Here is a 72089-nt window from a genome sequence, read left to right on the forward strand (position 1 = left end):
ATGTGAAGATGCTGGAATTTCAAAGGGAACTCACGGCATTGAAGGTTTTGGTGCATGTGTTGGCTGTTTTGTGTTGTGAATTATGATGAATGCATGTGAGTTAAAGAGGGAGAATGTGGTGAAATGATGAAGTAGGAAGGTGGAAATGCATGTGAGATGTTTGGAAAGGAAATGGGAACCCACGGCAATGAAGTTGTTTTGTTGATGTGTGAATGCATGTGACTTGTTTGTGGAATAAAGAATGAATGGTGGAAATGTGAGTGAATGATGTGCATGTGTGAGAATGCATGTGGAATTAAGAGGAGTATGGAAGTGAAATAAATGAATGATATGTTAAGTGATAAGTGAATGATATGTGGTGAGTGATAAGTGAATGGTTTGATAAGTGATAAATGAACTAGTTTAAAGGGCTAGGGTTTAAGTACATAGAATGGGCCTAAAATAGGTTGGTTTGTATGGCATAATGTGTTTGATTGGGCTAGAGCCATTGTTTTGTGTCTTCAAGTGCATACAAGGCCTTCAAATTCGTCCATCCTCTTGGCTCCATGGATAAGCTATCCAATCCATGCCCAAAAATGCTCCAAATGGCCTCAAAATGCACTTTCTTGCTCCCTAGGCCCTTAGAACCTGAAAACACACAAAAGAAGCATAAAGGACTAAAATAACGAGAGAAACATAACGTAAATGCACGAGAACAAGCCATTTAAGTCGCATGAATATGCTCCTATCAAATACCCCCACACTTAGCTTTTGCTAGTCCTCGAGCAAAACAGAATAAAAACAAATAAACAAAACGACACTAAACACGTAAAACACAACCTAAACCTTCCAACAACCGTCTTAGGGATTTCCAATGCACATGACATGTTAAAAATCATCATTCTCACAGATTTTAGTCATCTTCACACTTAAGTACATTCTTAATCATAGTCACCATATACTATTTCACAATTAAGCATTTAAAACCATGTTTTGAATGTAGTAACATGCCTTAGAGAATTTGCTCAATTCCTTTCAAGATATGCACTCAATTTTTACTCAGATTTTCTAACTACACACCCTAATCTAGTCATATGTGAGAAGATTGATGTAAACATGAAAACGACACTCACATATATGTATCACAAAGAACGCAAATTCTGGAGTTAATAATCAAGTTTAGATATGATCTCATGAATGGAATGCTACTACTTAGACGCGAGAACCAGTGACACCATAAGCTCATACCAAGTTCAAACTCCACAAATTGAAATACACAACACTCAAGATAGAAGTCAAGGGTTGTAACAGGGCTTGGGGTATGTGGATAACAAAGAAGGGATATGGAAAACAAAGGTTCTTAAAGAAATAGTGAGCAAAGCATTTGAATCAACTTAGAATTCACTTTTGAATGAAAACTCAACTTTTGAACAAAAAGGGAGAATTTAGACAATTTACGCCCAGAATTGGTGTTTTTTTTTTTTTTTTTTTTTTTTTTTTTTCTTTTCTTTTCTTTTTCTTTTCTTTTGAATCTCAAAACAAAAACACTTAAACATTCTCTCCCCCACACTTATTTTCTTTCATAATGTAACTCAAAAGGAATTCAATTAAGTCATGCTCACTATCTTTTAAGAACAAGGGTAAGGACGGTCATATTCTAGGTTAGGTGAAGATAAAGTGGGTTAACAAAGAACATGGGTTAACATGGCTCAACGGGGGTAAAACTTACAACATATACGAAATATGGGAAGCGAGGCTATTTGGCTATGGTGGCAACTACACAACTTCATCTTGATATATGTTATGCAAATCAATAACATGCTTTGAATGAAATGGGCATGAGTTCTAGCATTTGGAACTATATGATGAAACGCCTTCTAAGTAGTAACCAAGCAAAGAATAATGAGATCATGCAACGATTTTAGAAAACAAGAAATCACAGATTATACTCTCCAAAGAACGTTATAGGCTCAAGTCTCTCAGGGTTGTAGCATTTGTTTGAGTTCCTTCCTTCAGGCATGTTACAAAAACTAAATTTTCTTTTATGATTGCATGTGAAGTCATACATTATAACCATAACCAAGCATATACCAAGAGTAAATCAAACTTTTCTCTATGTTTATAACTCTTTTTAACAGTCATGCAATTACAAACCAAATCCTTATCATTGTGTTGGAAGGTATCCTAAGACACAAACACACACACAAAAACAACTTTAAAACAACTCTTTTTGGGTTTTTCAAAACAATTTTTCAAATTTTTATGGGATTTTCGAATTTTTAAGACAAAACACACTAAAACAGTTTTAAAACAGTGAGAAACAACATGTGAAGTGATAGGTGATAAAATCCAACGAATTTGCATCAAATATACTTAGTTACCCCCCCACACTTAAATCAAACATTGTCCTCAATGTTTTAAGCATAGATTCACACAAAGCATAAGTAAATACACAAAAAGCACTTAAACATACTAAACATGGCATAATGTAATTAACAAAGAGAAGAGTTTAGAGACGCAAATCTGGTTATAGAGTGTAAATTCCATCTTCTCCTTGGTAATTGCATTGAGGCTTTGATCTTTGTGATTCCACAGGCTTACTCTTGAACTGGTTTCTGCCCATCGTTGATTTTCCTTTGTGCTACTTCTTGAACTGGGCAGCAGGAATCTTTTGGTCTCCTCCACTTGTTGATTTTCCTTTGTGCTACTGGGCTGGAGGATTCTTTTGGTCTTCCCCGAAGGTCTGAGCTTACCCCTTTGGTCTGTTTCTTTGTTCAATCTTTCCAATTCGTATTGAAAAGGGTTGGAGGATAACTCAGCCTATGTTTGTCTCCACATGCTTCAATGTATCATTTTCACTTGCCTTACTCGCTCCCCTTTGCAGAAGTGGTCCCTTCTCCGGAAGTGTATCAACCATTGAAGATGACTACTCGAGAGCAACGCTAGGTAAGCAATCAGGAATAGATTCCAGGCAGTTGGCTCCAGAACGGAAGACTGACTCCAAGTGCCAGCTGATTGCTTGTTTTAATTTGCCATGCGAGTAAGAACAAGGACAAAGAAAAAGACAGGGAAAGAGCATGATATGAGATACATTTGCTTTTGACCTTGATGATATGAGATACCTTTGCTTTTGAAGAAGCGGTGAATGAATCAGCACATGTATTTGTTGTGCTGTTTCCTCCTGGGTCATATGTACTCCAGGTATCTGGTATCATCTTTGGGGAAGAAGAAAGAATTGAGTATTTCGAAAGGCTTGGCTGGGAGTGCACCCTCAGAGGTGAGGGAGAGTTGGGCATTTTCTTCAGGTTTGCCCTGCCATAAAAGACGAAGGTCGACATATATAGAGATAATAGCAAGTGGTGGTACTTTTTACCTTTGTCGACAAACGTTTTGATCCCACAACTCTGGCTTTTTGAAATAGTGGCGCCTCTTCGATTTCTGAATACGCCTCTTCGATTTCTGAGCAGGCGCCCCTTTGGTCTCTGAGCGACACGTGGTAGTGCAGATGCGGCTCCTTTTGACAAAGCTGCACGCGTATTCTGAAAAGCCGAGAAAGCGTCGCCGAACTTTGCGCTTGTCGGCTAAAGATGTGTAGTTGTGATGATGGTCTCCACGTGTTGTCTGAAAAGAAGAAATCTTTAGACAAAGTTGAACGCGCCTTCTGAAAAGCCGAGAAAGCGTCGCCTAAATTACGCCGGAAATTCCGGCTTTTTGAATTGGTGGACGCGTCGCCTTGGCTTTTTTATTGAGCTATCGATCACCACAACAAACACACTCTGAAGACTTCCCATTCTTGAAAATCGACTCCGGCCCTTTGAAATTTAACTCCATCCCTTCTCTTTGAACACTTTTGAAAAATGGCAAACTCATCGAACCTTAGCTTGGAATTGAGCCTTAGCAGTGATACGGGCGCGCCGCGTCAAGGTAACGTATGGCGCCCTTCTTTCTTTTCTTCTAACGGTCCTCTCACAGGTGAAGACTCCGTGATGCAGGACGCCACAACAGCTACAATAGTAGCTAGGAACCTCCTCACTCCGAAAGATAGTAGGCTGCTGTCAGGACGGTCCGATGAGTTGGCCGTTCAAGAGTCCCTCGCACTTAGTGTTCAGTGTGCGAGTTCTGTGTCCAACATGGGCCAACGCCTGCTTGCCCGCTCCCGTCAGGTGGAATCATTGATGGCAGAGGTGGAAAGTCTCAAGCAGGAGATCCAGCAGCTGAAGTATGAGAATAGAAGTTTGCACGTGCTTGCAAACAACTATTCGACGGGCATGAAGAGGAAGCTTGATGAGCTGCAAGAGTCTGAAGGTCGGATTCACAGTGACCGTCAAAGGTTCTCGTCTTTCCTCCAGAGGCACCTTTTTCCTGGCTCATCCAGCGCTTGGCCAAGTATTGAGGCCTGGAATGCTCTATCTTCGATGCCTCCCGCTCCGATGCCTTCTGCTCCTATGCCTTCTGTTCCTACGCCTTCCGCTCCGATGCCTTCTGTTCCTACGCCTTCCGCTTCAAGAGTAAAGCCACGTAGTGGGGCCTCAAGCAAACACCCTTTGTGAAGCACCATCTTTCTTTATTTAGCAGTGCCTATCAATAAATCAAACATTTTCTCAATGTTACAATCATAGACTCACACAATTAATAAACAAACAAACAATAACAACTAAACAACCTAACAAGGCAGAAACGAAATAGCAACACAGAGAAGAGTTTTTTAGGAATCTGGATTTGGAGTGCTTTCTAAGTCTTCCTTTGTTGAATTCATGGGTTGCCTCCCAAGTAGCGCTAAGACACAAACAAACACCAAAATGACTCAAATGACTCTAAAAACACATATTTTTGGGTTTTTCAAAAGAATTTTTTTTTTTTTTTTCAAATTTTCGGAGTTTTATACCAAGACACTATAAAACACACTAAAACACTCTAAAAATGTTTAAAACAGCAAGAAACAACATTCTAAGTGATAGGTGAATAAATCCCACGAAATTCATGCAAATACAAATTGTTTACCCCCCCACACTTAGATCAAACTTTGTCCTCAATGTTTTAAGCAGAAAGTCACAACAGAGCAAGCAAATAAACAAATACGAGAAAGAAAGCAAAGTAAAGGCAGTAAAGAAAAAGAAAGGAATAAAAATAAGTCTCTTAAAGGGGTTTCCAAGTTCTTCTCTATTCGGATGCATGGGTTGCCTCCCACGAAGCGCTTTCTTTTACGTCTTTCAGCCGGACGAGTACCCTCTTTTAATCTTCATTTGAGCCCACGGAATGGAAAGGAATGTCTTCCACCACTTGCCCCACACCATGCTCGTAATATGGCTTCAACCGATGCCCGTTCACCTTGAATTCTACGCCATTCCTTAAGCTTTTTATGTGGACTGCACCATAAGGTAAAACGTTAGTAACAACAAACGGGCCAATCCATTTAGAACGCAACTTACCAGGAAACAAACGTAGGCGAGAGTTGAAAAGTAACACTTTCTGCCCAACTGTGAAGGTCTTGGTTCGAATCATTTTATCATGGAATGCTTTGGTCTTGGCTTTGTACATCCGGGCATTCTCATAGGCTTCATTCTGAATCTCCTCAAGTTCATTCAATTGGAGCTTCCTATGAACTCCCGCTGCATCTATGTCCATGTTGAAAGTCTTCACGGCCCAATGTGCCTTGTGCTCTAACTCTACGGGCAAATGACATGGCTTACCATAGACGAGCCGAAAAGGTGACATCCCAATGGGTGTTTTGTATGCCGTACGATATGCCCACAGTGCATCATCTAAACGTAAGCTCCAATCCCTCCTTGTTGGTCCAACGGTCTTCTCCAAAATTTGTTTGATTTCTCGGTTAGACACCTCGGCTTGGCCATTTGTTTGAGGATGGTAAGGTGTGGAGACCTTATGGTTGACATGGTACTTTCTTAGCAACGCCTCAATGGTCCGATTGCAAAAGTGAGACCCTCCATCACTTATGATTACTCTCGGCATTCCAAACCTAGCAAAAATGTTAGTTTTCACGAAATCTGCAACCACTTTAGAATCGTTAGTACGGGTGGCTTTTGCTTCCACCCATTTAGAAACATAATCAACGGCTAGCAAGATATAAGTGAAACCATAAGATGGAGGGAAAGGGCCCATGAAATCAATGCCCCAAACATCAAAAATTTCAACATTAAAGACAGGGGTTTGCGGCATTTGGTCCTTGGTACCTATGTTACCCATTCGTTGGCAACGATCACAAGACATACAAAAGGTTCTAGCATCCCTAAATATAGTCGGCCAATAAAAACCACACTCTAGAACCTTGAGGGCAGTGCGTTGTGTGCCAAAATGACCACCACATGCATATGTGTGACAAAAGCTTAGAATTGAGTGAAATTCAGAATCATGCACACATCTACGTACAATTTGATCTGAGCAATACTTCCACAAATAAGGGTCATCCCAAACATAGAAACGTGCATCATTTTTAAGCTTATCACGTTGGTGCTTGTTTAGTTCATTTGGAATTTGTTTAGCCACCAAGTAATTCACTAAATCTGCATACCATGGTTCACTTACCTCAATGGATAGCAGCTGCTCATCGGGAAAAGTTTCAGGGATAGGTACGGCATGTTCATGCTCCTCGTGGATCATTCGGCTTAAATGGTCAGCCACTACATTCTCGCTTCCTTTCTTATCCCGGATTTCAATATCAAATTCTTGAAGAAGAAGAATCCAACGGATAAGCCTCGGCTTTGCTTCCTTTTTCGTGATCAAGTACCTCAAAGCTGCATGATCAGAATAAACGATTACTTTAGTACCAATTAAATATGAACGGAATTTATCTAAAGTAAAAACCACAGCAAGAAGTTCTTTTTCCGTCGTGGAGTAGTTCAATTGGGCATCATTGAGAGTCCGAGAGGCATAGTATATGACATGCGGCCGCTTGTCTCTTCTTTGTCCTAGAACAACTCCTAATGCATAGTCGGATGCATCGCACATGAGCTCGAACGGAAGGCTCCAATCTGGAGGTACAATAATGGGGGCCGAGACTAGCTTCTCCTTGAGTTGGTTAAATGCCGAATTACACTCTTCATCAAACTTGAATGGCACATCTTTTTGAAGCAATCGGCAAAGAGGGTTGGACATCTTGGAGAAGTCCTTGATAAAACGCCTATAGAACCCTGCATGGCCAAGAAACGAACGTACCTCTCTAACCGAAGTAGGAGAGGGTAAGTGACGTACAAGGTCTATTTTCGATTTATCTACTTCAATTCCTTTTTCTGAAACAATATGTCCTAAAACTATACCTTGTTTCACCATAAAGTGACATTTCTCCCAATTCAAGACAAGGTTAGTTTCAACACATCGTTTCAAAATTAAGGTCAGATTATCCAAGCAATTATCAAATGAACTCCCAAATACACTGAAATCATCCATGAAAACCTCAATGATCTTTTCAACAAAATCGGAAAATATACTTACCATACACCTTTGGAAAGTGGCCGGTACGTTGCATAAGCCAAATGGCATGCGACGATAAGCAAATGTTCCAAAGGGACATGTGAATGTGGTCTTCTCTTGATCATCAGGGGCTATCACAATTTGGTTATATCCAGAGTATCCATCAAGAAAACAGTAAAAAGCATGACCGGCTAACCTTTCGAGCATCTGGTCGATGAATGGCAAAGGAAAGTGATCTTTCCTAGTCATGGCATTTAGCTTTCGGTAATCGATACATACTCGCCATCCAGTCTGAATGCGTGTAGGCACGAGCTCATTCTCATCATTCTTGATAACAGTTACTCCGGACTTCTTGGGAACGACTTGAACTGGAGAGACCCAACGGCTATCGGAGATAGGGTAGATCACTCCGCAATCCAAAAGCTTGATTATTTCCTTCTTCACCACTTCCATCATCGGAGGATTGAGACGGCGTTGAGCCTCTCGAGTTGGTTTAGCCCCCTCCTCAAGAAGTATACGGTGCATGCACGTGGTAGGGCTTATTCCTTTAATGTCGGCCAAAGTCCACCCTATGGCCGTTTTGTGCTCTCGCAGCACCCTCACAAGCTTCTCCTCCTCCATTGCCGTGAGACTTGATGAAATGATGACGGGCAATGTTTCGCCTTTTCCCAAAAACACATACTTCAAATGGTCCGGCAACGGCTTAAGTTCAAGCGATGGTGCCTGAACAACAGAAGGTAGCATCTTAGTGGAAACTGAATTTGAAAGTGAGAGTGGAACCTTACCATATTGTTGTGGCAATGACTCAAGGGCTGCCACAACCTCAATTATTTCTTCACTAGAACCCATTGCAAAGAATTCCTCCTCCTTGTCGTGGCCTTGCATTGGCCCAAATCCTTCATTTTTGCGCTCTATGGCCTTAGTGATGGTTGTTTCCAGGGCGTCCTCGTTCAATTCTTCAAGGTATACCTGCGCCAAAGAATCGATAACATCAATGGAAAAACAAGAATGGTCATCAACGGGATATCTCATAGTTTCAGAAATATTAAAATCAATCACTTCCCCATCGAATTCCATTGTCAAGGTGCCTTTGTATACATCAATCTTCGTTCGGGCCGTCTTCATGAATGGCCTACCAAGGAGAATCGGCAAAGATGTAGAATGGGCTGAATCCTCCATGTCTAGGACGTAGAAATCAGCCGGAAAAATTAAATGGTTCACCTGCACAAGCACATCTTCCAAAACTCCTTTTGGATACGCGTTAGAACGATCGGCCAATTGTATAATTACACCATCTTGTTTTAATTCACCCAAATTCATAGATGCATAAATAGAATAAGGCATGACATTTATGGATGCACCTAAATCAAGCATGGCATGTTCAAAACGATTATGTCCAATCACACAAGGAATCGTGAAACTACCGGGGTCTTTGCACTTGGTAGGCAGTTTACGTTGCAAAACAGCGGACACATTCTCGCTTACCTTCACTACCTCTTTGTTTGCCCTTCTTCTCTTTGTATTGCATAGGTCCTTGAGGAATTTAGCATACTTTGGAACCTGTTTGATTGCATCGAGAAGCGGTATGTTCACTTGCACCTTCCGGAACGTTTCAAGAATGTCCTTCTCGCTTTCTTCCTTTTTTCTTGCATGAACCTGCGAGGAAAAGGTACATTGGGCAGATTAGGACGTGAAGTACATGAATTTGAACTTAAATTACCTGATTTGGCCGAGTTAGGGTGATCTGCCTCAGGTTGTGTTGTCTCTTCATCTACTTTCTGGGCAGATTTGGGATTGTTTGGCTCGGTCCCAACTTCTTTTCCACCCCTTAGGGTGATGGCCTTGGCGGATTCGAATCCTCCCTTTGGATTGACTGTGGTTGAGCTAGGAAGCTTTCCTTGCTCTCTAATCTGTCCTAGGAACTCAGAAATCTACCCTATTTGTTTCTTCATATCCATCATCTCCTTCTCGTTATTTTCTATCCGGTTGTTTTGATTTTGCAACCCCTGCGAAATAGAGGTTAGTAATTGCATAGCTTGATTACTTTCCAAAGACGTACCTGAATGAGATGATGCCGAAGGTTGTTGGGATTGTTGGGGTGCATACGGCTTGGAATAAAAACCAGGGGGGTTTGGCCTAAATCCTCCTTGTTGGGCAGCTTGTTGTGGCTCCCTCTATTTGAAGTTTGGATGGTCCCTCCATCCGGCATTGTAAGTGTTCGAGTATGGGTTGTTTTGATTTTGTCCTTGGAAACCAATTGCATTGGCAGATTCCCACCCACCATTCTCGATTAGTTGAGGGCACTTGTCGGATGGATGCCCTTGAATTGAGCACACGCCACAGACTTGGTGTTCTTGTGCTTTTGGACCAATCACAACCTGAGAAACAAGAGAAGTAAGATTAGCAAGTTGTGATTGAATTTCAGAAATAGCACTCACCTCATTTACACTTTGTTGCCGTGGGGCTTCCCTTTGGCCCACTCCTTCATATTGTTGAGCGTTGAGCGCTCGGTTGGCTATGAGAACCTTGGCATCCCTTGGTGTTTTGTCCACCAATGCTCCTCCCGCTGATGCATCAAGCATTTGACGTTCGATAGGAAGGAGGCCCTCATAGAAATATTGAAGGAGAAGTTCCTCCTTCATTTGATGTTGAGGACATGAAGCTACAAGGCCCTTGAAGCGCTCATAATAAGCCGGGAATGTCTCACCATGATTCTGTTGAATACCACTAATTTTCTTCCGTAGGAGAATCACTCTCGAAGTAGGGAAGAATTTCTCCAAGAAAGCACGCTTCATACTCTCCCACGAAGTCACAGTTCCCGGGGCTAGTTCGTAGAGCCAATCTTTGGCCTTGTCCATAAGTGAAAATGGAAAGGCCTTCATCTTCAATATACTCTCATCCACAGTGACAGGGGTCATGCTCGAACAAACCACCTCGAACTCCTTCAAGTGTTTGTTGGGGTCTTCCATAGACAAGCCATGGAACTTCGGAATATGGTGTAACAAACTGGATTTGAGTTCAAACTCCTCAGTCTTCCCCTCTGCAGCCGTGGGGTATTGGATACAAAGAGGCAATGCATTATCCAAACCCGAGGCCGAAAGCTCCTTGATGGTTCTATTATCTGCTGCCATGGCTTGTTCTTCTTCAAAAATCTGATCCGTGGGCTTTTCTTCTACACCTACTTCGTCTTCTTCAAGCCCAGGTTGTGGTGGAGGTTGTGGTGGCTCTCGGAGATGTTCTCTATAATAGGCCGAGAGCTACGAGTCATACACAGTACCTAAAAAAAACAAGGAAACAAACAAACTAAGAATCTGAAATAAGAATGCACGAAAAACAAAAAAATATAAAAATAAAGACAAGGGACTAGCAAAGTTGCTAATCCCCGGCAACGGCGCCAAAATTTGATGCGAGAATTACTTGACACTCAAATTAAACCCTCGTTTGACAATTGTAGTAGAATGGATAAGTGAGGGATCGTTCTAGACCGGGGATTAGGAGGGCTTGCTAAAACCTTCTAAATTGACTTTAAAACATAAAAACACAATATAAAACACTATTTAATGCTCGAAGAAAGCAAAACTAAAAATAAGAAAGATTAAGACTAAGACTTCAACGAAATAGGGGGGAATTGGATTTGGACGAATTTAAACTAAAATGAATACTTGGAAACAAAACAAATTGTAAATATGGATTTGACGGAAATGAATGGATGGGAAGCTAGCTAAGGGTTCTTTCTCTACACATGATATTTATGCATATGAATCAATTTCCAGTTATTCCTTCATTGAATTATGAACGACAATGCCCCAAATTAACCGTGACATCACTAGTTAACCCTCAGATTTTCCTTATATTATTGGATTGGATGGCATCATTCGACAACCCAAAACATTCGCAAAAGTTCCCTACATGTCATCATAATAGAGATACAATCGAAGATCATTAAGAATAATGAAAACCATAAGCATTGACAAAGCATTTGCAACTATGACATCATGTTACTCATGTTACTCATGCTCCTATCAAACAGCCATCGAATTAGTCTAGGCTTGGCCTCCTTTTTCGTGAGCAAATACTTGAGAGCTGCATGATCAGTAAAAATAATAACTTTAGTACCAAGTAAGTATGACCGAAACTTATCTAATGCAAATACCACAGCAAGTAATTCTTTTTCAGTGGTTGAGTAATTTAATTGAGCATCATTTAGTGTCCTAGATGCATAATAAATAACATGAGGTTGTTTGTTCTTTCGCTGCCCCAAAACAGCACCAATCGCATAGTTCGAAGCATCGCACATCAACTCGAATGGAAGGCTCCAATCTGGTGGTGTGATAATGGGAGCCGAAGTGAGAGCCTCCTTTAAGTGCTTGAATGCCGTGGAGCATGCATCATCAAACTCGAAAACCACCTCTTTTTGAAGCAATCGGCATAGTGGTTGTGCAATCTTGGAGAAATCCTTTATGAAACGCCTATAAAAACCTGCGTGACCAAGAAACGAACGAACCTCTCTAACCGAAGTTGGAGAGGGTAAGTGACGAACAAGGTCTACCTTAGATTTATCCACTTCAATGCCTTTTTCAGAAATAATATGTCCTGGAACAATACCTTGCTTAACCATGAAGTGACATTTTTCCCAATTAAGCACAAGATTCGTTTCAACACAACGTTTCAAAATTAAGGTCAAATTATTCAAGCAATGATCGAATGAATTACCAAACACGCTAAAATCATCCATGAATATCTCAATAATCTTCTCCACATAATCAGAAAATATACTCACCATGCATTGTTGAAATGTCGTAGGGGCATTGCACAAACCAAATGGCATACGCCTATATGCAAAGGTGCCAAAGGGGCACGTGAAAGTTGTCTTTTCTTGGTCCTCCGGAGCTATCACAATTTGGTTATATCCGGAATATCCATCAAGAAAGCAATAAAATTTATAACCGGCTAACCTTTCTAATATTTGGTCCAGGAATGGCAATGGAAAGTGATCCTTCCTTGTCATGGCATTTAACTTCCTGTAATCAATACAAACACACCAACCTGTCACAACACGAGTGGGTACAAGCTCTTGTTCTTCATTCTTCACCACCGTGACTCCGAACTTCTTTGGAACAACCTGCACGGGTGACACCCAACGACTAACAGAAATAGGATATATAACACCACAATCAAGCAATTTTATAACCTCTTTTTTTACTACTTCCAACATGGGTGGATTAAGGCGATGTTGAGCTTCACGAGATGGCTTCGCTCCCTCCTCCAAAAGGATGCGATGCATGCACGTGGTGGGACTAATGCCTTTGATATCCACCAAGGTCCATCCAATGGCAGATTTGTGCTCCTTTAACACCCTTATCAACTTGTCTTCTTCTTGGGCCGTGAGTGAGCTAGATATGATGACAGGTAGTGTCTGATCTTCTCCCAAGAAAACATACTTCAAGTGACTAGGTAATGGCTTTAACTCAAGTGTAGGTGGCTGCACAATTGATGGAAGTAACTTGTTAGTCAAAACCAAATCTAAAATTGAGAGTGGAGACTTACCAGAGTGTGACGGCAATGACTCAAGGGCCGCGACCATTTCAAACACTTCACTACAAGGGGGCACGGCAATATGGTCAGATTTCATGCCGTGGCTTGCAAGGATTCCCCCACCCTCATTTCTTGCTCCTATGCCGTGCACTAAGGCTACTTCATGTGCATCTTCGTTCCTTCGATTCAAATGTACCTGTGCCAAAGAATCAACAATGTCAATAGCAAAACAAGAATGGTCCTCAATTGGATATTTAATGGTTTCAGAAAGATTAAAACGAATAATGTCCCTATCAAATTCCATGGTTAATGTTCCCGTATACACATCTATCTTTGTTCTCACTGTTTTCATGAATGGACGGCCTAGCAAGATTGGCAATGATGGAGCATGGCTCGAATCCTCCATTTCTAAGACATAAAAATCTGCAGGAAAGATAAGATGATTGACCTGCACTAAAACATCCTCAAGGACTCCCTTGGGATAAGCGTTAGAACGATCAGCCAATTGAATTATAACACCATCTTGTTTTAACTCACCAAGGTTCATAGATGCATAAATGGAATATGGCATAACATTAATAGAAGCACCTAAATCTAACATGCATTGCTCAAATCTAGTGTTTCCAATTATGCATGGGATAGTAAAGCTCCTTGGATCCTTACACTTTGGAGGTAACTTTCGTTGCAAAACCGCGGATACATTTTCACTTACTTTCACAACTTCCTTGTTTGAAATTCTTTTCCTAGTTGTGCATAACTCTTTTAAAAACTTTGCATACCTGGGCACTTGCTTAATAGCATCAAGTAAAGGAATGTTTACTTGGACTTTTCGAAAGGTATCCAAAATATCCTTTTCGCTTTCTTCCTTCTTCGATTGTGCAAATCTGCGAGGGAAAGGAACATTGGGCAGATTAGTGTTCGAAATCACAACATTTGGGACAACCTTACCTGAGGTGGATGGATGGGAGGTCTTAGATGGCTACGGCATGGGTGGTGCCACCCTTGCCGTAGGGTAATTTTGCTCCTCTTCTTCGATTTGTATCTTCTCATCTTCCTTGTTTCCCACTTCTTTTCCACTTCTTAGTGTGATAGCTTTTGCAGATTCGAAACCACCCTTGGGATTGACCACCGTAGTGCTTGGTAACTTACCATTTTCACGGAATTGTCCCAAAAATTCGGCCATTTGGCCCATTTGCTTCTTTAGCTCATTAACCTCCTTTGCTTGGTTCTGCATTCCCTGCGCCATTGTGGTTAGTAACTGATATGTTTTATCGTCATTCATAGACGTACCTGAGTTGGTTTGGGATGATTGTGCTTGAGGAGGTGGTTGTGGTGCCATTGGCCTTGGAAAGAAACCCGGGGGTTGTCGGAATCCACTTTGTTGGCATATTGTGGTGCTTCTCTCCATCTGAAATTGGGGTGGTCACGCCATCCCTGATTGTATGTACTGGAGAAAGGATCACCCCTTGGTTGGTTTTGATTCCCATAGCCCACGGCATTGGCAGATTCTCACCCTCCATTCTCAATTAATTGAGGGCATTGATCAGATTGGTGTCCTTGAATGAAGCATACACCACAGATTGTAGTTCCTTGCGTTTTAGGGCCTTCAACAAACTACGATAACATAGACGTAAGGTTAGCCATTTGGGATTGTAACTCAGAAATAGAACTTACCTCATTTACATGTTGTGGCCGTGGGGTGTTTCTCTGCCCAACACCTTCATATTGTTGTGCATTGAGTGCTCGATTAGCAATGAGAGTTTTGGCATCCCTAGGTGTCTTGTCCACTAGAGCTCCTCCCGCGGATGCATCCAACATTTGCCGTTCAAGTGGTAAAAGACCTTCGTAAAAATATTGAAGAAGTAGCTCCTCCTTCATTTGGTGTTGTGGACATGAAGCAACAAGAGTTTTAAAACGTTCATAATAAGTTGGAAAAGATTCACCTTGGCTTTGCTGAATTCCACTAATCTTCTTGCGAAGAAGAATAACTCGTGATGTCGGAAAGAACTTCTCTAAGAAGGCTCGCTTCATACTCTCCCATAATGTGACAGTTCCGGGAGCCAACTCATACAACCAATCCTTGGCCTTCTCCAACAAAGAAAAAGGAAAAGCCTTCATCTTCAATATGTTGCTGTCCACGTTCACCGGTGTCATACTTGAGCATACGACTTCGAACTCTTTTAAATGCTTATTGGGGTCCTCCATTGATAACCCATGGAACTTGGGTATATGATGTAGCAAACTGGACTTCAACTCAAATTCATCGATCTTCTCAGGGGCTGCCCTAGGGTATTGGATGCAAAGAGGGGCTGCATTGGCCAAACCCGAGGCAGAAAGCTCCTTGATGGTTCGATTGTCCACTGCCATGGTTGGTACTTCCTCTTCAAACCTTGCCATGGCCTCCTCTTCAACCTCAACTTCTTGCTCTTCTAATTCAGGTTCGGGACTAGGAAGATTAGACGCTTGCGATTTCTTTTTCCTTCTCAAAGTCCTCTCGAAATCACCGTCAAAGTCGGAGATATGCTCACGAACAGGTTGTGAGCCACGGGTCATAAACTAGTACCTGCACACAAGAGCAAACAAGGTTAGCAATCAATCTAATAGACTCGGCATAAGTAAGGAAATAAGGTGCCACACACGGCACAAAAACAAAACACACACACACGGTGCAAAAATTAAAACAAAACAGAAACTAAACAATTTAAACAAGACTCAAGACAAGAGATTAGCAACTTTGCTAATCCCCGGCAACGGCGCCAAAATTTGATGTGAAAATTAACTTGACACACAAATTAAACCCTATTTGTGACAGTTGTAGTAATGAAGTAAGTAGGGATCGTTCTAACCGGGGATTAACTAGGGGTGCTAATCTAATTTGAAATGACTTAAAAACATGAAAACTAAACTTAAAGACTCTTAACAAGACTACTATGACTCAAAACAGATTTGAATGACTAAGACTCAACAAAATATGGGGGGATTGTGGTTGGACGAATTTAAACTAAATGGGCAGATTGTAAAGAAAACAGATTGTAAGACAAAATTGTGATGAATCAATGGATGATGGAATAGCTAAGGGATTCTTCTCCAGACATGAAATATATGCAACGTAAATCAATTTCCAATTATCAATCCAATAAGTTATGAACCTCGACACTTCAAGTTAATTAGGTCTGCTTAAATTAACCTTCAAATTTCCCTAAAATCATTGAATTGGATGAATATGCATCGCAAACAAATTATTCCTAACAAATTCTCTATATGAACAGCATGATAAAGACATAAGTTAGAATCATTACGTTCTTTGGAAATCATAAGCATCGACAAGGCATTTGTAACTATGAAAAGCATGATACGCTTGCCAGGAATCTACTTAACATGATCGTGACTAGCAACCTTCACTACTTGTGAATATAAATTCATAACGATTAGGTGAAACAAACTTATATCCTAGCACCAAATTCAAGCATGCAAATTAAGCGTGCACTCTCAATCAACATACAAGAATAAGTTCTAAATCAAACGGTTAAGCAAATTGTATTCAAGACTTATGCAACGATAACTGGAATTAATCAACTTATTTCACATATATAATCATGGTTTCGAATCACCCCCTAGCTAACTAGGGGGTTTAGCCTCTCATGTTCACAGAAAGAGAAACAAAATTGAAATTAAACATAAAGAACAAAAGATTGATTACACCTAAAACGCCCAACAAATCCACTTGAATTTCTGCGCGTCTAAGCTTCTCTTTCTTCTTCTCCTTGCTGCGGCAGAGATGGTGTGGGTGGTTTTTGGATGATTTTCTGGTTTGGGAATGGGTTTAGGGAAGTGTGGTGGTGCGGCAAGGTGGTAGGAAGGTGTATGGAGGTGTTGAAGGTGGCTGGAAGGGTTGGTAGTGCTGCGGCAATGGTGGGGAGTGGCTGGAATGGAAGGGGAATGCACGGATTGAATGGAGATGATCAATGGGTGGCTGCGGCTGTTAGGTTTTGTTGTTGATGGGAGTGACGGCTTAGGGAGAGAATTGAGTGAATGGTTGCGGCTTAGGGAGGATATGTGTATGATGATGGCTGAATAGAAATTCCACGAAAACCCCCCCTAGGGTGCGGCTAAATGGTGGAGACCCTAGGGTTTTCAGAAATTACCACCCTAATTTATTTTGGTTAATTAAAATTAAGTTAAAAGCTTCTAGAATTAGGAAATAAAATCAGAAATTAAAAGGGATGGCTGCAAGGTGTGGCTAGGGTTAGGTTAGGAGAGGGAAATAGGGTTTAAGTGAATAAAATGGACCAAAAATGCCCTCCCTTGCACGGCAAGGGAAGGGGAAAAGGGAAAAACCCATGGCAAGGTTATGTAATTGGGCTACGACCTCATTTTTGTGTCCTAAAGTGCATACAAGGCCTTCAAAGTGGCTAGAAAATACGAACGTTTAGATTAGGAAAGGTTACCAAAACGGGAAACCTAGGGTTAACTTTCCTATTTCAAGTAGGAATCCTTGTTTGAGTAGGAATCCTCGTTTTGGTAGGAATTCATCGTTGGAGTAGGAATTCATCGTTTCTTCAAGTCTTCAACTCATTCATTCCTCTTTTGCTCCAAAAAGCTCCAATTTGCATCTTCTTGCACACTTTGGCCTTATAATCTGAAAATACACAAAAGTGGCTTTAAACACTAAAATAACTAAGGAAACACAACATAAATGCACGAGAACAAGCTAATTAAGTCGCATGAATATGCTCCTATCAGTAGAAAACACATTTATAAAATCACGCCATATCCACTAAGGATACTAACATGTGTATCTCAGGGTAAACAACAATATCACGTATATTAAAGTCACTCACCTGGAGTCTGCGTTACGACTTCTTAGCACAAATAACAAGGCGTCCACTTATGTTCGTCGTCTAGAACAAATAACAAGTCATGTCTTAGAAATACAATGATAAAACACGTAGTTCTAACTTGTATCCATCCTTTAGGACATTCTAGATGAATTTGGGATGTGCTGACCAAAAGTCAACCATTTGTCAACCGTCGACAATAGGGTCAAAAACTCTACGTAACTCGATCTAGAAGATTTGCACGTCAGATTCTGATCTGTAATTTCCTGTAGATTTCATTATGTTTCTAAAACAACATACTAAAATTTCAGGACGATCTAACGGCCAGATCTCTACCAACACAATTTTAGGTGGCAGACCACTATTATACTACATTAAAATGGTCATCTTTCGCTAAACAGATGCCCAAAAACATATTCGAAGCATCAAAATTAGATGAGGATGACATTTTGGATTTTCGACATCGGGCCGCTGCCACGCCCACCCCATTCGCGATTGGGAAAGGGTGGGAATATTCAGTCCTTGGACATAATATTCTGTTAAAACTAACGGAATATTTCGAAATATACCTTGACACTGTTTGAGAATATTCCAAGGTTAACAGAATATTTCCTGTCCTTTCCCTCTATATTCTGGTCACTGGCAGTGCCATCGTCAAACCTTGTTCGAAACTATTTGGAGTAAAAAATATGGCTAGAGATGGCCTGAATCTTGTTGGGAAAACTTGACTTCATCTCTTTGTTTCTACGTTTTGGATTAGTTTTCCAGGAAACAAAATTCACAGATGGATTCATGGGGACAAGGTGAAGATGGTGGTGATTAGGGATGGGCAACGGTTATGGCGGGCGGGTAACCGCGGTTATTTACCCATAACAGTTTATGTTCATACCCTTATAATTGTTAAATTTGTCATAATTTTCATTTTCTAACAATTAAACACCGTTCTAGGTACATTTTAGCATGCATTTCCCTATTTTAATCATTTAAGTCCTCATATAATTCCAAATAATTGAAATAATAGTCTACGAACGATATTTTTCTGCTATACCCAAGTAAGTCTTTAATTATAATCCATATGATTACAAAGTAAATCTTCTAAAAACAAAAAGTAGTCATTATCTTGAATACTAGATGATTCAAGGTTCCAAAATATTCCGAAACTAAACACTTTTGAACACTAATGCTTTAACACGTTCAATCACAAAGTCTCATTGACTCGTTGTCACCAAAAGAGGCCTACAAAAGAAATGTATGAATTGAATTAGTATCCCATTTAGGAACACCGACACCAATTGTGCCGTTGGTTTCCTCCCTCCATTTTGGTATCGACTTCAGTTTTCTCTGCAAATATATGTAGTTGATTTTGGGTGAGAATGACTATCTTCTGTTTAACATTGTGTAATTGTAGTAAGAAATTACTCTTTATTTTTTTGCTTTCATTAGATTTCATTGTCAAAATCATTCAACTTTCCTGGATCAATTTGATAGCATCACAGTTATGCTCTTAAATTATGTTTTTTTTTTTTTTTTTTTTTTTTTTGTGATACTTTGCATTATCTGTTGTTTATAAATTGAAAGTTTCAATCTATGAAGGTTTGGGCGTATGTCAAAGAGGGCATCATGGCTTGGACTTATAACACACCCCAACCCGAAATATCCACTAGGACTCCGAATCGAGCTGTGTTGGCCGACACCAGTAAGGTGACGAAGCCATAAACTGTGATAATGGGCAAACTATGAATAAATTTAAACCTAAAAGTGCCTAAATACACGAGTGCACGGTGAGTGGGTATGGGCTCATTCACACGTGATACAGAGCATAAGTACAATAAGGTAAGATAATGATTATATTGTCAAAAGAAGCCACCTGCATCGGGAAGTGACACGATTTCTCGTCGATACAGAAACTTTGATACTAGAATCTGGAGGGGTGCAAAAATAGAAAATGTGAGTGGGCGAAAAACAAAACTTTTCAAAACCATTTCACTTGTCAAAGGTAATAACCCCTCGCTGTAAAACTTGTATAATTTCCCAAAAAATAGAATACATACGTATATCAAAATCACGCTCGGAATAGCAAAATCCACATATATGCCATGTAAAATATCTCAGCATAAAATATGTAAGTTAGGGGATATAAATCAATGCAAATGATATGTTAGCTGGAGTCACCTAACATGACATGTACGGCTGATTTAATAGCTCAACAAGTATGCCTGCACACGAGTCGAAACCACCTAAAGTGGTCTGTACGACAGAATTGAGTGTAAATAAATACGCTCAAGTGCTATGATCACGTGAAAACTGTACGAATGATCGCGGTTTACCTACAAGTCGGAACCACCTATAGTGGTCTATACGACAGGAATGTGCACCTAACTTGGATCCAAGGTGAGAGTATGGTGCGGGGGGTGAACATCACGTGAAGGACTGTGTCTTAACCATGGGCAGGAGCACTAACACCGGGGTGCAAGTTTATGAGCTCTCTAAATACATCTAATATGGCATGAACGATTCATAAGCAACCTGTATGATAGTGTCGGAGTTGCCTACAATTGCCCATTATTGCAACCTGTACAACAGTGTCGGAGCTGCCTACTATTGTAACCCTCTATATTCTAGTATCAAAGTTTTCGTATCGACGAGAAATCATGGCACTTCCCAGTGCAGGTGGCTTCTTTTGATGGTATAATCATTATCTTACCTTATTGTGCTTTACTTATACTCTGTATCACGTGTGAATGAGCCCATACCAGCTCACCGCGCACATGTGTATTTAGGCATTTTTAGGTTTAAATTTATTCATAGTTTGCCCATTATCACAATTTATGGCTTCGTCATCTTACTGGTGTCGGCCAACACAGCTCGACTCAGAGTCCTAGTGGATATTCCGGGTCGTGATGTGTTAACTTATGCTTCAAGAAAACTCATAACTCATTTGTAATCGAAAAACTTAGGGTTTTTTTATTTTTTATTTTAATTTTACATATGTTAAATTAAATGGGTAAATGGATACCCGTTATAACCGCGGGTAATACCTATAACTAATGGATAACTGCTATAACCGCGGGTAATACCCATAACCGCCCATTTAACTTTCACAGATAAATGGTTATACCCATAACTATTTGTTCATCTAAACAGTTACTCATAACCGTAACCGTGAACTTTAAATGGGTGGGTAATTATGATTACCCAAACCCATGGGTATTTTGCCCATCCCTAGTGGTGATTGATAGTTGAGATTCGCTGGAAAAATTTGTTGGTTAATGATGGTGTTGGTTCGGTGAGGTGTGAGAGAGAGTTTTTGAGAGAGAGAGAGAGACAGAGAGAGAGAGAGAGTAACAGGAGACAAAAGGAGGAAAAAAAAAATATATATATATATATATATAGAAAAGTGGGGAGGGGCCCCACGTGGCACACACACCTAGGTTAGAAAAATCACATGTCCATTTTGATTGCGAAGTTACTAAAATACCCTCGACGTTCCAAGGCTCATAGAATTTTCGTCAGCTACAAATTTCATTCTGCTTGCGTCCATGGGTTTGTATCGTCATGTACCATCCAAATATGCCAAGAAATATGGTAAAACACAAAAGGATCAAGTACGTCCACTTAAAGCTCCAACAGGGGTATTTTCATCTTTTTCGCAAATTTTGAAAAAAATTATACGCCGTCAATATAAATGCCTCATAAAACCACGAAATACAAATGTAAATAGTGAAATTCATGACGGGATTTCACATTCGGTGCTTTATCGAGAGGAGGACTAAAAGGCTAATGAAAGTATGAAAGTGTCACAAAATCTAAACTTTAAGAGGGGTGTATTCAATTAGGATTTTGAGAGAGTTTCAGGAAATTAATAATTCCCGGGGTATTCAATTAGGAATTTAAAATATTTTATAAAAGTCTTGGTGTATTCAATTAAGATTCTTAGAGACTTCTTACAATTCCCTATAAATTTAGGTGTATTCAATTATAACATATTGAAAGTCTCTAAAAGTTTAGGTGTATTGAACAAGGAATGGGATTTGGGCGGATTTGTGATTTGGTGGATTTTGGAGGATTTCAAGGTGATATGTATAAATACCAAAGAGCTTGGCTAATCTCACCTCAACCCTAGAAACTTTGAGAGATTTTGAGCATGCTGCTCTCTCCTCCAGAGAGCATCTTCTCTGGTCTCCGTCCCGTTGTTTCGAATTCTTTGCGAAGGTACAATCTTTCTTCCTCTGCAACTTCTTCCCATTGTTTCGAATATTGTAAGCCTCTTGTTGTTCTTCGTTTGCTTCGATTCTAGGGTGTCCTTGTTGTGTAATATTACTTTCGTGCTTGTTTGTGGTATAGGATTATGGGTTTTGTTTCTATTTTTTTGGGTTTTTTTTTTTTTTCAGCGATTTGTTTATTTTTAGGGGTTTATTTGGTTGGCATTGTTATATGTTCTGTGGGGTTTTTTTTTTTTTTTTTTTTTTTTTCCAACGATTTGTTTATCTTTCAGTCTTTTTGTTATATGTCAATCTGTTGTTTATACTATGCTTGTAATCCCTATTAATCAATCTATTATTATCATGTTATGCCTTTTTATAGTCATTATACTTGTTGCGTTATTAATATGTCAATTTGTTGTCCCAATCCTTTTTATAGTCATTTATACTTGTAATCCCTATTATCATGTTATGCTTTTATTGTCATGTCTCAATGTTTTATTATAATGCATCATCTAGTAAGATTATAAATGGGAGATTCACAACAAGAAAAGACAAGGAAACTATAATCAATGGTTTGTGCGAGAGAACAACATGTTGTTACAACTACCTGTTGAGACCATAAACAATGGATGGCGTGATGCTAATGGCATAATAAGTAAGCAGACCATAGAAGCCAAAATTGTTCTCGCGCTCAATGAAAAACTTGGGTGTAAAAAATCTGAAGATCATGTTAAGAATCGTATGAAAACATTGAAGGGTCGATTTCAATCCATTTGCCACCTTTTAGACACAATTCTGGATTTAGTTGGGATCATGTCACAAAGAAGTTCACAGCTAGTGATGAAGTATGAAAAAGATTCCTTCAGATGATTTTTTTTTTCTTTGAAGAATATATTATTTACACATGATGATCTTTCATGTTTATACATTTTGTATTTAACAATTTTATTATGTTTTTGTTTTTGCTATTCTCACCCAAAGAGTCAAGGTATTCGCAAAGAGACATTTGCAGACTATGAAGATTTGATGACTGTTTTTGGTGATGGAACAGCTAAAGGAAATAACTCAATTGGATTGGGCGATGATACTGATGCCACAACATATAGAGTTAAAGAAAGTAGGCCAGTCCGAGTAGACGAATTTCCTCCCTTTGATGAGAACGTCGAGCAACTTGATCCATTATTCCAAACGCCATCCTATGCATCATCTTTCCTAGATGCAAATTTTGAGGCTCCCGCTGCTACACCGTACAAAAGCTACTTCCAAGGAAAAGATCTCAACCTGAGTTCGAACCAAAATTAAATGGGACTACCTCTCATATCTTTCTTATGGAAAAAGTTTCTGTTGGAATGGATTCGATTGCTGCAATTGCCACTGAAATTCAAGGAATTCATAGCATAATGGCAAAAAGAGAAAAAGATAGAGTAAAAAAAGAAATGGAGAAAAAAGAAGAAGAGAAAAACAACAATGTGTGGGATGCTATCAAAGAGACTCCAAATTTGGATGCTCCTAGTCGTTACAAAGCAGTTGTTTTGGTTCAAAAATTGGGAATGAGAAAATAGTTCTTGAAAATGACACCAGAAGAACGCTCAGAATGGATAAAATACAATATGGAGTGAATGCGGTTGTTTTAGATTTGTTTACATCTTGGAGTATTTACTTTTGTTTGATAACATGTTGACTTTGGTTTGGTTATTTCAAATTTGATCTTGGAATATCTAATTTGTTTGATAATACGTTGACTTTGGTTTAAATGATAGAAGAAGTAGTTTGTTTATTTGCCTAAGGTATTTTCCCTTTCCATTGGTCTTCTTAACATTGAATGAGGATCCTCAAGAATTTCGAGTGCTATATGTATCCGGATGTTTTCTTAAAGCTATGTGACGTCCTTAGGGAAAAGACGCATTTGAAGGGTACAAGATTTATTTGTATTGAAGAAATGGTTGCTACATTTCTACTCACTATTGGTCAAAATTCTCGATATTGCCAAACTCGGGACAATTTCGGCAGCCACATTTTACAACAAGCAAAAATTTCAACAACGTTTTGAAGGCCTTGAACACAATTGCACCAGATTTGATGGTCCAACCTGGATCCATGGTGCCAACTAAAATAAGAGTAAGTACAAGATTTTACCCTTATTTTAAGGTTAGTAATTAGTGCTTATCTTAACCATGTCCTAATTAAACTAGTTTCATAAACATATTCTTAGCTATGTATTAACTCTTATAATTATTTTTGGATTGTGTTGGAGCTATTGATGGAACACATATACCAACAATGGTATTGGGACCCGAAGTAGCTAGCTATCGTGATCGTCATGGTAAAATATCACAAAATGTATTAGCTACTTGTAACTTTGATTCGGAATTCATATATATTCTTAGCGGATGGGAGGGTTCAACTCATGACTCCAAACTATTACATGATGCTGTATCAAAGAGGAACGGACTTAAAGTGCCAGAAGGTTTGTATTCATTCATTTATTTATTTATTTACACTAGGATGTACCATAAATAATAACTTTATGTGTTTTAATTTTAGGTAAATTTTTTCTAGTGGATTGTGGATTTGCAAATCGTCATCAATTTTTAGCTCCGTTTCAAGGTGTTCGATATCATCTCCAAGATTTTGTTGGTAATGATCGTGACCCCATAAATACGAATGAGTTGTTCAATCCTCGACATGCTTCCTTGAGAAACGTAGTGGATAGGATATTTGGTGTATTTAAATCTCGATTCACAATTTTTAAGTCTGCACCTCCATTTCCAATTAAAACACAAGCAGAGTTAGTGTTAGCTTGTGCAACTTTCTTCGCAAGGAGTGTCGTTTTGATGAATTTCCAATCGAACTAGAAGATGATGAATCTGAAGATGAAGAAAATGATGATGAACTAGGTAATCAAACTCAAGAGTAACAATGACAGATTGCTAATGCATGGAGAGCTGGCATAGCTACAAATATGTGGACAGATGTTGTGAGTAATTGCATTCAAAGATGAGAAATAGAGAATTAATTGTTTTTACGGATTGAAGTAAGCAAACACCTGGAGAGCAGCGATATAACCTCGGACTTCGCATGACGTAAGTTGCTTAATGTGTGTATGAAATTACATTGTACGGTGACAGCTAATGTGGAAGTAGTGCCAAATTGGGTCAAGGTTGTATGTCTATAGAGACTTGTTGTCAGTCTGTTATTCTTCATGCATTGTTGCATTTGTTTCCAATCAACTTAAGCTTTAAGGACAATTGGATATCAACATGGTTGAAAGCTGGATAAATCTTTTTGCTTTGAGTAGTTATGTTTATATAAAATTGTTGGGCTTTTTACAAAAACTTTGATGGTTAGTTTATTTGACATTAATCGATCGGGTTCCTCTTTCATTTTGATAGCTAGTTGAAAACATTACATGTGAACTTGGTATTGCGATTTGGTATTAGTAGGATGAAAATTTTGGCTTGTAATGAGAAGGAAATTGTTGATCAAATTCTCTGCAATTCTCTAACCCCATGTAAAGAATTCTCTCACAATTCATGTGAATTCTCTGGAAGTTATAATTAATTCACTCAAAATCTCTTGGAATTCCTTCTTTTTTTTTCCTCTCAAACTCTATAGATTTAAATTCCCTGAAACTCTTTAAGAATCCTAATTGAATACACCCCCCTAAATATGAAAGTAGAAATTTAATGAAACTTGAGAGTAGTAAAGTGAGAATTATCCTGAATTAAAATTATAAAAGACTAATCAACGAAGAACACACAATGGAGTGGAGTGATTGACCATAACAAAATCCTAGTGTGTAAATTATTTCTTAAAAATAAAAAATAAAAATATTTGTCATTCTAATTCAAGAAAACTAGAGAAGATAGATTTTTGACATTGGATGATAATCAAATGGCTACATACGTACGGACATAAAAGTCTAACGAGCAAAGGGAGCAGCAGTGATGGCACACAGAATTAGCGTTGCAACATATTTAATACTGCATTGACCGTCAACGGTCTTACTCACAGATTACTTTCCTCTGTTTTTTGTATTTTTTATTAAACCTTTTCTTTTCTCTTCTTTATTAGGGCGCCCTTATTATTAGATTAGTAAAATAACATGTTTTTATCACAAGTTACAATAACATAAGAATTTTATATTTTTTTATACAACTATTATAGTTACACTATTAAACTGTAATACTAAATGATAATATAAGAAATTCATGTAAGTGGAAAATTGATAGAAATCCACAACACTGCTATCAATGTTACTCAAAATATAGAAGGTATTCAAACTTAGGTGATGAAAAAAAATGTATTACTCTAACCAACTTTGATATGTCTAGATATGCAAGTTACCTAATTTAGTTGTTTATTTTTTTTAATTTTCCTTGATGTTTTTCTTTTGTTGACCTAAATTGTTTCTTTTTTGTCAACATACATGAAACGCAATTACTGCTACAAAAACGTTATGATTTAACACTTTGCACATGAAAGTGCGTTATTAAATCAAAATGCCACATCACATTAAACTCGTTTCATGCAAATCATTTTACAGGGGGATGGGGCTATGTAGGGATGACAACAATTTGGTTTGGGGACGGAAACACTATAATTAGCCTTATAACCATGAAAATTAACCATATCCATAATTGCAAATTAACTGTCACATCCCAACCTGAGCCCCCACCACATCCCGGACTCGACTCCATCGTAGCACGATATTGTCCATTTTGGGCCCCAACCACGCCCTCACGGTTTTGTTTCTGGTCACATGAGAACTTCCCAGCGGGTCATCCATCCTGGGATTTCTCTCGCGCGAACTCGCTTAACTTCGGAGTTCCGATGGAACCCGAAGCTAGTGAGCTCCCAAAAGGCCTCGTGCTAGGTAGAGATGGGAATATACATATAAGGTCACTGCCCTGGGCGATGTGGGATGTCACAATCCACCCCTCTTAGGGGCCCGACGTCCTTGTCGGCACAATTTCGACCAGGGATTTGGCTTTGATACCAAATTTTCACATCCCAGCCCGGGCAATACCCATTGGGAAGTTCTCTTGTGAGTTCCTAGAAACAAAAGCGTGAGGGCGTGGTTGGGGCCCAAAGCTGACAATATCGTGCTACGGTGGAGTCGAGCCAGGGCTGTGGTGAGGGCTAAGGCCGAGATATGACACTTTATCTCAGCATAATATATGTAAGCCAAGTGATATAAATCAATGCAAATGATATGTTAGCCGGAGTCACTTAATATGACCTGTACGGTTGAATCTATAGCTCATCCATCTAGCCAGAGTCACCTAATATGACCTGTACGGCTCGACCAATAGCTCAATAAGTATGCCTGCACACTAGTCGGAACCACCTAAAGTGGTCTGTATAACAGGACTGGATGTAAATAAATATGCTTAAGTGCTACGATCACGTGAAGATTGTGTGAATGATCGCGGGTCACCTACGAGTCGGAACCACCTATAGTGGTTTGTACGACAGGACTGTGCACCTAACTTGGATCCAATGTGAGCGTATGGTGCGGGATGTGAACATCACGTGAAAGACTGTGCCCTGACCATGGGCAGGAGCACTAACACCAGGGTGCAGGTTATAAGGTATAGATACATCTTGGCATAATCATGCAACTCACATCCACAATCTATAAACTCACCTGGAACTTACCTAAGCGTCCGCAGCGTCAAAAATAAATATGTGCAACTACTAAATGCATATTCTAAATATAAAACATTTGGCATGGCATTTATGTGGATTTTGCTATTTTGAATGTAGTTTCGATATATGTATGTACTCTATTTTCTGGGAAACTATACGGGTTTTACAGCGAGGGGTTACTACCTTTGGTAAGTGAAATGGTTTCTGAAAAGCTTTGTTTTCGCCTACTCACGTTTTCTGTTTTTCACCCCTCCAGGTTCTAGTAGCAAAGTTTCCGTATCGACGAGGATTCATGGCATATCCCTGTACGGGTGGCTTCCTAAGATGGTATAAGCTTTATCTTACCTTACTGTACTTTACTTATACTCTATAATCACGTGTGAAGTGAGTTCATTCCTGCTCACTAGCGCACTCTGGTATTTAGGCACTATTAGGTTTAAATTTATTCACATTTTTCCACATCATCACACTTTATGGCTTCGGCACCTTCCAGGTGTCGACCATCACAGTCGATTCGGAGTCCTAGTGGACATTCCGGGTCGGGGTGTGTCGATTTGGTATCAGAGCCAATCCCTGGGCGAGTGTGCCGACGAGGACGTCGGGCCCCTAAGTGGGGTGGATTGTAAGATCCCACATCACCTAGGGGAGTGGATCCTCTATGCCTTATATGTATATTCCCATCTCTACCTAGCACGAGGCCTTTTGGGAGCTCACTGGCTTCGGGTTCCATTGGAACTCTGAAGTTAAGCGAGTTCGCGTGAGAACAATCTCGGGATGGGTGACGCATTGGGAAATTCTTGTATGAGTTCCCAGAAACAAAATCGTGAGGGCGTGGTCGGGGCCCAAAGCGAACAATATCGTGCTACAGTAGAGTCGAGCCTAGGATGTGATGGGGGTCTGGGCGGGGATGTGACATTAACCATCAAAGATTATCCATAACTATACCCACCGGGTGATCGGGAACCCTTATAACCATACCTGAAACTATAATCGAATAATATTCTCAATGTTTCTCCATATTTAAAACATACACGAATTTTCATTCTAAATTTATTCTATTCGAACGGATATCCACGATTTATCAAGTTTAACAGTTTGAGCTTTGAATTGCCATGGTAGGGCCATGTTTATCAAAACTTTAGGCGCCCATTGGCATGAGTTTTTGGAAATAATGAAATCCGAGGAGAAACGGTTTAGAGTTAGAAGACGTAAGCTTGGGATTTGAACTTTTCTTGCAGCTTAATAAATTAAAAAATATTTTTATATTACTATTTTATGGCAGGTTATAGCTTTTACAGCACAGCGCTTGTTTGACCGCATTTTTAATCCAAGCGACTTCTTTTTCAGAATTCCAAAACAAGTTTTAATTTTCCCGGTCTTTCACACCAAACTTAAAAAACAGCAGAAGTCCTTTGCAATTACAAAATTACCCTTCAAATTTAAATTTTTATCCCATCAAAGACCTCATTGCCATCTAACGTGCTACCGATATTGCCCTTCCTTTTTCTTAGGTTTTTATTTAAATCGTCAAAGTTCTCTTTCCTCAATAAAAATAAAAAGTATAAAGTGTGCAGCGTGCAGTGGCAATATTTGAATCAATGGGAAAAATAGCTTGTGGTGAAAGCAAGGCTTTTATCGTTTTTTCAGGATCTTGCACTAAACCAAATGATTTGCCTCCTCATAAAAAAAATAAAAAATGATTTGCAATATGTTTCTTTCACCTTACTTTTGGTATTTATATTTCCTTTAGTTTTATTATTTATTGACATTTCATTTATTTAAAAAAAAATTATTTTTACCATTTATTTGTACTATCTCTTTAATAGAGTTGAAACCTACAGGTGTTACTGGGCTTTACCTCTATTAGAAAGACGATACAGATAAATAGTAAATGTAATACTATTCTTATTTTTTTGAGCTTGTTTTTCAAAAATGTTATTCTTACTATTTATTGTACAATCTCTTTAATAGATATGTGATCCACATGCATACCCTACCTCTATTAGAAAGATGATACAACTAGATGGTAAATGTAACATTACTCTTTATTTTTTGAACAAAGTTTGGGAGATTAAATTTTTGTATCATATTAATGTACCATATGATGTGACAAATTAATTAATAAATTTATCTCTTTAAATAATGATTGTATACATCACTTGCTATATCAGATGTAAATCAATGTGGTATAAATTTATAATTTCTTTAGCATTACTTTTATTGTTAATAAAACACTTTAAATTAGAAATTACAATAATTAAGATATTTCCTTATCAAATTTGTCAAACCAAGAAAATATTTGTTCAAATATGTTTTGATATTGACCAAAAATAATATGAACATGAAAATAAAATGGAAAAATCAAAAAGGAAGAAAGATAAACAGAGGGGTAAAAGCGTAACTCAACTCTCAAATAGATAAACAGAGCCTGATGGTAATTTTGTTTGAGGAGAGAGACAGTGCAAGTCCAGACAAGAAAATCTGAGAATAGCAGTTTTCAAACCTTTTCTCCTCCATTAATGGAGGGAAGGAAGTTTGTATAAACTCTCTCTCTCATGTCACCACCTTCTACTACACTTCTGCCGCCATTTCCAGATCAACCCTTTTCTTCCGATTAAGTTTCGACTCAAACCCCCAAAAGTTTCTTCAATTCCTGCTCAATCCTCACTCTGTGTTCCTGCTCTGTTTCTGGTTATGGAGGAAAAGGAGAGCACCTTTTCTGGGTCACCCGGCAACTCGGAGACCGAGTCACTCCCAGTGACTCAGAAGGTGAGTATGCCCATGGCAGTCATGGCGGCCGTGGACGCCACCGTGAGCTCGGAGGAGAATTACAACAACACCCCTGTTTCGGAAACAACCCAAGTCGCAGAAGTTGCAGCAGCAGCAAGTGTTGGGCCTGGTGATTTGTCTGGGAAGAAGAAGAGAGGGAGGCCCAGAAAGTATGATGCAGATGGGAATTTGAGGCCGGGGTATAATAGTAATAAGAAAAGCAGTAAGGGTGGCGCTGTCCCACCGCCACCGCCGGGGTTTTATCTTTCATCCCCTCTATCGTCTGAGTTTTCATTTTCTTCCAAAAGAGGAAGGGGGAAGCCTTCTGGATCCGGCAACTATCAGATTCTTGCTTCTTTGGGTAAGTTTATCAACGGGAAGGACTACCAGTACAAAAGTTTGAATATTTTGATTTTTGGGTTTTCTCTGTGTTTGTTTGTTTGGTTGCCGAGAAAATGCTGCAACAGGAAAGAGATTTTGACTGAAATACAGGATTATGTGGTTGGTACTTGGTTTGGTTGCTTGTCGGTTGTGTTTATGTTTTTTTTCCACATTTTCTGATGTATAAATCTCAACTCACCCACCTAATAGAAGAAAAAGAAACCTTTGTTTTTCTTGTTAAAATATGTAATTTGTAAAAATAACCAGAGTTAATGTCCACAGCTTTTGTTTTCTTGCATTTTCTCACCAACCAAACAGTCCTTTTCTGGCTAAATAGTTCATATGCGTACTAGGAAAATCAGTCTCACACTTATGGATGGTCAAAGATCTGAATTTTCTATTGGGATTTTTGTTTATTGGAGTTTAGATTTTGGTGTGTAATATTTGCAACTTGATTTTGGCAGGAGAGTTGTTTGCAAACACAGCTGGTGGGGACTTCACACCACATGTGGTTAATGTTAGCACTGGGGAGGTAAAGTTTCCTCTATTCGCCGATCGTCAACTGCGAAAATTCTTTGGTATTTCGGAGTATCCTATACTATGGGATTTTTAACCGTTAGATTTTGGGGTTGCATGAAAAAACTAACAAAAGGGTACACAAAAATTGTGGAAATGCAGGATGTTGCAAGCAAAATATTTTCAATTTCTCACAAGGGTCGAGGCGTTTGCGTTCTCTCAGCAAATGGAGCTGTTTCTAATGTTACCATTCGCCAACCGGGTTCTTCTGGTGGCATTCTCACATATGAGGTATCATCTCACTTCTCTTTCTGTCAACATCACTCGGGTTTTTTCCCTTTACTTTTTGGTGGGTCATGTTCCATGGGAAGCAAATAGTATCGCTCATCATCTAGCTCGGTTTAGTCTACAATGTCGGGAGTTATGGTTAATGGATTATAATCATGCCGAGTCTGTAACTGGTTTGTCACCCACCAACATGTGAGGCGTCTTTTTCCGTAGTCGAGCTTTTTCCCACTGGGTTTTACCCGGTTAAGGTTTTTTCAGAGCCTGTAGTTATGTTCACGTGTGCGTCTATGTTTGTCGTGGTTATATGAATGAAATTATCTTTTGCCCTCAAAAGAAAAATATGTCTTAGAAACTTGTATCTTTTGGATTTGGGTTTTAGCCTCATGGTGCTTGAGAAAGTCAAATTAAAATTGCAATGAATCTTTCAAACCTTTTCGGGATTGATAACGAACTAACAACGGTTTTGCTGCTTTCTGCTATTTAATGCTGTTTTTTTTTCCTGCTACTATTGTGCTCAGTTTGTATGTCATTAGGGGATTGGATTTGTTTAGCATCCTCTAAAACATAAATTTTTTTCAGGGACGCTTTGAGTTACTGTCTTTATCTGGGTCATTTACCGTCACTGAGATTGGTGGTGTAAGGAGTAGAACTGGTGGCTTGAGCGTCTCGTTGGCAGGCCCAGACGGTCGCGTAATAGGTGGTGGCATTGCCGGTGTGCTAACTGCTGCGAGCCCTATCCAAGTAAAGTCCTTCCTTTCACATCCCCTCATTTGCTGTACCATTATACTTGAGCACCCTCAGAGTCTAATGATGTAAAATGAATGGAGGGACGAGAGAAAGTTACCTGCACTTGGGATACCGAGGTGGCATTATTCCAAGTCAATCACGCGCGGTCATGTGTTTTAACTTTCCCACAGGCCAATAAATGATTTGTCTAGGGATAGGCACAGTCGCCAATTTCTTTTGACTTGTGTTATAGTTTATCACTACCCAGTTTAACGAAACTAATTTGTCTGCTTAAACTGTTGTTAGAAAGGTTGTGTTATTTCTAGTTATTTTCTTAGATTGAGTTCTTTCTGGTGAAAAAAAATTAAAAGCGAAAATCGAATCCATTTTTGACAGAGGTGTGTGTTGTTTATGGTTAGATTGTGGTTGGAAGCTTCATGCCAAATGGATACAAGGCACATAAAGTCAGGAAGCATTATCGTGAGAATACACTAGGTTCCCCAATCTCAAGTGCTCCAGATACAGTCACTGCAGCAACTCCCGTCTCTCAAGCACAACCTGAAACTGAATCCAGACTGAATGCAATATCCCCTTTACCGGCACATAGCCACGGAGGAGAAGCAAATAAAAGCATGATCCAAATGCACGGCACCAGTGTTGTATCCACTAATGCCGGTTGGAATGGTGCAGATCTCAAGTCAGAACACAGGCCGTCCCCAGACATTAATTTATCCGTTCCTGGTGTATCTGTAACCGGTGCTTAGAATAAGGTACGTATCATATGCATGCTGCAGTGTGACGAAGCTTCACCACAGACGTACTTAGAGGAAGACGCAGCAGGGCATACATCAAACTAATCAATTTTTTTTTTTTATTATTATTGCTGTTGTAACATGGAGATTTTAGTGAGAGATTGTAGGAAAATTAATAGACATTTGCAACATTTGTTTTAGCTTGACATGCTTGCTTTATAAGCAATTATTGATTAAATACTCTCTGATGATGGGTTATCACTTGCTACTGTTCATATATACATGCCTAGATGGTTTCCATAACGGCTATCAGGATCACGGTTACCTTGGTTTTCATCCTTCTTGGCTAGAGACTGAAAACAAGAAGCATCTTTCTTGGTCCTTAGTTGAGCTTCTCAGGTGAAAGGCCACAGTCGCATCCCATGTCTTCGTTGTCATCATCGCCATCACTGCCATACGGAGCGCTACGATAATCATCGTCGCCATGTCATGATAAAGAAGCTTTTTCTGACGACTCGTTTCAGCCATATGGTTCAAAACAATGCTCTAGCTAGTAATCGGTAACATATTACATATGCTGTTGGTGTTGTCAATTTATGTATAGGAGGAGAGGATAATGCAACTGATGCAATAACACGACTGCAGGCTTTTCAACTTGTGAAAATTTAATTAAACCGAATAGGTATTGCTCCAACTTCCAAGGTTCAATTATTATTTGGAAACTGAAAAGAAGAACCCCTTCAAATTCATCAATTGCTCAGCTGCTTGGATATTGGTAGGGGTGTGTTTGGTTTTAATCGGTTCAGTTTTTTGCAGAAACTGAAACCGAACCGAAATTTCTGTTCGATTTAATTTGTTTTCGATTTATTTTGATTCGGTTTAATTATGGTTTGGTTTTATTTTTCATAAAAATTTAAAATAATTTTTTTAATCTGAAAATTCACATGAAGGAATATGCGGGTGTTCATTGAGATGGTGAGTGTGATGATGATGATCCACCAAGGAAACATGCATGTATGATATTTCAACAAAATGAGGTATTTGGTTTATCAGCTCCCAATCCTTCTTCCTCTCCTGTCTCTGCCGTTGGATTGGATTCTATTTGTGCTGACTCCACAACCACCAAGCTGGTCTAGGGATTTCTATTTGGCTTGAAGTTTTCAACGTGTTTGAGACTAAAACTATATTAATAATTGATTTGAAATTGAGTTTAAAAAATAAGATCCAACATAAATAAAGGTAATTATATTTAATTCGGTTCAGTTTGGTTTTGTTCAGTTTTTGAACCACTAAAACGGAAACCAAACCAAAACATTTCCATTCAGTTTTTTTTTTAGTTCGGTTTCGGTTCGGTGTTTGGTTCAATTTTTTTTCGGTTTTCGGTTTTTTGAACCCACCCCTGGATACTAGACTAGCTTTGATCACCTGCACATTTTTTTCACAAGTGATTGATTGAGATTTAACTAGGTCATTTCTAGTCAAAGAGGGTTAACGTACTGTTTGTCTGTGTTTTAGCCCTCTAAAATTAATATTTTAAAGACCACTTTAGGGCTAAATTTTTTCATCTCCAACCATGTAGGACTATATTCTATTTTATTGCTTTTGGGGGCCAAACTTAGTTTGCCTTGGGGTTACATGTTGCATGCTTTATGGATAAACTTAACTTGATTCTTTTAGCCCGGTTCCCTTTAGCCCTTTCGCTGGTGACTGATTTTGTCAATTTTAGGGCTAACTGTGACTAGGGATGTAAATCAACTCAAAATAGTTGAGCTCAGTTTGGCTCGTGTTTGGCTCGTCGAAGCTGGGCTTGTCAATAAACCAAGCCAAGCTTAGTTTGACTTGATTAATAAACAAGTTAAGCTTTAGTATTTGTATGTTCGACTCGTAAAACTTGTGAGCAGCTCAAAAATTTTACGAGACAACTCAAGGTAGACTTAAGCTCGGTTCAATCGTTCAAGCTCGACAAATAATAATATTATAAAAAATTCATGTCTTCATCTCTTGACAAAAAATTCACTCCCTTAGTGCAAATAATATCCTTTATTTTAGTTGGGTGTCTTTATAGGTACCCAACTTCAAATTAAGTTCACCTAACTAAAAAAGTTCCTCACTAAATTTCTCAATTTGTAACTCAATTTTAAGTTCACCCAACCAAGAAAAATCATCTCTCATCCACACCCATCTTCATCATTTCTCTATGTAGCATAAAAGTGTTGGAGAATAGGAACCTACATTGGTCACATGACAAAGTAATATACAATTAATACATGAGAGTTTCCACCTCTAATAGGCTTAGGGTAATGCTGGGGAGACCAAATTTTTAAACCAAATTTTGTAAACCAAATGATATAGATGTTGATGATTGGATTATTACTTAAGTGTTGATTCACATGCTTATTTCCTATTGGTGACACATCATTTGGTTTGCAAATTTGGTATAGAAATTTGGTCTCCCTAGCATTATCCATAGGCTAATATCACCCATGCCTTTTGTAATAAAATTCAACACCTACCATTAGGTGGTTAAGTTGAACAATATCAATGATGTTGGTGGTAGATTATGTTGGGTGATTATCAACAAGGTTCTGAACATGGTGGCTTTGAATTGCGTCTTGAGATTGAGGGTAGGAAGTGTAAGATTAAACTTATCAAAACATAAGTTAAGAGATTAAGCTCATGAACCACAAATTCATACAACGTTAAAATCACAATTCGATAAACACAATAACAAACTAAACGGTAGAAGTAGTAGAAGAAGAAGTCAAAGTAGACTTCTAAACGATGCACCTTCTCCTCTCTAGCAAAACCAAAAGTACTCAAACTAACAATATGTGTTCGTTAAATATCAAGCGTATGTTTTGTGAGAGCAGAGGCCACTATTTATATTGAAACAATTGTCGTGATTTCCCTATTAATGTCAACGTAGGAAACAAACACACAATTCCAATCCAACTACGAGTACTAAGTATCAAGATTTAATTAAAGTTTTGATCTTGAACTGATTAAGAAAACTATAAACTATACAAGTAGACCTTTCCATACCAATTGAAACACTATAGTTGGCTTCTAGCACCCACAATTATACTCATATTCTAACATTCTTTTTTTTTAGTATGATATGTGCTTCAAACACAACTAATCAAATTATTACAGAAGTGATCACATAAGTCTTGTATAAAAAGTTCTCTATCATATACAATATATCCATACATTTCAAAACATAGAACCAAAAACCTCCACTGCTACATGATTATGTCCATTATTTCTTATTATTACATGTTAATTATCCCTACGTTTTGTTAAGGAATTGGTCTTAAAAGAACCTTATTACTTTCCTTTTCTCAGTTTCAACCAATCTACGCACTCAGGACGTTTTTGTTGATAATTTGACTATTTGGAGGAGTTTTAATGCTAGGCCAATTGGAGAAGGACGCTAAGAGGCTGAAGATCATTGTGTTCTAATTTCATAATTTCCATGGAGCCATTCATTCTAGTTTTAGAAATCAATCCCGAGAGAGTTGCAATTCCGTCAGTACTGCACGGCTTTGGGAGAATGATGATTTGGACCCTTTCTCGATTTTCCTAGTGGCGTGCGATATATGCTTAGAAAGATAAGACATAGTGGTGTGTGATATATGGTTGGAAAGATAAGACATAAAACTATGTTTCTCAAATTTTTACAGAATTTTCCATAAGCTAAATCGACCCCAAAACTGGCGTCCAAGTCAGATGACATGTTTCCCAAACCAAGAAGGATTCTTTCCTAGTTTGTTTCATTAATTGTTTAAGATTTTGTTTTATTTTAGGAGAGTTTCTACCAAACTTTTTAGGGTTTTCCAGCATAACTATAAGGCCTTTATATATCTCAAGAGACGACCATCATAATACACCCATTGTTATAAAAATCCCCACCTAGGCGCTAGGCGGCTGGCCAACGCCCTGATTAATGCCTAAGCGTTTGAAAATTAAGAAAGGGCACCTAGACCTGCAGAGGCGCCTGCCTAGGCACCCACCTAACCCACCCAGACCCGCCTAGACACCTGCCTAGGTTGCAACTCACTTAGATATAAAAGATAAATTTCTTTTTGCATTTTCTTGTTTCCAATAAATTGTAAGAGACTTATTGAACACTTAAATAAACACACAATATATGTTTGCTCCCCATGTTTCCATTATATTCCAATACTTCATATTATATATGTCATTCTATTTTCTAGTTTATGATGAAATTATATATATTTTTTAAGTATAAATAGACACTTATTTACATGAAATACAATAGATTTACTTAAATCTGCCTAGTCTGCCTAAGCGCCCGCCTAGGTGCTAGGCCCTAGCCCGCCGCCCGACTAGCACCTAGCATCTTTTAGAACCTTGACTACACCATCCCCCACATCACCACCACGCCATACTACACCATCTCCATGATTCGCGAAGAAGAGCTTAGGGACGTGCTTTACCACGGACTCCGGGTTTTATCTTTCTTTTATTTTTATTTCTATGTGTAAGTTATTTTCTAAGGTTTATGATGAAGCCATGACATGAATATTTGCGAAGTACTTTGTTAATTGATATCCAATTATATGTCATGTTATATTCTTAATCTTTGTGTGTATTTTATTCTAGATTCGGATTTCTAATGACTGATCACCCTTAGGAATTTTGCATCTAGATATTTATATAAATCGATGAGGATGACCAATCAATTAGTTTTACTGGAATTAAGATTAAGAAGAGTGGACAAACTAGTGAGGATGACCAATATCAAGCTAGTCCTACTAGGTTAACATGATTCTTCTACGCTTAATGGGTTTTTATGTGTTTAATTGTATGCCTAACTAATAGGGTATAACTATCATATAGAGATACAAGAGTTGATGTCTGACCATAGATTAATTTATATCTTAGCAAGAACAACTTTTAGCATTAGCATGGTAATTGGATAGTAGTTGGCTATAGGAAAAGTGAATAGGATTGTTGTTGGTGGATTCATAACCTTAGGCTTTCTTGTGTCGTGTGTTTATTTTAATTAATTATCTTTTCCTTTTCTTGTTAATTTTACTCTTAATCAATTATTTTATTTAATTTTTCTTTGTTTGTTTAATTAAGTCTAGTGTGACTAATCGGTTAAATTGGTGTTAAAGCAATCCTTGTGGGATCATGATTCATGTGCTTGCGAGTTTAATTTAGTTTAAATTAATCTATTATTTAGGTTAGTTTAAATACACATCACTACATAATGCAAAATTGGTTCAAGATTACTGATGTCCAATCTGTATATAAAAATGTGACTCGCTTATAGGGAAAGCCAAAATTATTCGCTCCCACTCATCTGACCAAACGTAACAATAATAATTTTAAGATTCAGTTAACAACAGACTCTGCTAACTTCCACAGTACTCAAACAAAATGAGTAATAAAGTAATAATTCAACCAATTGCTTAATCAAACCACAATTCGATTTATAAGCATCAAAATAAATTATAACTTCACAAGAGGCCAAAATTGTATGCTCACGTTTTCCATGCCAAACTCAGTATTAACACAATACTTAGTTTCAATCAGCTCATTACTCAAACATAATCAATAACATGAGCATCGTTCAACAACTTGCTTAATCAAAAAATTTAAAACATCCATAAGGAACAACATGAATGATTAATATTACAATTCCACCAATTGTCTTATCAAATTAGAAACGATTTTATAGCACCATAAGAATTAAATACCCTTAGATCTATACTCACATTCGAACATATCATTCTCCCCCTTGAGCATATGGTGCAGGTATTACACAACTAATAAAGAAATAAGGGATATGAACCAATTGGTTCTTGATTTCTCAATTGATAATGCATAATCTTAGTTTGATCAATAGGCTTAAATCCTTATGCACCAATTTATGTATCAAAAGACAATCTCATTCATCTGGGGAAACTTAGCTCACGTAAACCTAAAATTACTAGTTTCTACTATGATCAAGAACAAAAAAGCAAACATAATATTTGCATTCAATTTGATCCTAAGAGCAACTCCAGCGTTGGAGCCCTCCCCCTGGCAATGCACTATTCAATCCACCTAATGAACAGTAATTGCCCTTAATAAACAGTAAATAGCTCTAGTAATAGAATTTGCATCTCCACCGTTGCACTTCAATAGCCCTGGCAATAGGCAATAAAATATTAGTATTTTTTTTTATTTATAAAATAATACAAAATAATTTTAATTGTAATATCGGATAAAATTTTTATTCGTTCTCGTTGCGCCACGTGTCATTATTCGAAGTATTATTAAATAATACAAAATAATTTTATTTGTAATTTCGGATAAGATTTTTAATCGTTGTCGTTTATGCCACTTGTCATAAAATCCAAAAAGATAATTATTGGGGATGGATTTCTGATAAATTTTTTAATCGTACTCGTTATGCCACGTGTCGTTATCTGAAAATACAATTATTGGTGATGGATTTCTGATAAGATTATTAACCAATCACGTCGCGCCACGTGTCATAATCCGTTCACAATCTTTGAGGATAGATTTCCATCAGATTTTTAACGAATGACGGCATGCCACATGTCATAATCCGTTCACAATCTTTGAGGATAGATTTCCATCAGATTTGTAACGAATGACGGCATGCCACGTGGCATTATGTACAACCTAATCCTTTCTGAATCCTCTATATAATCCACCATCCATCCTCACAAATCTCACACCAATTTTCTCAAGATCTCTATCATTATTCATAGTTTCTGCTTCCTTATTCACAAAAATCTGTATCATTATTCATAGTTTCTGTTTCTTTCTTACAATGTCTTCTTCTTCTTCCTCAAGGATGATGTGGGAATTCAATCAGGAAGAGGAAGAATTGTTTAACGAATCAGAAGCAATGTTCAATCACCAGGGGGTAAGAAATGAGAGGGAAGAGGATGAGGAGCGTCAAAGGAGAGATGACGAAGTAAGAAAGGGCAGAGCCTCACATTCCCGTCGAGTCATCCAAGGTGCGGCTCAGATCTGCAGGCCCAGCCGTTCCGGAAACCTTGATAGAAGCAGGCAACGACGAGGTATGGAACTCTTGGATGATTATTTTGTTCCTAATAGTGCATTCCCTGATACGTACTTTAGACGTCGTTTTAGAATGGAACGACATTTGTTCAACAAAATCATGATTGCTGTTTGCAACCATGATTCTTATTTTGTGCAAAAGAAAGATGCTTTTGGTGCTATGGGTCTACTGCCTGAGCAAAAAATTACCGCTGCCTTGCGGATGCTTGCATATGGAGCATCTGCAGACCAAGTGGATGAGATAACGAGGATGGGGAAATCAACCATTCTTGAGTCCCTGATGAGGTTTTGCGGAGCAATCGAATCTATCTACACTGCTGAGTACCTCCGCAAACCTACACACATGGACTTGGAGCGGCTGTTGAAGAAGGCGGAGATGCGTGGCTTTCCTGGGATGATTGGAAGCATTGATTGTATGCACTGGACGTGGAAAAACTGTCCAAGTGCATGGCAAGGCGCTTACGGGGACAGAAAAGGAGCAAAAAGTATCATTCTAGAGGGGGTGGCATCTTTTGATACATGGATTTGGCACGCCTTTTTCGGGGTCCCAGGAGCTCAAAATGACATCAACGTCCTTGCCCAATCCCCAGTGTTCAACGATGTCCTGCAAGGAAAAGCACCAAAAGTTACGTATGAGGTCAACAAACGTATGTATGACGGGCCATACTACCTAGCTGACGGCATTTACCCGCGATGGTCAACATTTGTCAAAACAGTGCCACGTCCGCGGAGTGCAAAGGAAAAACACTTTGCAAGCTGTCAAGAGGGGTGCAGGAAGAATGTGGAGCGTTGTTTCGGTATCCTCCAAGCTCGCTGGGCGATCGTCAGGGGTGCTGCTAGATTGTTTGATGTAGAGTCGCTTCGATCCATCATGATGACATGCATCATTCTTCACAACATGATTGTGGAAGATGAGTACGATTATGAAGCTGTTGATGAATATGAGCCAGACCCGATGAACAATTCAAGAACACGTATATATTGTGCTCATGATGCCACCGATGAGCCCGTGCAACATGAGCCATTACAAAGGGATGGACGTTACAATGAAAGGCTCATTCAACGATATACTGCATTTCAAATGCCAGACATGCACAATGCCCGACAAATTGACTTGATAGAGCACCAGTGGGCATTGAAACAAGCTGAAGATAATTAAGTTCATTTAGTGTGTTTTTTTGAATTTGGTATGTTTATGTTATTTTATTTGGTGTGTTTTATTATTTGGTATGTTTATATAATTTTTTTATGTTTATGTTTATGTAATTCTTAGTATGTTTATGTTTATGCTTATGTAATTTTTTTATGTTTATGTTTATGTAATTCTTAGTATATGTAATTTTTTTATGTTTATGTTTATGTAATTCTTAGTATATGTATTATAAGAAGAAAACAGAGTCACACTTCATGTGGGTTTTAATCTATGTAAAGGACTTTTAATTAGAACGATGGACTTTTAATTATTTTATACAAGGACTTTTAATTAGAACGATGGTCATGGTCATGGACTTTTAATTATTTTATACAAGGAGGCAGAGGGTTTGTTAATAACTCACCAAGGAGGCAGAGGGTTTGTTAATAATTTTCATGTCGTGAGGAAAGCAAGGAGGCAGAGGGTAATTCTTAGTATAAATAACTTACCAAATTAATTTGAATAAATATTCAAGAAATTGGAAACAACATAAATAATACAAACAATAAATAATAAATTACAACCCAAAGTGATTGGAAAATTATGGGCTCCGATTACAAAAAGTACTCTATTCATCATCACTTAACCAATTTGTGGTGCTAGGATGATCTTCTCTTGCGGTGCTAGAACCACCTTGGCTTGCTATCGTTTCTCTTGCACGCCTCATTCGCATCACGTCCGCTTTCTCTGACTTCCAAAAAAATTTAGAATTTGGAGACTTCTCTTCTAAAGACATGTTCATAATCTCATGATCTTGTTGAGCCCGTCTTTCTTCTCTAACATGTTCCCTTTCTTGCCTAAGTAGCTCTCTTTCTCTCTCATTAGCATAAAATTCTCTCTCAACAGCTGCTGCTTTTGATGCCTCTCTAGCCTTATCAGCCTCATCTTTCGCCATTTCCCTCGCCAAAGTCAATTCACCTTGGCGAGTAAGTTCTTCCATGAACTTTGCATAATCATTCTTGGAAGCACCCCCTTTTCTCTTTGAAGCCTTCTTACCTTGAGGCCTAATTGGAAAATGGGTCGAACCTGATGCTTGTTCAGGGAGGGGCGTTTCGGGCACTTCTTCTGCATCATCTTCATGAACATGATCGGGTGTAGAGTGTAGAGGGGTGCTGTTCATGTGCACTTCTGGACCGACTGGCACAACTCTAAATTTAGGACAATCTTTGACAATATTCCAACATTCCCACCGGTTGAATGATTTATTTTTGCTTTTGGTTTTGGCAGCGTACCAAGCTTGTGCTTAAAATTCCTACACAATAAAAATAAGTAACAAATAAATAATACAAATAAATAATTATAATGAAAATAAGTAACAAATAAATAATACAAACAACATAATTATAATGTAAGTCGGTAACAAATAAATAATACAAACCATAAATAATAAATTATGTAGGTAACAAATAAATAATACAAATAATAAATAATAAATAACAAATAAATAATACAAACAATACATAATAAATTATGATGGTAACAAATAAATAATACAAACAATAAATAATAAATTTTGTACGTAACAAATAAATAATACAAACAATAAATAATAAATTATGTAGGTAACAAATAAATAATACAAACAAATAATTATAATGTAAATTTGGGTATCAAATAAATAATATATTGTTACCTGATCCGAGTAATTTTCCCCACTTCGAATATTACTACTAGCTTGTGCCAAGGCGTCTCTCCACGTACTAATCGATTCTTTGGTTCTTTTCCCACCAATTTTCTCAAGAAAATTGGTATGAATAAGACTCCACATTTCTCGCAATTGCATCTCATTACCCGTAAGCGAACTATGAGTAACTTCAACCCAGCTAGTACACAACGCAACATCTTCAATAAGCGACCAATTCGTACCTGCACCAGTGGTCATTTTGTTGAAAAAAAATGGATTCAAACTTCGAGACAAAGAAAGGAATGTGATTGAAAGTAGTTGAGAAAATATGAAATTGTTGTGTAAGGTAGATGATAATGAGAAGGTATTTATAGAAAAGTAAAAACAATTTTTTTACAATTTTTTTCAGATTTTTCAGATATTTTTTTGAATTTTTTACAATTTTTTTTAAAATTTTTATTCAATTAATTAATCTCTGCCGTTGGATATAAAAAAATTTGAATTCCAACACTCCGATTGTGCCACGTGTCACAACGGTAACTTTTCAGATTTTTAAAACTATTTTTTCATTTATTTTTTAATTTATAAACCATTTTAATATCCACCGTTGATCTCAGATCGAACGGTGGATATTAAATCTGACTTAATTTTTTTTTTTTACCGTTGAGATCGAACGGTCCAAATTAAGTGACCGTTGAGATCTAACGCACCGTGGGAAGCCACGTGGCTTCCCAACGGTAACTGACAACTTCTTTTTTTTTTTCTTCTGATTTTTGTGTAGGCGACACGCCCCCACGCGCGAGTGGGGTGCACGCGCCTGACACAAAAAAAAAAAAAAATACTGCGCTGACGTCACGCCCACCTCGGGCTCTCGGGCTGGCAATCCCCCACGGGCCCGGAGCTCGGGCCTCCCCCTTCCATCGGGCTAGCCCACGCTGGAGCCCTCCCACCGGCCCTCGGGCCCTTGTTTTGGAGCCTGTCCCCCGAGCCAAACCCAACGGTGGGAATGCTCTAACTGGTTCATTATTCGTCAAACAAGAATAATGCCTGGATATATATCACAACAATATGTATTGATTAAAGCAAGATAATCAAGACAATTATTTCCCTTGTAGGACTAAAAGTTTATCTTCCTCCCTATTTGTTAATTTAATTAAAACATCGTAGCAGAAGCATGCATCATAATTGAAATCTCAAATACACAAAAGAGGAACAAAAAACACAATTAGGTAAAAACACAAAATTCAATTCACGAACCAAGATCTTAACTCCATGATTTTCACATTACAATAAACGTATCATAGACAATAATAAATCAATTACATTACGAGTACATTCTTTCGAATAAACAAAAAACCACATGGCAAAAATGATTAAGACCATTACGAATAGTCAATACAATAACAGACATTAACGTTTTTTTTTTTTTTTTTTTTTTTTTTTGTCAAAAGACATTAACTTTAGATGTCTAAAACATGCGTGACAATATACAAGTTTGTAACGCTCATATATATACACAAATGCCAAATGGTCAAATAATGAGGTCACGATTATATCTATCACATATCACGATTATATCTATCACATAATCAAAGGTGACAGATATACTTATCATCATGAAAATATTAAACCAGATATATGCTAATAAAAGCATCAGGATTCTATTAGAGTGAAATTGTTTTTTTTTTATCTCTCTAAAAAGTCAAGCATCCCGCATAAATATACGCGGACACAATAAGCCAAACCCCTTCACATGCAAAATACCACGTGCTAAATTCATTCAAATAGCATTATGTACATTCGTAAGTTTGAATAGATCTGACATGTTCCAAATAGAAATCATCCATATATGCATTAAGTAACCATCACCATAATCAGTAAATATGTATATTAGGAATTCAAATCATTAACATAACTAGCATTTGAATCTTTTATACTTGCGATCTATACAACTTTGATTGAATTAACAACCTACAGAGAAATTACGCACTCATGCACCAACACACAACAATGCATCCATATATATGCATATAGACTTAAACACATAAATTAGAACCGTCAAGCATATTCGGGATAGCAAAAGGGCCCTAATTCATCATGCTCTAACTCATCAAACTATCATACATATAACATAACAATTAATCATGCATGAAACAGTGAATTGAGTTTATCCATATGCATTGTTGGAGCCGTACTCATCGATTGGACCCAGATTCCTCGAGCCTAAATCATTGACGCAGGTCGCCATCATTACATACCCATGGAACCAGAATCATTGATAGAGTCCTCAACCAGTATCTTGTCGATGCAAAATCCCTAGAAAAACAAATTATGAACATTAGTATCTCTTAAGACGGAAAAGACAACGTATTAATATCTTCAAACCAAGAAACCTCAAAATCAATATTTCACCTTAAGGAACACTAGGATATTGAGCCCTTAATTAAACGATCAATTCAAAAATTTTATATGGTAACAAATACCAAAATATGATTTTATAGCTTACTCATGCTTGGCACGTATATGAATTTTTGCCGAAAAGGTTCACCAAACAATCTATATCATTCCATACTAGGTATAGATACAAAAGTCTATTTGTCAGATGTTTTACAACGATATAAATTCACATGGAATAAAAATTCACAAGAATCTATATGGTTTTTCTACATACAATTAATATCTTTACAAGTTGTGCCAATGGTATATGCACGATGATAGTATGATAAAGAAACCCATAATCTCATTCAGGAAATTTGCATATCAGCACAGTCCAAATAACAATATACTTTATATTTTATGCATGGAATCAAAACATTACCAGCCTAATAAAAAACAGCAAAACGCAAGAAACATATATCGCCACAATATCTAATTTGGGTTGACTAATGAAAATAAGATCATTACAACATAAAATCCAAATTACACAAATGTATACGTATTCGCCATATATGCAAAATATCGATTCTAGCCAAAACATATTTCACATATATATGTTTATTCATCTATTCATATATTTTCTTGTATACATTAGTGTGTTTTATTCAAACAAAACCTCGAATTCATAATGGAAAATCATGAGAATTCAAAAACAGTTAATCCAAAAATGCTATCTCTGTATGCATATAGATTTGATTCATATATGCCATTATATATAAATCACACAGCAATTAGCATCCACATTATATATTGTAATAGATTTGGGTTCGTGCTTCCTTATATATATAAGGAAGCACTCGTTGGAGTGGATTTTTCCAAAGGGTTTCCTATTCCACTTGTTGGATTTGGGTTTTTCATAAAGTTTATTAGTTTCAAAATGTTTATTTTTGGATTTGTATATATTTGTCTTGGGATAAGATCTACCTGAGTACTTATTGGAGTACTTGTGATAGACTTGAGATTTTTTTCTTTTTGTTGGAAGGAGCAATAAGAGGTAATCCGTATTGTTCACAGAATGTTCCTAGCTCATACTTGGCTATGGATTTGTCTTTGTTAACTTGTTTTGAAATTTTCATATCGATACACATTTTGAAGCCTTCCTTTTGGATAATATTAATTATATTTCCATAAGTCAGAGATATGGTATGATACCTTCTTCATTAACTAAGACACTTCTAATTTTGTGTGCAAAAAGATTTGGTAATCCATTTATAAATTTTTCTTTCCAAAATGGTTGATTACTGTCTTCTCTAAGCATGACTCTAGACATGAACATATCTTTGTACCATCTAAAGTCGCTGAGAGTAGGACATCTCAGACTACTGAGTTGGTCATGGATCCTAGAGGTAACATTGCTAGGTGTTTCTATGAAATGTTCTATTATTGTGAAAAGCAATGTATTGACTGCATATGGGACTCCTTGTCCAATTTGCTCATCAAAGATTAGTATTGCTTCTTCATCTTTTTTAATAGCGTTTTTTATTTCATTTCTGGAATGTTCCGTGAGATGTTTCTCCCACCAGGAATGGAGCATTCCTATAAATCCAGTGACCAAAAGGTCGACAACTTGTGTTTGGTTGAGATTATGATTGGTAATATAGCTATTAGCAACCATAGAGATATGTTGGAGTTTGTTGAGAAGTTCTTGTTCTGACAAACCATCTATATTCCATTCATAGAGTTTATCAAAAGAGACTGAGAATTGGTTTTGAATGTTTCTTTTCTCAAACTGGATATCCGGAGGTGTTGGCCTGGGATACCAATTTTTGGTAAGAGATGTTGGGTTGACTCGCTTATTGGTAATCCTTTTGAGTTCAAGATTTTGAAAAGCTTGTTCAACTTTTTCAAATGGAATCTGAATCATCTTCTGACTCAGAGGAGGTTGGAGATATTTCTGATGAAGAATCATTGGGATGTTGTAAGACATGAACTGTCTTTTCTTGTTTTAATTCCGATAACATTTGGTCAAAAGTTTGACTTGTGGAAATTGTTTTCAAGCCTTTTGCCTTTGAAGAGGATTATGGGAAATTAACTAGGGGGTTTTCCCTAATTAACAACTTTGGCTGGGAAAGTTTATCAATTTTAGTTTCAATTTTATCTAACTGTTTTCCAATGGTATGGAGACTCTGGTTAATAAAATTGTTTTGTTCAATGATTGGTTTAACTCCTGCATCTTCCTTAGGAAGTTTAAAAGGAGTAGCAGGGATTTGCTTATTAGCAGTCGTGATTAAAATTGTTTCTTGTGGAGGATGACTAGAGGAGACAATTGTGTTGCCTTCTTTAAGCCAATTTTCTTTAGTTATACTTTTCAACATAATCGAAGAAAAATACTTCAAATCTGTGGGTTTCCATAAAATTTTTCCATTTTTTATGAATTTCTAATTTTTCTTCTTGAGAATATTTATTTCTAAAAATATTTCTCCTTGGAATATTCTCTTCAGCTTCAATATCAGCATTGAGCTTTTTCCTGTTTGGTTTAAAAGGTCTGTTTAAAACTAAAAGTTGATGATGAATCTGTCCTGCATCAAAATCAGATTCTGTTGGAGAAGTTTGTTCTCCTTGGTCTTGGGTTTGGGGTTGGTAGACTAAATGTGTAACCTGAGACGTTGTTTCTACTGACTTTAGCTTGATGTTAATTAAGTCATTAATTAACTCTTGCTAGGTGACAGACGAACTAGAGGCTACTGCCTTTAATTTCCTATTGGCTATTGAATTGATTAACTCTTGATCTTGACCCATCCTATTAGTTGGTATGGATCTAGAAAATGAATTTTTGCTAGGAGCAAATGATTTATGTGAGTGAGTGGACTCACAAGATCTTCTGGCTGGACGATCAAAATTGATTTTAATCGTTCCATCAAAATATTGTTCAATATTGTCTAAGTTAACTAGACTGTTTTGGATAACTACTGGCTTACTTTCATTAATTAGACACCAATTTGAAGGTAGACTGATATCTGACCACCTAATGGTTCTAGGAACTTTAATGTTTGCATTTTCTTGGTTGGTTTGAATTAAAAGAGTATGGTCTCTAGGACTCTTGGTTAAAGCTTGAAAATTCATATTTGTGCTAGTGACTTTATAATATACTCTGTACATTAAGGCCAAGGGCTGTGTTCCTTCAAGGACTTGGTATCCTGAAGTTTTGATATTAAGAGTGAGTGCTTTCAGCATGGGGGTCTGAAAGACTTATGGTAAGGTCTGAAAAACAATCAAAATGGATAGGTCCATTGTATAAACTCGACTCGATCATTCCAAGTATGCTATCACTAAAATTAGTGAATCTAGCATCTTGGAGACACAACAAAATAAAGGTATTAAGGCCTTTACGTGTTAAAGGTATTACGGCTATCTGAGCTAAGCCACTGTGGATATAGTTATGACCATCTTTCCTATGAGATTTAATTTGTTTTGGAGAGAACAATTGACAAGTTTCATGTTCTTTGCTAAGAGCATATGATTTTTCAACAGTTTTAACATGATGTTCACTTCTAAATGAGGCTACTAACCATTTCTTTTTGTAAATATTTTTTCTTGAAACCTTGGGGATGTTCCAATCTCCAAAGTCTAAATTATCATCAGTTTAAAAATCAAGTTTTTGTTCTTCACTAACAATGTCTAGTATCGCACCTAAACTAGATCTAGAGCTAGTGCTGGTGTGCCAACCCGTTCCAAATTTTACATTTTTATTTTATTTTAAAAGTGTGAATTTACGAAAATGCCCTACATGCAAAGATTTTGACTTCCGGTGACCATCGTCTAGAGAGCCGTATGACTTATTCTTTTAACATATCCTCGTAGTACTCGTTGGTGTGAACGCATAGGAGAAAGCCATTTACGAGTCCGGATTATAATGGTATAGTTATGGACGTTTGAAAATGGTTATTTAAAGTTTAGTTATAAATTATTTGAATTCCCACCTTGTGGCAAAGTGGCCAATCAGATTTTAGGCACAAATAAGAAGGACCAATCAAGTATAAGGTCAAGGAACCAATTGGAATTAGAGGGAGAGGAGTGAGAGCCAATCAGAAAAGGAGAAAAAAAAAAAACCAAAAGCTTCCCGTGCACCCGTGCCTAACCCTGTGTGACCACCCATTTTCCAAGGCTGATTCTGGCCAACTCCGGTGGAGTTTTTCGATGCCACCACCCAAATTGAAGCTCTCATTCCCCTCTACAAAACTCACCCAAGAACTACCTTGATTAACCATGGTATGTGGCGGTTGGAGGCCACGAAAGTCGACGAAAATCAACAGTGCTCCGGCCACTTTTTTCAATTTTTCGGCCAATCGGCAAAGAAATGGCCGATGCCACCACTTGGGCTTTATAGCCCATCATCCCAGGAGAAAATCCCAACCAACCTTGACCCCGTTGGACCACCGTAGACAACAAATCGATGTCGGGAAGCTTTAGGTACGCGCCGGCTTTGTGGGAAAAATTAACTATCTTCTGTCCACTTTTGGACATCATGGCAGGTATGAAAGTTTCTCCACTCACTGAGATCTTCATTTCTGTTAAGTTTGAGAATTTTTGGAAATAGTTGGATTTTCCAACGAGTCGGGATGGCCGACCGCCACCCACGGCGGCACGTGCGGCAGCGTGTGGCTAGTGGGCCGTCAATGCTATTTTTAGGCTATGTCGAATGTCTTGAATTCATTTTTGATATTTGAATGACGTAGGTTGATCGTTGGAACCAAAATTCTCTACAATACGTTATTAGGTATTTATGTAAATCGATGATCCGACCATTGGTCGTCACCAATCTTTGTTACATTGTAGTACGTAATAATTGAAGAATTTAGGAACTTACAGAATGGGAATCCGACGTAGAGATCTTCCCGAATTAGATTTGTAAGTTAATAAAAATAAAACGTTAACCGCTAATCAATTTTGGAAATTGGCGGAGATCCGATCGTTGGATCGAAATGAAATTTTAGTATGTTATTCTAGAAACATAATGTGGATCTTTGGAAGCTGTGGATTGGAATTTTGATATGCCGATCTTCCGGATCGAGTTATACAGGGTTGTGGACCTTACCGTCAATCTTTGATCGAGGATTGACTTGTGGTCAATGAGTCTTGAACTATTTTAGAATATCTTTGAGGGTGTGCCTTATGCGAATTATGTATTCTATTGATAAGAGTTTTGAGATGTGATTCGATAATTGTTATAGGTGCCAATCGTTCGGGACACTTCGATGTGCGTGCTAGTGAATCATAGCGTGGACTCCAGGTGAGTGGGTCATTTCCTTCTAAATTGATTTATGCATGTACTTATAAATAATTAATGTGAACTACGAATGGCTTGATCCCTGTTTAGGGTACGTAGGCAGTCTAACGAGACGTTGGATGCAACCATATAATAATTGAGACTAAATAATTGGGACAATAGCATTGTTGGGGATTTGAGCAATGTGAGGGAGATTGGTGAAAAATGTGAGATTTAACCTTATATTTTGGTGGTGAAATGTTGGTTATAAATCAATGTGTGAAGAATCGTAACATTGAAGTGAAAAATAGTTAGTAATGATAGTTAATTAAACTAGTATCTTATCACCAATAATTATTTCTGAAGGTAAATAGTTCGGGAGTGGGGCATTACAGCTTATGCATTTTATGCCATTTGTATATATGTTTATATATTTGGAAATATTATGATATGGTTGAATTTCAGATTTACATCCTGGCATATCCATATGTATATTACTTGCACATAATTATTGTGAACACTCTGAAGTGCAAAGGTGAACGCATGACGCACAGGTAAGTTCAGGTGAGTATATAGTATTCATTGAAATGATGGGGTTATGGCATGACTACATTTATGTAATAGGCAACTTCGACACCGTCGTACTGGTTGCCTATGAGTCATACATGCGGTATTAGATGCATTTAGAGCTCATAAACTTGCACCCCCGTGTTAGTGCTCCCGCCCGTGGCCAGGGCGTAGTCCTTCACGTGATGTTCACCTCCTGCACCTTACGCTCACCTTAGATCCAAGGTAGATGCACATGCCTGTCGTACAGACCACTATAGGTGGTTCTGACTCGTAGGTGACCCGCGATTATTCGCATAGTCTTCACGTGATCGTAACACTTGAGCGTACTTATTTACACCCAGTCCTGTTGTACAGACCAATAGAGGTGGTTCCAACTCGTGTACACGGATATTTGATGAGCTGTGGATAAGTCGTATAGGTCACTTTAGGTGACTTCGACTTATATGTGCTAGTAATGATTGATGAGATATGTGATGAGATATGAATAAGTCGTACAGGTCACTATAGGTGACTCCGACTTATATGTGCTAGCAATGATTGATGAGATATATGATGAGATATGTGCTAGCAATGATTAATGAGATATGTGATGAGATATGAATAAGTCGTACAGGTCACTAAAGGTAACTCTCACTTATATGTGCTAGCAATGATTAATGAGATATGTGATGAGCTATGAATAAGTCGTACAGGTCACTATAGGTGACTCCGACTTATATGTGCTAACATTGATTGATGTGATATTGATTTAGCCGTACAGGTCACGTGAGGTGACTCTAACTAACATGTCAATGAGATATATATGTTTATTGAGATCTATGGCATGATATTCATGTGGACTTTGTTATGCTGTGTATGGGATTGAGATAGATATGTATTCTATTTTATGGGAATTATACAGGTGTTACAGCAATGGGTTATTGTCTTTGGTAATTGGAATTGGTTTGAAAAGTTTTGTTTCATTCACTCAAATTTTCTATTTTTGTACCCTCCAGTATCGACGAGGATTCATGGCACTTTTCAGTACAAATGTCTTCTTATGATGGTATAATAATTATCTTACCTTATTGTACTATACTTATGCTCTGCATCACGCGTGAAATGGGTCCAAACCCGCTCACCGCACACTTATGTACTTAACCACTTTTAGATTTTAATTTATTCACATTTATTACATTATCACACTCATGGCTTCGTCACCTTATAGGTGTCGGCCAACACGGCTCGATTCGGGGTCCTAGCGGACATTCCAGGCCGGGGTGTGTCAATTTGGTATCAGAGCATAAGTTGGGCAGTATTGTGTTCATTACACGTGTGATGTGAGCATTCTTGGTTTTTTGTGGCTAATGTTCGAATCTTGACATCTCATTGAATACGGAAAAATATGTTAGCTTTTCTTCCGTTTTGGGTAGTTATGTTGTCTTCACAACATTTTAGATGATCGTTTTGGCAATGTCCTTAAAATTAAAACAAAGATTTCCCTTGAGGGGGAAAGGTGTAGATTTGAGGCAAGTTGATGGCCTAAGTTACTGTATTGATAACCGTGTATCACCGGAGATTTTACCAACTAATTCCTTTATCATTCTTCCGTTGTTAGAATTGATCCTTTTGAGATTGGAAATCTCAGCTAGTTTTGATTTCTTGGTAGTATTGTTAGAATATCACTTAATAGAAATCTTGCGAAGTCCCTTTTTGTTAGGACTTTGGAAATGTCTCATCTGGCAATGTGATGCTAAAGTGGTAACACTCGACGGAAGAACAGGTGGGGAAATTTCTTTTGGTCCCTGGTAGTTGATGTGATAAAAGATAGCACTCAAATTAAACCCTCTTTTTGACAATTGTAGTATAGATATAAGTAGGGATCGTTCTAGGCCGGGGATTAGGAGGGATTGCTAATCTAATGAAAATTGACTCAAAGATGTAAAAATATGTTTTAAAACACTTTAAATAGACTCACAAGACTCTTACTAACTTATATGACTCAAAACAAACTTTAAAGACTCAAAACAACCAAAAACAACCAAAAGGACTCAATTTAGACTCTAGGACTTAATTTGGACGAAAATACACTTGGTTTTGACTCTAAAGACTCAAAAATACTCTTTTGGACAGATTTGGAACAAATAAGAAAGGGGGTTTTGATTTTGGACGAATTTAAAAGAAAACAAGTGACTTAAAACTTTAAAACAGATTTTGGACGAAAATAAGAAAAACTAATGGATGATGGGATAGCCAAGGGATACTTCTCCACACATGATACGTTCTAACATAAATTGATTTCCAGTTGCTTTTCCGATAAACCATGAACCTCAACACCCCAAATTAACCGTGAATTGCACTAATTAACCCTCAGATTTTCCTCACATTATTGAAGTGGGTGATTGCATACGACAACTCAAAGCATTCCCCACAAGTTCCCTACATGAATTGCATAATAGAGATACAAGCAAGAATCATTAAGTTCTTTGAAAACCATAAGCATTGACGAAGCACTCGTTACTATGAATTGCATGAAACTTATGCCAAGAATTTACTTAACATGATTGTGAAAACAACCTTAACCACTTGTGAATATTAGTTTGTGACGATTATGTGAAACACCCTAATATTCTAGCCCCAAATTCAAGCATGCAAATTAAGTAGGCCTCCCTAATAAACATACAAGAATAAGTTATCCGTCAAACGGTTAAGTAAATTGCGTTCACAATTTATGAAATCACAACTGGACTCAATCAACTCACATTATAAATGTAATCATGGTTTCAAAGCATCCCTAGGCTAAAACGAGTTTAGCCTCTCATGTTCATGACAAAACAAAGCAACATAGATTTAAACATTAACAATAAAGGATAGATTACACCCAGAAACGTCCAACACTCCAACTTGAATGCACAAAAGCCCAAGGCTTGGTCTTCCTTCTCCTCCTCCTTGCTAAGTCACGGCAAAGGGTCTATGGTGGTGTATGGAGGTTGGGATGAAGGTGTGGAAGTAGGGGAATGATGGATGGGTGGTTGTAAGGTCACGGCAAAGGATGGTTGTGTTTATGAATGAATGATTGTTGTGTGAAGGGTGGTGTACTAAATGGTGCGGCAAAGGGCTGTTTATATAGGCTAGTTTGGCACACTTAGTGAAGGAAAAGGATTGCCTAATCCTATTGAAAAAGGGTTAATTCAAGGCAGAAATCAAGTGGGATTGGGAATAGGAATTTCGGCTAGGAATTAGGGATTCTAGAAGGCTAGGTGCGGCACACATGTAGGGATAGGATTAGGTGTTCTAGAAACTGTGTTTAAGGCAGATTTCCTAATCCTAAAGGGCCTAGGATATGTGATATAAGAGTAGGAAAAGGTTTTCAATTCGTAAACCTACTAGGAGGGGTGTCTTGCGGCATTGGTATGGATAAGTGTTCTAGAACTGAATTAGGTGTTTAAATGTGTAATTGATTCTCCCTAAGTAGCTAGGTTTAAGCCCCCACCTGATTTGGATAGGATAGAATAGGATAATGTTAGAGATAGGATAGGATAAGGTTTCTAGGATAGGATAAGATAAGGTTGGATAAGGTTCCTTGTTTCTTGCTTCTTCCTTATCTTCATTGTATTAGGACTTCTTCCACCAGATTTGTAGCCTTTCCTAACTCTTCTAGTCTTCAATTTCGTCCATCCTCTTTGCTCCATGGTTAAGCTATCCAATCCATGCCCAAAAATGCTCCAAATAGCCTCAAAATGCACTTTATTGCTCCCTTTGCCATTAGAACCTAAAAACACACGAAAATACTTTAAAAGACTAAAACAACTATGAATTAATAACATAAATGCATGAAAACAAGCTAAGTAAGTCGCCTAAATATGCTCCTATCAGTAGTTTAATATTTTGTGACATTACTTTTCGATCATCAAGAAATATCGTTAGATTATTCTTAAATTTTACCTTTCTATTTTTGGCTTGGGACAACGTTGGAATTGTTCAGTTTTTTTTTTATCATAACTCATCACTTTTGAAATCGTTTGACTTTTTAATATTAATCTACATCAACTTTGTTTGTACCCTTAACTTCCTGTTATTAAAGGCAATTGGGTTGATTTAGAGTCACCGGCCTATATCCCATATCATTTGGATAGGGACAAACTGTTCAGGAGGACCACTTAGACATTGAAATTGTATATTTAATCCGGATATCTTGTACTCTAGATTTCATGAACTATTTTGACCCTTAATTTCTTGAATGTTCTTTTAACCTTTTTGACATGGTTTCACGCTCGGTTAGTGAGAAATTCATGACAGATCGATTTGGCGGGTGTATGCGCCACTTTCGCATCGATGCTAGCGAGAACCATTTGGAATGAGCTATTTTATCCATGACTTGAAGTTAACATTTATTATTTTTGCTTAGAAATCAAATGATATTTCTCGGTGGAGAACGTGTCCGAAATCTTTATCTACCTTAGAACATATGAGTGAAAGTTGGGAAGTATCATTATTCACTATCAGTTCGGGATATTTTGTATGTGTAGAGAATGTGAAAGTCAATAATTATGGTGCTGAACCAAGGTTACGCTCATGTGGTATTTCGATTGGTGGTTGTTTTACTTAAGTAGAAAACAATATTCTTCCTGCCCTAAAACTTAAAGTATTGGAGATAGTGATTTCCTTAAAATGGGTGTTGAAATTTCAACAACAAGATACTTGTGAAGACCGCTAAGATAGAAGTGGGATGTAGTCAACCTCTTTGGGTGATGTGATCTAGAAGTTCTCTTTGTGATGTGATCAAATGTGGAAGTAGGGAAGGGATAAAATCGAGGCAATCTAGACGTTCTCTTTGTGGGTGATGTGATCTAGAAGTTCTCTATGTGATGTGATCAAATGTGGAAGTAAGGAAGGGATAAAATCGAGGCACTCTAGAAGTTCTCTTTATGGGTGATGTGATCTAGAAGTTCTCTTTGGGTATGTAGGCAGTCTAACAAGACGTTGGATGCAGCCACGTAATAATTGAGACTAAATAATTGGGACAATAGCCTTGTTGGGGATTTGAGCAATGTGAGGGAGATTGGTGAAAAATGTGAGATATAACCTTATATTTTGGTGGTGAAATGTTGGTTATAAATCAATGTGTGAAGAATCGTAACATTGAAGTGAAAAATAGTTAGTAATGATAGTTAATTAAACTAGTGTTTAGTTAGACTTATCACCAATAATTATTTCTGAAGGTAAATAGTTCGGGAGTAGGGCATTACAGCTTATGCACTTTATGCCATTTGTATATATGTTTATATATTTGGAAATATTATGATATGGTTGAATTTCAGATTTACATCCTGGTATATCCATATGTATATTACTTGCACATAATTATTGTGAACGCTCTGAAGTGCAAAGGTGAACGCAGGACGCACAGGTAAGTTCAGGTGAGTATATAGTATTAGTTGAAATGATGGGGTTATGGCACGACTACATTTATGTAATAGGCAACTCCGACACTATCGTACCGGTTGCCTACGAGTCATACATGCGGTATTAGATGCATTTAGAGCTCATAAACCTGCACCCCGGTGTTAGTGTTCCCGCCCGTGGCCAGGGCATAATCCTTCATGTGAAGTTCACATCCCACACCTTACGCTCACCTTGGATCCAAGGTAGGTGCACAGGCCTATTGTACAAACCACTATAGGTGGTTTCGACTCGTAGGTGACCCGCGATTATTCGCACAGTCTTCACGTGATCGTAGCACTTGAGTGTACTTATTTACACCCAGTCTTGTCGTACAGACCACTAGAGGTGGTTCCGACTTGTGTGCAGGGATATTTGATGAGCTATGGATAAGTTGTATAGGTCACTATAGGTGACTCCGACTTATATGTGCTAGCAATGATTGATGAGATATGTGATGAGATATGAATAAGTCGTACAGCTCACTATAGGTGACTCCGACTTATATGTGCTAGCAATGATTGATGAGATATGTGATGAGATATAAATAAGTCGTACAGGTCACTATAGGTGACTCCGACTTATATGTGCTAGCAATGATTGATGAGATAGGTGACTCCGACTTATATGTGCTAGCAATGATTGATGAGATATGTGATGAGATATAAATAAGTCGTACAGGTCAATATAGGTGACTCCGACTTATATGTGCTAGCAATGATTGGTGAGATATGTGATGAGATATGAATAAATCGTACATGTCACTAAAGGTGACTCCGACTTATATGTGCTAGCAATGATTGATGAGATATGTGATGAGCTATGAATAAGTCGTACAGGTCACTATAGGTGACTCCGACTTATATGTGCTAGCATTGATTGATGAGATATTGATTTAGCCATACAGGTCACGTGAGGTGAATCCAGGTAACATGTCAATGAGATATATATTTTTATTGAGATCTATGGCATGATATTCATGTGGACTTTGTTATGCCATGTATGGGATTGAGATAGATATGTATTCTATTTTATGGGAATTATACAGGTGTTACGGCGAGGGGCTACTGCCTTTGGTAATTGGAATTGGTTTGAAAAGTTTTGTTTCACTCACTCACATTTTCTATTTTTGTACCCCTCTAGGTTCTAACAGCAGAGTTCCATATCGACAAGGATTCGTGGCACTTTTCAGTACAAATGTCTTCTTTTGATGGTATAATAATTAGCTTACCTTACTGTACTATACTTATGCTCTGCATCACGCGTGAAATGGGTCCAGAGCCGCTCACCGTGCACTCGTGTACTTAACCACTTTTAGATTTTAATTTATTCACATTTATTACACTATCACACTCATGGCTTCGTCACCTTCTAGGTGTTAGCCAACACGGCTCGATTCGGGGTCCTAGCGGACATTCCGGGTCGGGGTGAGTCAATTGGCCATTGAATTAGATCTAAATAATCTACTCATGAAGTTCACAAATCAAGCAAACAAAATACAGAAAATTTATACTCATTCACCTTCCTCACGTATTCGCTGAACTCCTTCCCTGCTTATGCCTCTACCTGGGACTTTTTGTTTAGACCACGTCTTATTGTTTGGATGGGGAGTTAAACAAACAATTTAGAGGACTGAGAGATAAGATAAACTGTAAATTGGAAGACTGAAATATGAACTTGACTTACAGATTACAAAGATGTTAATGCAATTACCAACCACTTGGCTCTGAAACCAAATGGGGGCGGAAGCTTACCGTCTATTGACGATGATAAAAATTATGAGGACAACAATCAAGACTACAATCATTATGATTATTAGGCTTGCATATATCATACCAAATGCTGTATATATGAAGGAAGAATTGAACGAAAGTCTGATCGGTGTTTACCTTGAATTTAAGATACTCAATGAATTGACTGGGAGATAAACATAAATGCCAATTAAAATCAGTAGTGATGAAAATATTTTTCATAGCAAAAATAGTGAATTGAAATTAATGATGCAAAGATATAATTTGAAAATAAGTTTTATTTCAAATTGGAAACCAACTTACAATTTCGTCTACTGACGATTGATAAGAAAATAAATGGTGTGCATGCAGGCATCCTTGATTGAAAATTAAAATACAAGTGTTTGATATTTGGTATTGGAATACAGCTAAATCACTTCTGTTCAGAGAGAATTCGCAAAAGTTCTAGCTGTTGGCAACTAAAGTTTGTTTGAGCTTTTCTTTTATCTTGTTGAGAAGAATGATTAAGGCTGAGATAATTAAGTCGGTAATCTCGCTGAGAGCTGGAAAGGCCGACAAATGATGAAGCCTTTTACTGTGTATTCACGTGTCTGATTTTACTATTCATGAATAGTGACTTGTCTGCTGCTACTGCTGATGAATAGTTCCTTGTCGGAATGATTGCTACTACTGATGATCACATGGCTGGAACTGTGCAATTTACATAGGTAAAACCCTTGAAATGATTACAAATTATTACATATCAGATTTCAAATGGGTCTTAAAAATCTTGATAATCTGCCCACTTGACGGGTTGAGACGAAGCGTCTGATGAGTTTGAAATTGTTTCTTCTTCTTCTTTGAGCAGCAAAGCTGCTTCCGTCATAAGCTTATCTGCCATATTTTGGAGTTGCGAGGATTTCTCTTTTTTCTTCGAGCTTATTGTTTTGGATGATCTGGATGATTTAGTTTTGCCTTTGAGGGAGGATGAAGGACTAATGTTCGATAAAGATTGAGTAGTCTCTGGGATTTCTGACAATGCTTTCTATGCTGGTGGAGATACCATGAGAATAGGAACAATAGGGAACTCAGATGAGACCAAACTTATAATTTTTTGACAATCAAATTTGTCCCACCATTTGACCCATCAGGACTTGTAGACTTAGCCTGATTCAACTTCATAATTCCATTTCATGATCCAGGGGACCTTGTATTTAGCCATGAACAACAATAGAAGGGAGATTCTGTCATCGAACCGGCTTTGATCAAATCTTTTCTGGAAACCAGATGATAAAACTTGCATGAGATCCTCGGGTAGCAAGTTGGTTGTCAAGCCATGAGTTGACCACCAATTGGGAAACCATGCTGGGAAGATTAACCTGAAATTTCCATCAAAGGTAATAAACCATGAATGGCTAAAATCAGCTGTTTGATGTAAAAATATATTGGTCCAGGCTTGAATGTAATCAAAATAATTATAATGGTTATTTGGAATAAGAACATGTTGGGTATGAAATGGTTTGGTTTGATAAAGGAGGATGCCCCAATCTTGTTCGATAAGAAATCTTCCAATATGAAGAGAATGATAGAGTATTTTGTTTTCATGGGTGGTACTGAATATGGGTTTGACAGCAATGCTTTCTGTCTCAAAGAGAATGGCTTGGTAATATTTAAGGGTTTTGAAAGATTCAGTTGGTAAATGATGAAAGTTTGGAGGGAAAATAGTTTTGGCTATTTTTTCTGGGGTTTGTTTTTTGTCAATATGATGAGGGATGTTGAATAGGTATTCCGTTGGATTTTTCTTGACATATGGGAATGTTTTAGCAAAGTTAGGTGTTTTGGGTATTGATGGGGATGGCATTGATGAATATGGATCATATGAACTGGTTAAGGCCTTTTGGTAGTTTGGTCGGAAATTTTCTACTGTGGATCTTAATGGAGTGAATCTGTTGGTGATGGCTAAGGCCGATGATGAATCGGGAATAAATTCCTGTTTTACTGGTGATGGAGGTGGAAGAGTGGCTAGAAGCCTTCTTTGGCTACTGCTGTTTCCTGTCATTTTTCCCTTGCAGAAATTCTCTTGTTAAAAAATCTGGTATGCAATTGTGGCCGCCTTTAATGTATTCAATATCAAAATAAAAAATACTTAATATGGCTTGCCATCGTGCAAAAATCTGTTTGGGTGCAATGTTTTGAACATCTTTTTTAAAACATGTTTTGCAGATTTGCAATCAACACGGACTAAAAATTTTTGATTTAATAAATCATCTTGAAATTTGCTAATGCATAATACAATATATAATATTTCTTTCTTAATAGTACTATAATTACTTTGTGCAGAGTTCCATACTTCTGAATGGAAACGAACAATTTGTTCGGGAGATCTGGAAGAAATTGAATGTTTGAGGATACTTCCATAACCAATATCAGATGCATCGGTTTCAACTATTTTGAATGAGTTGGGAGTTGGCATGCCAAGACAAGGCAAAATCTTAACATAAGTTTTAATCTGTTTGACAATGGAAGTATGAATGATAGACCATGTTGGAGGATTATCTTTGAGACAATCAAACAATGGTTTACACTGCCGACGAAGATGAGGATAAATTTCAGATACATAGTTCATGGAACCTAAAAAACGTTGTAATTACGTTTTGTCAGTCATCTGATCTGGAAATTTATCAGCAAATTGAATGACTCTATCAATGGGCTGAATGGTAGATTTATGGATATTATATCCTAAAAATCTAATGTTGGTCTGAAACAGTTTAATCTTTGATGTAGAGACAACTAATCCATTGGACTTAATTATTCTAGCAAACAAATGCAAATGTTTCCAATGCTCATCTATTGACTTTGAATAAATCAGAACAGCATCAATTTAAATAATCGAAAAATGGCTATATTGATTAAAAATCTCATTCATGATATTTTGAAATTCACTTGGAGAATTTTTAAGGCCGAAAGGCATTATATTCCATTCATAATGTCCGAAAGGAGTTACAAAAGTTGTTTTGTATTTATCATATTCATGGATTTGATTTTGCCAAAAGCCTAATTTCATATCAAATTTTGAAAAAATAACTGCTTGAGAAAGTCTCTTTATCAAATCTCTTTTGTTAGGGATTGGATACCGAATCCATTTCAAAACTTCATTCAATGGTTTATAATTAATAACTAATCGGGGAGTACCTCTTTCTGATTCTGCATTCTTCTGAACATAAAATGCAGGGCATGACCAAGATGACTTACTTTTACAGATAATTCCTTTATTAAGAAGTTCTTGTATCTCTGTTTTGCAAAATTCCAAGACTTCTTGGCTCATTTGAATTGGCCTGGCTTTGGTTGGGATTTTAGATTCATTAAACTCCTTTATGTAAGGAAGTTTAACAATGTGTTGTTTGCGGTGCTAAAAGGCGTTGGGAATATTGGAATAGATGTCATTAACAAGTTTCATTTGAAAATTATTAATGGCTTCTAACAAAGACTTGTTTATTAGTTGTTCTTCAATTCTTTTGTGATTAATTTCTTCTTTTAAGAAATTAATTTGTTGTGTTTTATGATTGATTAGATTGAGGGATCGTGATACGCTATCCTTCTGAAAATGTTTTAATTTTTTGAGATCTATTTCCTTGCATAACTCAAACGTGACTTTCTGTCCTAAGGCACAGGTGGTAATCCTATTCTGATGAACCTTAAAAGGACATATGAGTGCCATAAAAGGGAGATCTAAAATGACTGGATCAGAAATATTTTTGATTGCAAACATGCGCTTTTGGTATTTCAAAATTTAATTGCATTGGTGATTGGTTTACAGCACTAAGTATTTCTGTCGACTTATGAAAGTACTTAGTAGGTATTAACCATTCTTAAATGCAATTCAAGTTTGCACCCGAATCTATCAAAGCAATATTTTCAAAATGAAAATCATCAATTATTATTTTGATTTTAGAATACCATTTCTAGATTCTTATCTTGTCTAAATGACCTAAGATTAAATCTTTTGAAGAAGATTTGCTCGAATGAGCATCAGAAGAAGAAGAACTACTTTGTCCTTCATTAGGATTGTCGAAAAAAGTTTGAGTGCGGACTCTACTGAGATGTGTACGAATTTCTAGGTTTTCTAACTTTAGAAACCTAATTTCATCTTTGATTTTATTAACTTCACATTGGAGGTCTTTGGTTGTGATTTCTTTCTTAGTCTTATTAAACCTTTCTAAGGTTGTGCTAAGAGAGATTTTGGGAGTTGGCTGAGGGTTGGCTAGTGCCAGATTCATTGGAAGAAACTAATTTCTTAAGTTTCTTAAGATAGAAAGATTTGAGTTCAGGCTCATCGACTTTACTTATTAATTTGATAAGAAGATCTTGTTCTTCATGCTTATTAAGCACTGAAATTTTATTACAGCAAGCATCGGTGCATCCTAGCTTGATGTCGGGGAATGAGGGGTTGGTCAAAGAACTATTATCAGAAGAAGATGATTCCAAATCATCTTCTGATTGACTATTTTCTGTGCCCTTAAGTTCTAAGACTTTGATTAACTGAAGTTTCTCTTCCTCAGAGATCTTCAATTGACTAATTGCTTTCTTAACACGACAATCATTGGCGTAATGGCCATACTTGCCACACTTGTAGCAATTTCCTTTTTGTTTTGGGTTTTTGGAGTTGATTTTATATATATTATCTAGCAAAATATAATCAATGCACAACACTCAATTGCATAGAAAATAACATGGTATAACAAATGATCGAAATTCAGAATAAAGGTTTTTGTAGAAAATGATTTGAGATAAAACCTTATAAAACCCTACAGATTTCCTCACAAACGAAATTTGATGCCTGGTAATTAATCATAGTCTTTTATCATTTTTAATTTCAATACTTTCAATTTGAATTCAAGAGAAAAAATCTAAGGCTCTGATACCACATGTAAGACTAAACTTATCAAAATATAACTTAAGAGATTAAACTCATTGTAGACATCGAAATTTCGGTGAAATGAATGTTAACCAATAATTAAAATTTCAACGCTCACGTGTCACATAAATTTTACATGTAGCGTGTGACTCAACGAAAAATCGAAATAAATTGGAAAGGTCATCAAATAGGACACGTGTCAATATCTGGCAGAAATGATTTATTTCATCTGATTATTTAAATCCAAAAAATCAAGTTTTGGAATTCTATAAATAGGAGGCCAAGGCATTCATTTCAAGGGAGGAAAAAGAAGAGGAGAAAAAGAGAAAGAGAAAGAAGGAAGGGAATTTACATCACACCAAAACCTTGAAGCCTTGAAACTCTAAAGCTCTCAAGCAAAATCCCGAAGGATCAAGAAAACACTCTTCGTTCTTCGTCAAACCCTCCTTCAAGGTCAAGCCCCAACGGCCCTTGAAGAACTTCCGCCGACTCAAGATCAAGCCCCGACGGCCCCTTGAAGAAAGTGTTCATCATCCGTTCGTCCTAAGATCAAGCCCCAACGGCCCTTTGGATCAACAACCTCAACAAATCCACACATCCAATCAGTCTTCAAGATTAGGCCCAAAAGCCCTTGAAGATCCGCTCATCCATCAACCCTCAAGATCAAGCCCCGACGGCCCCCTTGAAGAAATCCATACACCCAGTCTTCAAGATCAAGCCCAAAAGCCCTCGAAGATCCGTTCATCAACTGTTCATCCCTAGATCAAGCCCCGACGGCCCTTTGGATCAACAGCTCATCCACAAACCTACACCCTACGAAGATAGAATCAGAGGATCAAATTACAAAGAGATTGTAACCCCAAAATCATTAAACATAAAATATATTTTGTACACCGTATTCTTGTTTCCTGTTGTAGGAATTTTTTTTCGTGTTTACAAATTTGGCACGCCCAGTGGGACCATCTCTACCTCTCATCTCTGTCTCCGTTCAAGATATTCAAGCACAGTCCATGGCTTCAAACAAAGAACAAGTCATGACTATCGGCACTACCTCCATTGAAAAACAGCTGGTTCAGATGAAGGAAACAATTGCAAGGCTGATAAAGACTGCAGAGGAGAAAAACTTGCAAACCGCCGGACTCATCAACCGTCTGGAGGCGCAACATGGTGTCATAGTGAAACCAAGCTCTCTTCCAACTAAGAGGACCGAAGAAGGCTTCAACCCAAATGCCTACGAACTCATGTCAAAGGCTAGGCATGACTTTGCTTCCTCTTCAAATCTTGGAAAGAAGGTTTCAAACACCGTCAACGACAAAGATCGCGACCTCACCGAGACTCAAAGGAAGTTGAAGGAGCATGATTATGGAGTTGATAACAACAAGGCTGGACTTGGCTTCACACCAAATGCACCCGCGAAGATTTCAAGCAAAGTGAAGAAAGCTAGCGCTCAACACATCAGCGTGAGCATTGAACAAGACCAAGAAGAGCCTAAACCCTCCCCTCGGACGTCGGTCTTCGATAGGATGAGCCATTCAAGCTCCAGGACTTCAGTGCTTAATCGCATTGGTGGTCAAGACCGAACCTCTGTCTTCAAGAGGCTTAACGCGCCGACATCCCAAAGCTCTGTTTTTGAAAGGTTGTTAAAGCCTAAGAAACAAAGCAACACAGCTATCTCTCCTCTGCGACGATCAGCTTCAGAAAGATTTGAAGATAATGGTAAGCCTTTTGGAAAGAGGAAGACAACACCAAAGGAAGACTCGATGGGTTAGGAGAAAAAAACGACGCTCGAAGCTTGATTCCTTCAAGGATGGAGCGCCAAGCAATCCTAGAGGTCGACACAAAAGGACCACTGAAGGTAAGGAGGCGCATCATCGTCCACACTGGCAAATCTTCATGCCAACAAACCCAAGAGAACGGTACTGAAGAGGAGATCCAAGATGTTTTCTACATCACGGTTCAAGAAGGTAAAGAAGACGAAAGCCCGAGGAAATACTCAGAGTCCCTACTCTCCGACCCTGATCCAAGCGGCAGTACAACCATGCAAGTCATGACCACTGGAGCAACTTCAATCGAGGAGCAGCTAGCTCAGATGAATGAAGCAATCGCAAAGCTCACACGGACTGTGGAAGAGAAGGACTTGCAGATTGCCGCACTTGTCAACCAACTACATGCGCTGCCCGACGTGAAAGTCGACCCAAATATTGGCCTATTAAAGAAAGAAGACGACGAAGAAGAGGAGCCACCAGCGGAGAAAGTTGAAGAGAAGCCGAAGCTAGACCAAGCAATGGCATCCATGGGATCTCTCTCTATCCAGCAGCTACAGGAGATGATCGCAAACACTATCAAGACACAGTACGAAGGAAGCTCGCATGACTCCATACTGTACTCAAAGCCTTACTCCAAGAAGATTGATGCTTTGAAGATGCCAAGGGGTTATCAGCCCCCAAAATTCATGCAGTTCGATGGAAAAGGCAACCCGAAGCAACATGTCGCCCATTTCGTTGAAACTTGCAACAATGCTGGGACAGAGGGAGACTACCTCGTCAAACAGTTCGTGCGTTCGCTGAAAAGTAACGCTTTTGACTGGTACACCGACCTCGAACCCGAGTCTATCAACAGTTGGGACCAGCTAGAAAGGGAATTCCTCAACCGTTTCTACAGCACTCGTCATACTGTAAGCATGCTAGAGCTGACCAGCACGAAACAGTGGAGAGATGAACCTGTCATCAACTACATAAATAGATGGCGCTCCTTAAGTCTGGATTGTAAAGATCGACTTTCTGAAACCTCTGCCATTGAGATGTGCGTTCAAGGCATGCAGTGGGGACTACACTACATCCTTTAAGGCATCAAACCACGAACATTTGAGGAGTTAGCCACCCGCGCCCATGATATGGAGTTAAGCATCACCCGTCATGGGAAGAAAGAACAGATCGCCGACTACAAGAATGACAAAGTTTTGGGGCCCAAGGTGGATAAGGCTGCGTGGAAACCCACCAAGGAAGCAATGACGCTCAACACAACTCCAGTCAAAACCCATACACGAGGCAAGGCGATTCAAACCGAAGCTTTTCGTGATCAAGAGATACGTAGACGCACTTTGAAGGAGCTTGAGGAGAAGACTTATCCATTCCCCGACTCTGATGTGGTTGCCATGTTAGATGACTTGCTGGAAAAAAAGGTGATCAACCTACCTGAGTGTAAACGGCCGGAAGATATGAACCGTACTGACAGTCCAAGGTACTGTAAATTCCACCGCTTCATTAGTCATCCGACGGAAAAGTGCTTTGTGCTAAAAGATCTCATCATGAAGTTGGCTCAGAAAGGGATCATCGAACTAGATCTTAATGATGTGGTGAAATCAAACTATACCTCCGTCACTTCTGGCTCTTTGAACTCAAAATCTTCGCCTCAACCGCTGGGGCATGCTCCAAAACCATGTCAGTCAAGTCAAGTGAAGTTGAAAGATGGACTCATGTCACTCCAAAGAAAATGCACAAGAAACATAGGTCTCCTCCACAAGTTCACCAATCGGAAAGGGGGCAAAGTAGCTACCGTCAACCTTCAAAGCTACATGAAAGTGTTGAGGATGATGAAGTTATGACACAAAGATCGTCCGTTGCCATCACAATGCGCGATTTCTTCCCCAAAGACTTCTTCAATCACTTAGTCAAGACTCCTTGCTATAAAGATTGCAAGGAATGCCTCTCTAAGATCGTTTGACAAATACCAAAAGCTCCTTGTCTGCACGAGTTGAAACTGCAAAAGACACCACACGCTCCTCGTTCGCACGAGCCTAAAAGGTGACAACCAAAAGCTCCTCGTTCGCACGAGCCTAAAAGGTGACACCAAACGCTCCTTGTCTGCACGAGTTGAAACTGCAAACGACATCAAACGCTCCTGGCCCGCAAGAGCATAAACTGTGTACGGCAAAATCATCATCAAAACCATCACTCATTTGAACTACGTTATGACTTGATCTCTTCTTTGGAAGAGTACGTAGGCAACTTGAAACTTCAAAACTTCAAGTACAGTCACATCAAAATAAATAAATAAATGTTTCATTAAAGAAAGTTAATTTTATTACAAAAGATAAGAAAAAAAAATACATAAGTTACTATGTATTAGAAAAAATATATATTCTCTACTCAAAAAAAAAAAAAAAAAAAAAAAAAAAATAATGTATACATGTTAGAGGGAGTCCTTCTACACTTAAGACTTGTGCCAAATCAAAGAAAACAGAAGTTGAGACCCACAAAAAGAGGAACCCAAATGCCAGGCCCATCTTTTCTCAAACACACAATTGTTTTGAGCTTGCTGTGCAAGGAGCTCTCTCCCTTTCTCTTTCTTTCTCTTTCTTAACATCCGAAGAAAAAAAAAAAAAAAAAAAAAAACAAACCAATACCCGCAATCCAAATCCTTTTTTTCGTTCGGGGATTTAAATCCAATTGGACAGGATTCAGCGTCCGTCTTCGCTGAGTCTTTCGTTGTTGCTGCTCTCCGTCTTTGTTCTTGATCGGACGGCTGAGATTCTTCCGGAGATTAGATCGAGGTATGCAGCAGGGTGATCAACCGGTGTTGAGCTTGAGACCTGGTGGCGGTCGCGGTAGACTCCTTGGTCCTCGCTTCGACTCCTCCTCCTCCGCCGCTTCCGGGCCGTCGTCTTCATCATCGTCGTCGTCTTTGGCTTTCGGTTCCTTTTCTTCTGATCTCCCTCTCCTCCGTCCCCATGGCAGCGCTCCCCCCAATTTCTCTATCAAGGCTGGAGATGCACGGTTTGAGGGTCGTGAGCGAGTGAAGTACACCAGAGACCAGATCCTACAGCTTAGAGAGGTTGTTGTGCTCCCTGATGAAATTCTAAAAGTGAAACAAGAAGTTGAAGCTGAATTTTTTAGTGGTGAAGATCAGAGCCGGGGTCGTGCGGAAACGCCAGCTCTATCTCCAACTCCATCTCCAGCTCAAAATCGTTATTCGGAGCACGACAGCCGGGATTGGTGTGGCCGTTCTACACCAATTCCTGCCTCTGGAAAGGAACGGTCTTGGGATACTCTTCGGGAGAATAAGGAGTCTGGTAATCGGTTTGATTACAGACAGCAAGATGCAAATCAGGCGTCAACTGTGAGAACAACCGCGTCACGGCGCTTCGTCTTCCCGGCGTGGCTCTCTCCGGCGAAATCCCGGAGTTTGTGTTCAGTCTGCACGACTTGGTCCGGCTGAACTTGGCCTCCAACATTTTTTCCGGTGCGATCTCTCTGGGTTTCAACAATCTCACCAGGCTCAGAACTTGTACTGGAAAAAGGATGGGTGCTCTAAATGTTCAGTGAGCTCCGACTTTGTTTGCCTCAACAATCAGCATTGCGCCTTCAAGACCTCGAGCTGCAAAAAACCATGGCGGCTCTGTGGACTGCAGCCTCAGAATCCAGTTGGCATTTTCCGGCACAGACAAGCACCTTTCGGTTCTTAACTCATGGTATGAAGTGGCAAACCTCAGGCAGTACTCGCTCTATGGTCTTTATTCGAAATTGAAGGACTCCCTCAGTAGCCAGTACAGCAAGATTTTCTAATTTAAACGGTTTCTGCCATTAGTCTTATCGATCTTCCGCCAAAACTGTCTAAGCCAAGCTCGACTCCAACGAGCTCCGACCCACCAAACAGAGAGGAAGGTTTGGGTTGTCTACGACTACATGCTTCTCTTCTAATGGCAGAGAGCCTGATTCTGTTAAGGGTCCTCGGAGTCGACACATCAAGGTCCCAAAAGTTGTCGTCCCTCTACCCATATTTTTCTTCACCTCCGCCGGCTCTGCTGTTGCGGCATCGTCCGATTCATCATCATCATCACTTGCGAGACCCGGGGAGTTGGGTGTCTTGAGAAATTCTTTTCAATTTTATCCTTGCTATCTCTACCGCAACGGATGAGCTTGAGAGGTGGGAAATAGACGCATACTACGGTGATAGTTGCTATTGGGGTGAAAGGGCAGAGAACGCAGAGAGGCTTCAGTGGTGGAGGAGCAAATGGAGCTCAAACTCCAACAGTAGCTTGTTGGCTGCCCGTCAACGCCTTCACCGATTGCAGCAACAACCATCCTTGCTGTCTTTGCCGCTGTCAACTCCTCCCGCGGAGTGTTCCTTCTTCATCTCCACCGAAGGAGACATTTGCAGCACTACAAAAAAAAAAAAAAAAAAAAAAAAAAAAAAAAAAAAACACACAACGGAGATCTCACCAAAACGCAGCAACAGCATCCACTAACTACCTCGAGCTCGTCACCCTGGCCACCATGATCAAAATCAACGAAGAGCTTCATTGACCGCTGTCAAACGACTAGCCGGTCTTCAAACTCGACGCCTTACACTCTGCCTCAAGATCTGGCTGCTTCTGTACATGGCTGCTGCCTTTGAATGTGATCAACAAAATCAAAGTTTGTCAACTCACACCCAAAGATCTCATCCGTCTGCTTGCCTCTGCTGCTGCCTTTGAATGTGATTGACAAAATCAAAGTTTGTCAACTCACACCCAAAGATCACCTCCGTCTTCTCTCGGACTCGGCCTGGGTTTTCACCCACAAACTCAGCCTTGCAGATCACCATATAAAAGAAAAAAAAATGATGGAATCTGGCTGGACAGCACCATGCACAAAAAAAAAAAAAAAATATATATATATATATATATATATATATATATATAATAAAAACAATGATGGTGCTTCTGGAACCATGTGCAAAAAGAAAAAAATATATATATATAATAAAGAAAAAAAACAATGATGGCGCTTCTGGCACCATCTGAAATATATATATATATATATATATATATATATATATATAAATGAATGGTGGATCAGTGCCACCGAAAGCAAAGGAAAGTAAAAAAAAAATAATAATAATAAATAATAAAATAAAATGAAAAGGAATGATGATGGACGGTGATGTATATGTTTTATCTGTATTTAGCACAATACACTAAATAAAATAAAGCATGTCCATTAATCTCCAAGAAATTACAAGCGTGTACAAAAAAAAAAAAAAAAAAAAAAAAAAAAGGAGCTTTCACAAAGGATGTTCACGTGAAGCCCCATTACTTGGCAAAACTCTCGGAGCGGGAGGCATTGGAGCAGAAGGTATCGGAGCAGGAGGCATCGGAGCGGAAGACATCGGAGCTAGAGCATTCCAGGCCTCAATACTTGGTGGAACGCTGGATGACCCAGGAAAAAGGTGCCTCTGGAGATAAGCTGCAAACCTTTGACGGTCACTTTGAATCCGACCTTCAGATTCTTGCAGCTCATCAAGCTTCCTCTTCATGCCCGACGAATAGTTATTTGCAAGCACGTGCAAACTTCTATTCTCGTACTTAAGCTGTTTGATCTCCTGCTTAAGATTTTCCATCTCTGCCATCAATGATTCCACCTGACGGGACCGAGCAAGCAGGCGTTGGCCCATGTTGGACACAGAGCTCGCACACTGAACACTAAGAGCGAGGGACTCTTGAACGGCCAACTCATCGGACCGTCCTGACAGCAGCCTACTATCTTTCAGAGTGAGGAGGTTCCTAGCTACTATTGTAGCTGTTGTGGCATCCTGCATCACAGAGTCTTCACCTGTAAGAGGACCGTTAGAAGATAAGAAAGAAGGGCGCCATACGTTACCTTGACGCGGCGCGCCCGTATCACTGCTGAGACTCAATTCTAAGCTAAGGTTCGATGGGTTTGTCATTTTTCAAAGGTGTTCAGAGAGAAGGGGTGAATGGAGATAATTCTCAAAAGGCCGGAGACGATTTTCAAGAATGGGCAACTTTCAGAGTGTGTATGTTGGAATGATCGATACCTCTGTAAAAAGCCAAGCGACACGACCACCGATTCAAAAATCCGGATTTTCCTGCGTGAAGTTCGGCGACGCGTTCGCGGCTTTTCAGAAAACGCGTTCAACTTTGTCAAAAGATATCTGACAAAGTCGAAAACACGTGGAGGCCATCATCGCAACCACACGTCTTTAGCCGACAAGCGCAAAGTTCGGCGACGCTTTCTCTGCTTTTCAGAAAACGCGTGCAACTTTGTCAAAAGTGGCGCTCATTCAGAAATCGAAGAGGCGTCGTTCAGAAATCAAAGAGGCGTCGTTCAGATATCGAAGAGACGTTTGTCGACAAGGGTAAAAGAACAGTACCACCACTTGCTATTAAGAAATCCCTATATACGTCGACCTTCATCTCTTATGGCAAGGCAAACCTGAAGAAAATGCCCAACTCTTCCTCACCTCTGAGGGCGCACTCCCAGCAAAGCCTCTCGAAATACACAATTCTTTTTTTTCCTTTGAGAAAACCTATTCAACCTTTGAAGATACCAGATGCCTGGAGTACAGATGACCCAGGAGGAAACGATAGATTGAAGCATGTGCTGATTCATTCACCGCTTCTTCAAAAGCAAAGGTATCTCATATCATCAAGGGCGAAAGCAAAGGTATCTCATATCATGCTTTTTCCCTATCTTTTCCTTTGCCCTTGTTCTCACCTGCCAAGACAAGGACAGAGAAAGCAATATGTCGGAACCTCCACTCAAACCAGTTGCCACCAAGAAGTGAAGCACCATTTAAATGCAAAGGTTGCATTCAACTCCTGCATCGGAGGACAAATACTACAAGAAAAGATGCTAAACCTGCATAAGGAAATACCACTTCTGCAAAGGGGAGCAAGTAAGGCAAGTGAAAATGATACATCGAAGCATGTGGAGACAAGCACAACAAATATATGTGTTGATTCATTCGCTGCTTCTTCGAAAGCAAAGGTATCTCATATCATGCTTTTTCCCTATCTTTTCCTTTGTCCTTGTTCTTACTCGCATGGCAAAGTGAAAGAAGCAATCAGCCGGCAC

The 72089-nt window shown here is 38.5% G+C and overlaps 1 protein-coding gene and 1 pseudogene across 1 annotated transcript; both read left to right on the forward strand.

Annotated features, from left to right (window-relative positions):
- The first annotated feature begins 23837 nt into the window (after positions 1-23837).
- On the forward strand, positions 23838-24986 carry LOC137712551 (uncharacterized; annotated as a pseudogene).
- Positions 24987-30079: 5093 nt separating this feature from the next.
- Positions 30080-33330, forward strand: LOC137713956 (AT-hook motif nuclear-localized protein 1). The gene is made up of 5 exons (XM_068453318.2): positions 30080-30767; positions 31252-31319; positions 31466-31594; positions 32171-32332; positions 32737-33330. Exons 1-5 carry the CDS (start codon positions 30332-30334, stop codon positions 33079-33081), a joined length of 1140 nt encoding a protein of 379 aa, XP_068309419.2. The 5' UTR covers positions 30080-30331; the 3' UTR covers positions 33082-33330.
- Positions 33331-72089: the final 38759 nt, after the last annotated feature.

This window comes from Pyrus communis, chromosome 14, assembly GCF_041283825.1.
Source record: "Pyrus communis isolate YQ-2024b chromosome 14, ASM4128382v1, whole genome shotgun sequence".
NCBI classification, from domain to species: Eukaryota; Viridiplantae; Streptophyta; class Magnoliopsida; order Rosales; family Rosaceae; genus Pyrus; species Pyrus communis.

Coding starts and splice junctions, on each gene's coding strand:
- LOC137713956 (XM_068453318.2), top strand. CDS start 30,332: ATGGAGGAAAAGGAGAGCACCTTTTCTGGGTCACCCGGCAACTCGGAG. Junction 31,320..31,465: donor TTAATGTTAGCACTGGGGAG/GTAAAGTTTCCT, acceptor GTGGAAATGCAG/GATGTTGCAAGCAAAATATT. Junction 32,333..32,736: donor CTGCTGCGAGCCCTATCCAA/GTAAAGTCCTTC, acceptor GTTTATGGTTAG/ATTGTGGTTGGAAGCTTCAT.